General features: G+C 39.5%; 1 long non-coding RNA gene across 1 annotated transcript; it reads right to left on the reverse strand.

Annotated features, from left to right (window-relative positions):
- Positions 1–20,915: 20,915 nt before the first annotated feature.
- On the reverse strand, positions 20,916–48,940 carry LOC124596141. Its single transcript, XR_006978285.1, has 3 exons — positions 48,879–48,940; positions 44,442–44,597; positions 20,916–20,977 (listed from the first exon to the last, which is right to left on the reverse strand). It is a non-coding gene; the product is annotated as an uncharacterized LOC124596141 (long non-coding RNA).
- Positions 48,941–72,089: the final 23,149 nt, after the last annotated feature.

Here is a 72,089-nt window from a genome sequence, read left to right on the forward strand (position 1 = left end):
TATGGCACTGTGAATAATTTCAATAACAAAAAGTGTGATGAATGTTGCAGCGTACATTTAATTTCCACTTAGGCTTTGCATTCAAGATCAGTCTTACCTGAGAGTGCAACATTACATCTTTGGTTAATTTAATTATATGTTCATTAGATTTTGGTTATAAGGCACGTTTTGGTGCCTAATGTTTCATCTCCAAATGCTGGAAACAATCCATGGAGGAAGAGGAGTATGTAAGACATTGGTGGACCAGGTTGGAAGAATCTGTGAATTTCAATACTCTGTAGAAGAGCTCAATCATTTGAAAATAACTTTCAGACCTTGTGGCTATTCTAACAGATATACATAAGGCTCTACATTCTAAAATATTTGCATCTTTCACTGAAAAACAAGCAACTAGAGGAAAAGTTCTCTTGCCATTTGTAAAAACAGCCGCAGATCGCGACCTCCGAGTGCTATGAAGAGAAGGTATTGACGCAGTGCTTAAACCAAACTGAAGACCACAACAGCAGCCATACTCAAGTAAATTGCTATGCAGTAGTTTCAGTGAATTTGACAATGATGTGGCTGCTTTCATGGTGGCCCAGTCATGTTGTGGGGATAGGGAATGCCAGTGACAGGGCTGGAATTGTAGGTGACAAATTGATTTTTGGCAAAGCCTTGTATCAATACCTCCTTAATTATTGAGCTGAAAAACTGTAAAAAACATTCATACAGTAAAATCACACAAAAAAATTTCCTATTTCTGCAGGTATTGTGCCTTCTGTTTCCTTTTCATTACAAAAACATATTGATTCAAATTTATAAAGTCACAACTATGTCGCTGTGATTTGTGTAACACACATTCTGGAACATGTTCCAGGAATGTCATGAAACAGACAGCTTTAAATACTTACTCTAGCTCATCTTTCAAGACTTGCATGCCAACAACAACACCATCTATCCAATCTGTTTTTATTTCTCTTTCATGTAAAGATTTCTCCACAAAGGATATCATCTGCCATGTAGGCAGTGCAAGAGGAAATTCCACACTCGCATTTGGGTAATCAAGTAGAGTCTGTGTCTTGTCAGAACCAAGTACAATCAACCCAATTTCATCTTTACCACTGGTAAATATCTGGAAACATATTAAATGGTAAAAATAAGTTTTGTTTATAACAAGTTGTATACCAATAGAAACATGACACACAGAGACTCTTTATAAAATTATTTAATTGGATAGATAAAAAATCTACTCGCCAAGCAGTGGCAGAACACACACATAAAAGACTGTTGTGATAGGCAAGCGTTTGGAGCCAGTGACTCCTTCTTCAGGCTAAAGGGTTGCAGGGGAAGCAAGAAGGGTGAAGGAAAAGGACTGGAGAGGTCTAAGAAAAGGGGTAGATTTTGGGAAAGTTACCCAGAACCGTGGGTCATGGGTGACTTACCGTACAGGATGAGAAGGAAAGACTAATTGTTGGGGACTGCATCGGGCAAGATTCGGAAACCTGAGAGCTTAAAGGTGGAAGACAGGGTAATATGCAAGACAGAGATTACTACTAAAACTGTACATGAGTTAATAAGAGTGAGAAGCTAAGCGTATTGTATACAACAGCTGCGGGAGGGGGTAGTGAAAATAGACGGGAAAGACAATGAAAGATGTAGAAAGCTAAAACGGAGTGAAGCAAAGAGTAATTACAGTGAAGAAAGGCTGAGACAGCAGAAATTAACGTAAATTAAAGTGAGGTGGGTGGTGAGAACCAAGGACACGTTGTAGTGCTAGTTCCCACCTGCGGAGTTCTGAGAAACTGGTGTATGGCGGAAGAATCCAGGTGGCATGTGTGGTGAAACAAGTGTCGAGGTCACGTATGCCATGTTGTAGAGCATGCCCTGCAACAGGATATTGTGAGTTTCCAGTATATACACTATGCCTATGCCCATTTATCGTAACTAATAATTTGGTGGTAGTCATGCAGATGTAGAAAGCTGAACAATGTTTACATAATAGCTGGTATATGACATGTGTCATTTCTATTTTTCGCCTGATCCGCAGTTCTGGGTGACTTTCCCAAAATCTACACCTTTTCCTGGAACTCTCCAGGCCTTTTCCTTTACCCTTCTTTCTTCCCCTTCAATGCTTCTGTCTGGAGGAGCCACTGGCTCCGAAAGCTTGCCAATCATAACAGTCTTTTATGTGTATGTTCTGCTGCCACTTGGTGAGTAGATTTTTTATCTATTCAATTAAATAATTTTATCAATAATATATTGTTTTTGTTGTTATAGTCACTCTTTATAACCTACTTAAAATACATCACGTACCTTCCTCTCCACAATTCTTCGAACACATAGTTTTGCCTTTTGTAAAAAATCACTGCGTTTCTGTATAACATACTTGGAATCAACGTGTCCAACATCTATTACAATCATAAACAGAAGAAAGAAAGTCATTGTATTTATTGGCAGTATTACGCAATCAAATATTTTGAAAGAGTTCCAGTGGTATAAATTTACAAAATCTTACAAATAAATATATACGTTTATTCTTTAAATCAATTCTTAGCAATAACATAATAGTATAAATTGCAGAATCAATATAGCCAATTTTAATGTAATGACTGCAATACAAATACAAAATAACAGCGGTAAGTTATAACAAATGAGAGAGAGAGAGAGAGAGAGAGAGAGAGAGGCATTTAGACAATGTTTCATTACAGTGTGAAACTTATTAGAATTAAAATGAAGCCATAGTGAATTATTACATTCCAAAAATAATAGTTATTGTGCTCTTTCACCCCAAAATACTACCTTCATTAGGTAGTATATACTTTTAATTTCAGAAATTTTTACAACAGCTCTGGACTTCACTGCCTCGATGAATTTATTACATGTGTCAATGAATGAGGGTTGATAACACTGCTTTAGTCATTCCATTGTTCATCATGTGATATTCACAATGTTCTTAATAACTTCTTATGTAAAGTTCTATCATGAAAAAGATAATCTACGTAAGTTTTAAAAGTCGCGAATCTTTAAACAACAACTTGATAATGGGTATATCAGTATTTTGTATACATTCTAGCATTGCTAGATTTACTTTTAAATTTTAAAGTAAATGAGCAGATTGGCAACTTTCCATCCAGAAAATTTGCTGTTGACAAGACCTCACTACAAAGAAAAATGGTCTTTCCGGAGTCAAATGCTAAAGAATTCATAAATACCAGCAGTGTAAGTGATACAAACAGGTATTAAGCAACGGTCATAAATATCGTTCTGCTAGACGAGAAAAAAAGTAGGTAGATGAAAGAGTAAATTGGGTGCAAGGATTGAACATAAACTCACCCAAATTACAAAGGATCTTTCTTTTTTTTTTAAAAAAAAAAAAAAAAAAAAAGTGTCACTGCTCAAGAATTGAGAACTGCCCCCACCCCCCTTTCTTTTACAGGCTTGCTTTCACTTCTCAGATGAGACCATGTCCCCCATATAAGAAGAAAATAGCCAATATGTAAAGAGAATTACAGTTAAAGAGTTTTCTAGAATGAGACTTTCACTCTGCAGCATAGCGTGCACTGATATGAAACTTCCTGGCAGATTAAAACTGTGTGCTGGACCAAGGCTCAAACTTGGTGATCGTAACCCCAGACCTGTGTTGCCGTTTTCGGAGGTAAATCTCGTATCTGGAAAGAGGAGATGACGGTTAGGGTACTATGGGCGAGCAGCTGCCATCAATTTTTGATGGTGCAGAACCCACAATAGTGGAACTGCTGCCTAGTCCAAAGGCACCTGTTACCAGTCTTACCCCACAATAGTGTATCGAATCCAGGCGTAATGTCGTAGCTGATAAAAAGTCATATGAGAGATTCCTGTAATCTAGGTGTGACTGCACCAATGCTGCATACAGCCATATCAAAGTAGAGTGGACCACACCGCTGAGGCATAGAAGAGCATTCAGGTGCGACCTACATGTCTGCTTTAGTTGACAAAGACGGGGAAGCCATGTCAACTAGGCATAAAAGACCGGTCCTAAAAAACACAATGGCAGAAATGCATAACGTAGGTCATGGCAGCCAAAAAATGGATGCTATGAGTGAAAGCGCAGGATTGTGCTTAGTGTATTGCCCCCTGCATTCTGCCTCCAGCAATAGCCGTCGCGGATGAACAAAAAAGATGGGGACACCATATGTCATGCAGCTGCCGCCAGATCATTGATAGCCACATAAAAGAGAGCGGCACTCAAAACAGAACCTTGTGCAAGCCCCGTCTCCTGCAGGGGGGGATGCTACAGGAGGCACCAACCTGTACCCAAAAAGTGTGACATGGAAGAAAGTTCTGGATAAAAATCATGAGTGGACCATGGAGGCCCCACTCCTTTAAGGTGGCAAGGGCGTTATGGCACCATGTGGTATCATAAGATATATATGCAGATCAATGAAAACTGCAACAAGGAACTGATGCTGAGCAAAAGCTGTTCAGATAACACACTTCAAGTGGACTAAATTATCTTCAGTAGAGCGCCCTTGGCGAAAAGCACACTGGATCGAAGCCAAAAGACCCGGGGATTCAAGGACACAATACAGCCTTCGACTAACCATATGTTCAAGTAACTTGCAGGACACTGAGTAAACAATCTGGACGACAGCTGTCCGTTTGAAGAGGCAATTTATCTGATTTCAAAATTGGAATAACAGCATTTTCTCGCTACTGGGAAGAAAATTCTGCATTGCACCAGGGATGGTTAAAGAAAGGCCAGGTACACTGACGGAAAAATTTGCAACACCAAAAAATAATTAATGTAGAGTAATGAAATACCAGGAATATATTTGTTGAGACAACATATGTAAAGTGATTAATGTTGCAGGATCAGGGATCAATGTAAGTGTGAGATAAGCCACAGCAAATGTAAATGTAAATTCTGGTACGCTGTAGTACACGTGTCATGTGTCAGTTTGTGGAATGGAGTTCCATGCCTGTTGCACTTTGTTGGCCAATATAAGGACAGTTAATGATGTTTGTGGATGCGTTGAAGCTGTCATCAGATGATGTCCAATATGTGCTCGATTGGAGGTAGAGCTGGTTATCGAGCAAGCCAAGGCAATATGTTGACACACTATAGCATGTTGGCTTACAACAGCAGTATGTGAGCAAGTGTTATCCTGTAGGAAAACACCTCCAGGAATGCTGTTTGCGAATGGCAGCACAACAGGTCAAATAACCAGACGGACATACAAATTTGCAGTCAGCGTTCGTGGGATTCTACAAATGTATTGTTTAGCTTGCCAAGGCAAGTGTAATTGTGTACTTTGACCAGTGGGAAGCCAGTCGGTGTAGTGTTCTGCGTAGCGGCTGGGGTAGTGTTGTGTAGTTGAGGTGCTGCAGAATTGTTTGTATGGTCCCTCATATTACCGATGCTCGGAACTGGTGTTGGTAAAAGCACGCTGCATTTGCCGTGTGAGTCAGTAGGCTCAGTTGTTCGTGTATGTTGCTGCTGATTGCATTTTGGACCCACCAGCTTCCAAGGTCCATCTTTGTTCCACGGAGCTCACACTTCCAGCTCGAGGACTACTGCGGTGATATTGAGGGCCTCTCTAGTATATTCACTGGTGGTGTGACTGGTGTTGGTGTTGCTGTTGCTGTTGTGTTGCTTCCACCCGTCAGTTGGACAATGAGCTCATGCTGTCTCCGAGCCATTGCTTCTTGATTTGTGGCAGCAAAGTCCAGATTTAGCTGGTTCATCACTTACTGATAGGTGGCAAAGCAAGACAGAAACGTCGAAGGGAACAGATGGCACTCCTGCCTCTTGTGCTGCAGTCTTGCTACGGGGGGAGTGACGATTTGTTATTGTTTCCACCCTCCCTCGCCCAGCTTCCCTCAAAAATGCAACTCGCTAGCAACCTCGCTGTTAGCATACGACAGACATCTACAATTTTAATAACAATAATAAACACACAAAAATATATTAAATTATTCAATATAATAGTAACAATACAAATAGGTGGATCAAAGAAGGAAGAAAACATAGAACAAACAAAAGAACTTCAGAAAGTGTACAAACTGACATGGACACACTATAATAAAAGAAACATTTCAGTACAAGGCAAACACATGCACTACAATACAGTTATAGTATCAGAAGCACTCTTCGCATCAGAAATGACCACAATCTGAGGACCAGGCACCACAAAGCAGAAAGAATACAATGCAAAATCCTCAGAAAATTTTTAGGAGCAGTGCACAGAGATGGTATATGAATGAAGAGATCAACCAGAGAATTATATGAACACAGAGGCAGACTCAGTCACAATCAGAAAACACCGACTAACATTCTGTGGACACATACACACAATGAATAGCGACAGATTCACAAAGGGATTTAGGATGTAGTAAATGCCTTAATCAAAAAAACCAGTTGGTTTCAAGAAATAGAAGAAGGCTACAAACAAGCAGGAATCAGAATGGAAATGATGAATGAAAGAGACAAATTCAGAAACAAAATTATGAACATAAAACTTGAAGTAAAGGAAAGGAAGAAAACAGAGAAAATATGTACATATCAAAGGAAACAAGAACACAGTCAATGAATGAAAAGATTTTGGGAAGAGAAAAGGGAGGAGGAAAGAAGGAAAAAGCTGAACAATCACGTAACAACCAAGTTGAACTCTGTCAAAGTGTGTGCTCACCATCATTATTTCAATAAACATTATGACTGAACAGAGGTCTGCAAACACATGTGAATGAGGGGAATACTGTTTCTATCAGTGATTTCCAACTGTGTTCGGGAAGTCATTCTTTCTGTTGTTGTTGTATCGGATCTGTTGTTGACAGCTGGTATGTTCAACCCAGTGGTGTGCAGCTTTACCCAGCTGGAATGTTGTCAATCAGACCAGAAGCATGTCCTTGTGGGCAGACCCTAGCACAAGCAACTGAAAAGTGTCCTTTATTACATGTAGCTTGTCATTGCTGGGAGAACTTGGCATTTTTGACACACTTCTGTTTCCACGCTACCTCCTTCTCCAAAAGTTATGTGTGCATTTGGAAATTGGTGAAGTAAAAAATATAAAGACATCGTGTCATTCTGCCACATCTGTCTGTAGTGTGCATTTTGCAGTGCGTGTACGATACAAGGCATTTAGGTATGGTGAGGTTACTTAGCCATTAGTGTTCACAATGGCTGGCATAAAGGAAACATGACAAGTATTACATTAGAAAGCAACAGCGATAGCTTTCCGACCGCATAAATTCTACTAGGCAGAGTCAGAAGCAGACACAGTGGCCTGTGCCAGATACGAGGGTTGGAAGTGGCTGAAATGTGAGTTGTGGGACAGAGAGAAAGAGAGAGAGAGAGAGAGAGAGAGAGAGAGAGAGAACACACAGACAGCACCATAAAACATTCCCCATCTCTTTCTGCACAGAATGCACCACACTGCTGCCTTCTTAAGGGCACCCCAGTATAGTATGTTGTTTGGGAAGTGTTTGGTAGTTATCATCATTGCTATGACCTCCACTTGTATCCACTCCTGCAAGATTGTGAAATCTACAGCCACTGAGGAGATTTATGTGAGATGTTCCTATCAACTTTATGTAATATTCATATTGCACACTTCTGCAGACAAAACAGATTTTCGACCTTAGCTTAGGAAAGAAAAGAATCATCACAGATCATTAAGGTTCAAAGAACTTGTCTTGAACACTGTAAGGGATCCGTGATCCCACAAACATAGATGCTAGTATCTGATGCCCAGGTCGATAGCGGACAGGAGTCGATTGTCGAGCGCTGCAGTAGACAGTGAGACTAGTGCTGAGTGCGCAGTAATATGGTAGAGTGTCGAGTGAGAAGTAGAGTGGGAAAGACGGGCAAGAATGGTGGTCGAGTGAGTTGTAAATGGTAAAATTCACTGGAGTATGACGAGTGAGCACGTCCCCCTGATCGTCGTGGGGTTGACTCTCACTAATGCCGATTCGCGAGTGATAAGAAACAGAAAGTGACAAGTGCCGAATTACGTGTTTCACGTCAACCGCGTCGGCCAGCAACAACCATGGATTGCAGTGAGGATTGTTGTGAATGTTAACCATCAGCATTGCGTGTGACAAAGTACTGAAAATCAGCAATCAGTAAAAAGAGATAACCGCAATTAGACGTGTAAGGCAAAGGTAACAACTGCCTCAGAATTTGTGTGTTAGTAGGAAATATATATCAGTTGTACATCGCAACCTTTGTGATACTTAATAATAGACAAACTTTCAATCATTAGCTATTCTGTCTCAGAACAGCCGCATTCGCAGAACAACCAATAGCCTTTCATCCATTAAGCACACGGTCATATATCATAATAATTAACTGTTTGGTGGCTTCGGTAAATTACCCAAAATCCAGTAAAGGAATTAATCGGGGGTGTTTCAACACAAATGCTTAAAAATTCTTTTGTAGTTAACCTATTTTCAGATTATGAAGAGTTCTTTGTTACAGCTTGTATTTTTGTTCCAGGTGGCACTGAACTTGATGGCTGTAGTGATGTCATGAAGGCACAGAGTTGGAAGTTGTTAAACCTTCAGAAACAAGATTTTCAAAAGTACTTCTTCTCAGACACCAACATTTCGCCCCTGTTTGTGTTGGATACACAGATGTCTCAGTTGTTGTCACATAATTTGAGTGTAGTGACTGAATCTAGAAAACAGTTTCTTTTGCTTCCCTGTACCCCAAGCATTATGTGCAATGCAGGACTCCTAACAAGACAAACACACAGAGCACAGCCCTCTGTCTTCTCTTGCCGTTTCTGCAGTTTGGGAGCACAGTCTGGAAGTCTGACTCATGTTGACCGGACCGGCAGGGCGAAAATGGTCGACATGGGTTCGAAGCTGGTGACAGAACGGACTGCTACAGCATGAGCAAAGGTTTTTGTGGGACCCGAACTGATGAAACTCGTACGAGAAAATGGCCTGAAGAAAGGTGACGTACTTAGCGTTGCTCGCCTGGCGGGAATTGTGGGGTCCAAGCAGACGTCCAGTTTTATCCCTCTGTGTCATAATATATCTTTCTCCTCTGTGGCTGTGGACATTGAACTGGACTCTGCTCTCAACTGTGTGATTATAACTGGCACAGCAAAGTGTAGAGGGCAGACAGGCGTGGAGATGGAAGCTCTCACTGCTGTATCGGTGTCTGCCTTAACAGTGTACGATATGTGCAAAGCTGTGAGTCATGACATTGTGATATCTGAAATAATGCTTCTGACCAAAAGTGGGGGAACTAGAGGAGACTTCCACCGGACATGAGCATCTGTGTGGGTCAGTGAAATAAGTTAAGTATACCTGGTGTGACGTAGGCAAATTTCAAAGTCTGTTCGTAGTTATCATAAATTATACACACATCGAATTGGCCTGAATATAAGTTGCACCTTTAATTTCGAAAAAGAGAGAAACTTAATTAAAAATAATTTGTCAAGTTGCCCATTTACAAAAGCTTTTCAAAATGTGATTTACCCTTAACCACTTTTTTTTGTAGTACACTGTAGATAAATTACACACCAAAACAAAGCTTTCAGTTGCAGTTTTCATGTAAGACACTCTTAACTTCACTAACATTCATTGTTTTGTCACTGTCAGTATTTTTGTCACTCTCCTCCCAAAGTACAGTGCCGTCGCTACAATCCCGGGCATTGTATGTGCAGCATTTCTTGAACCGTACCTTTAAAAAGCACATCTGTTAGATGAATAACTGTGAGTTTGAAATTTGCAACGTAACTGTACGGAATTCCAAAATTTTCTCTCAATGTTGTGCTTCATTGGTGAAGAATAAATTATATTCTTTAGTTAGAGAAAAACTGTGCCTGTCCCATTGTCTAAAATAGTGAAACTGTGAGAATGGTAATACAGAGGGGTCCAGAAAAATGTAGACTCTCTTTGATAGTCAATATTGATGGAACAAAATGGCATAGTGTCAAAATTCTTGCATGGGAGGAAGATCATTTTGTGTGTTCAAAGTGACACCTGTTAGCAGCCAAGCAACATCAATGTTGCTGAATTGTTGACTGAAGTACAGCTGTCAGTGTTGCCAGTGTGGTAGCTGCACAGAATGTCTTGATGGTTTCTCATATCTCATTCAGTGTAGCTGGGTTCTGTTGGTAAACTTTGTTTGTCGAGGTCCCCCATTGGTAGAAGTCGAGAATTGTAAGGTCCCGTGACCTTGGTGGGCACTTGACAGCTCCTCTTCGACTTATCCGTCACCCACGTAGATTTTCATCTAAGTAGAATCTGATATCTCTGTGGTGGTGAGGCGGAGTACAGTCTTGTAGGTAAAAATCTTTTGTTTCCAAACACCTCTTGGATGGCTAATAAAATCAATGTTTGCAGCATATGATACACCTCACCAGTTATGTACCTTCAAAGAAGAATGGGTCAGAGAAACAATACTATGACGGACTGCACCACACATTAACACCATGTGAAGTAACATGTTTGTCCATGTGAACATGAGGATTTTCAGCAGCCCAATACATGCAGCTATGACAGTTTACATTACCATTCAGGTTGAATTGTGCCTCATTAGGCCAGATAACCTTCCCTGCAAACCATCATCTTCGTGAAGCATGCCTTCAGACCACTCGTAGTGCTCCATCCTTCGATTCGGGTTGTCCTCATTCATAGTGTGAAATAATCTTGGAATGTACACTTTCCACTTTGCAGTCTTCAGAATTTATCATGCACTTGATCAGCTTACCCCACTTCCCCATAGATCCTGCTTCATAGATTTTTGAGATGATCTAGAAAAATGTTGCAATACAGCAGTGCTGGAACCTGGAGGTTGATGTTCTTGTTCGGAGGACCTTTCCTTGTGCACATTTTAAACAGTATTGTCTGCTTAAAATTTATACCAAATACAATAAATTGTTGTTTCAGTACATCCTTGCATTGCTCAAACAATAGTTGTATTTCATTCAGTGCTGCATTGTCATCTGCTGGAAACCCACACGACAAGATCTGTTGGGAAAACAGTGGTTTATGCTACCACTCAAAATTGCAGCCATATAACACTTTGTTCCAAAGGTAATAACAATCAGAAAATGTCTACACTTCTCTGGATCCCTCTGTAGTCACTACCTAAATGGGATAGCAACAAAGAGAATGTTTGCATTGCTACCTCATACACAACAATTGATTTACAAACTGTAGTGATATTTTTGTTTCATTTCAAACTTAAGAAAAAGCACTACAGTTGAGGTTTCTATGATTCATAAAAGTCCCAGTTTTTATGGGAGATTTTTTGTAGAAATGGTGTATCTTATATTCAGGCCAGTATGGTACGCGTTTCCATCCTGTTTTAAGTCTTAATTCAAAATATTTATCTTTCTTTTTCCAATACCTGATCAGTTTGAGAGAGATATTTAAAACAAAAAATAAGCACTAGCAAGTACGTTAATTTGCTATTGTTAAAAACTTTTTCTCGTGCATGTTCTCTACAATTTTGATATGACACCACCTGCACTCTTATCTTGTTGCCAGTAAAAAGTGAGTAAGTAGGTCATTAAACTCTCTCTCTCTCTCTGTGCCCTCCCCCAGCTGTGTGGTAGTGTCCTCTGTGTTGCTCTATTGTTTCAATTTTTGATGGTCCCGTGGTGTGAAAAGTTGAGGTGAAGTGTTCATTCTTAAATAAATAGTGTGTATCAGCTCTTTTCTCCTAGGATCAGGTTGTCATTGCTGTGTTCATTGATGTAAAATGACACTTTTTTAACAGTTCCTAAAAGGTGCACCACTTCATTGACATTTTTGCTCAGGTGTAGAGCATATTGGCCAGACCAATTTACATGTTTCAGCTTTACACTGTATGGTATCCTCTTTTTTAAAGGCCTATTATCTTTCTTGTGTGTGACTTGTCCAGAGATTGAAAATGTTTTATTTTGTAAGTTACCAATCCAGAACAGGTTTCTGTCAATTTAATTCTTCAGGTTTTTCCAGAAGTTTGCTGAAATTCCTGAGTTGTCCTTTGCACAGTCGGACATCATTGTCTTCCTCGCATATTTCGGTGACATTAGTTGTTGCTTTTACAAAGTGCTACTTGAGACTGACCGTCAGATGGAGCAGGTCTGTAATTTGTTCCCTCTGCCTTCGTGCTTCATCTGCAATCTGCTCTGACAGACACCATCCTCGGGTATCCATGTTGCGTGATATTCCGAGTGTCATCTACACTCACGGGCACGATTCTTGTGTGTTATGTTTTCAGTCCAAGCTGGTTGGTAGAATTCTGTTTGCGGGCTGTCCCCGTTTGGGGACAAGGATCGGCAGGGCATGAAACCCTAATCTTTCATCTTTCAGTTAACTCAAATGTCGAGTGTCACTTTTTTCATGTACTGTGATTACAAATATAAGAAAATACAAAATGAAAATTTCTCAACATAGTCATGTTTCTTTTCAGTATGTTTCTCAGATCAGTACACTGCAATGTAAATATTCCATTAAAAGAATATATTTTTGATTGTTTCTTCAGTCAAAGATGCATTGCCTTTCTGACTTAACAATCAATGTCAAATCATTGTCCCTCAAACAATCCTGCAGGGGTTTGACAACGTGAGACCATGTCTTTATGGAGCATCACCTAGAATTAGCTGCCGTCTTTTCTGACATGATTTTAAATCGATGCTATCATCACTGTTTCTTTTGCTTAGGGTTTTGAGTCTAGGAATGATGCAAACAATCAGCAGTTTATTTCTTTCTTACGTGATCTTGTTTTCTCCTCCCTAGCCCCCTTTCTTCTTTCATTTGGTAGCCTCGAGCAAATTGAATATTCCTGCTTTTCTTTGTATTTATTAATCTGTCTGTGCCCCTAATTCTTAAAAGACTTCATTATGACACTAATACTCTGAAGCAGCAAATTTGGGGAAAAAGAGCTGCATTCATTTATGCTGTTGTAAAATGGAGGAATTGGTTGTAGTTGGAAAAAAAATCTGCCTTTTACAGCTGCTGATTTTTGTCCTACATACGAGTCCTCCAAGCTACTGATGATCTGACCAATGTACGACATGCCAAAATGCTACAGCTGCATGGGGAGATACAATTAAATCCCATCCCCCCCCCCCTCTCTCTCTCTCTCTCTCTCTCTCTCTCTCAAAGATCGGCAGGTTCAGGAATCTAACACAGAAAGAATTTAATCACGGTTACTTTTTCATCTCTATCATACAATGTAGTCCTATATAAAAACAAAGATGAGGTGACTTACCGAACAAAAACGCTGGCAGGTCGATAGACACACAAACAAACACAAACATACACACAAAATTCAAGCTTTCGCAACAAATTGTTGCCTCATCAGGAAAGAGGGAAGGAGAGGGGAAGACGAAAGGAAGTGGGTTTTAAAGGAGAGGGTAAGGAGTCATTCCAATCCCGGGAGCGGAAAGACTTACCTTAGGGTGAAAAAAGGACAGGTATACACTCGCACACACGCACATATCCATCCACACATACAGACACAAGCAGACATATTTAAAGACAAAGAGTTTGGGCAGACATGTCAGTCGAGGCAGAAGTGTAGAGGCAAAGAAGTTGTTGAAAGACAGGTGAGGTATGAGTGGCGGCAACTTGAAATTAGCGGAGATTGAGGCCTGGCGGATGACGAGAAGAGAGGATATACTGAAGGGCAAGTTCCCATCTCCGGAGTTCGGATAGGTTGGTGTTGGTGGGAAGTATCCAGATAACCCGGATGGTGTAACACTGTGCCAAGATGTGCTGGCCGTGCACCAAGGCATGTTTAGCCACAGGGTGATCCTCATTACCAACAAACACTGTCTGCCTGTGTCCATTCATGCGAATGGACAGTTTGTTGCTGGTCATTCCCACATAGAATGCGTCACAGTGTAGGCAGGTCAGTTGGTAAATCACGTGGGTGCTTTCACACGTGGCTCTGCCTTTGATCGTGTACACCTTCCAGGTTACAGGACTGGAGTAGGTGGTGGTGGGAGGGTGCATGGGACAGGTTTTGCATCGGGGGCGGTTACAAGGATAGGAGCCAGAGGGTAGGGAAGGTGGTTTGGTTATTTCATAGGGATGAACTAACAGGTTACGAAGGTTAGGTGGACGGCGGAAAGACACTCTTGGCGGAGTGGGGAGGATTTCATGAACGTCAACGTCTTTCCTTGACGTTGACCTCCACCTGTCCAATGGCCAACTTCACACGTCCGTCCACATCAAACCCACCAACAAGCAACAGTACCTCCATTATGACAGCTGCCACCCATTCCACATCAAACGGTCCCTTCCCTACAGCCTAGGTCTTCGTGGCAAACGAATCTGCTCCAGTCCGGAATCCCTGAATCATTACACCAACAACCTGAAAACAGCTTTCGCATCCCGCAACTACCCTCCCGACCTGGTACATAAGCAAATAACCAGAGCCACTTCCTCCTCCCCTCAAACCCAGAATCCCCCACAGAAGAACCACAAAAGTGCCCCACTTGTGACAGGATACTTTCCGGGACTGGACCAGACTCTGAATGTGGCTCTCCAGCAGGGATACGACTTCCTCAAATCCTGCCCTGAAATGAGATCCATCCTTCATGAAATCCTCCCCACTCCGCCAAGAGTGTCTTTCCGCCGTCCACCTAACCTTCGTAACCTGTTAGTTCATCCCTATGAAATAACCAAACCACCTTCTTTACCCTCTGGCTCCTATCCTTGTAACCGCCCCCGATGCAAAACCTGTCCCATGCACCCTCCCACCACCACCTACTCCAGTCCTGTAACCCGGAAGGTGTACACGATCAAAGGCAGAGCCACGTGTGAAAGCACCCACGTGATTTACCAACTGACCTGCCTACACTGTGACGCATTCTATGTGGGAATGACCAGCAACAAACTGTCCATTCGCATGAATGGACACAGGCAGACAGTGTTTGTTGGTAATGAGGATCACCCTGTGGCTAAACATGCCTTGGTGCACGGCCAGCACATCTTGGCACAGTGTTACACCATCCGGGTTATCTGGATACTTCCCACCAACACCAACCTATCCGAACTCCGGAGATGGGAACTTGCCCTTCAGTATATCCTCTCTTCTCGTCATCCGCCAGGCCTCAATCTCCGCTAATTTCAAGTTGCCGCCACTCATACCTCACCTGTCTTTCAACAACTTCTTTGCCTCTACACTTCTGCCTCGACTGACATCTCTGCCCAAACTCTTTGTCTTTAAATATGTCTGCTTGTGTCTGTATGTGTGGATGGATATGTGCGTGTGTGCGAGTGTATACCTGTCCTTTTTTCACCCTAAGGTAAGTCTTTCCGCTCCCGGGATTGGAATGACTCCTTACCCTCTCCTTTAAAACCCACTTCCTTTCGTCTTCCCCTCTCCTTCCCTCTTTCCTGATGAGGCAACAATTTGTTGCGAAAGCTTGAATTTTGTGTGTATGTTTGTGTTTGTTTGTGTGTCTATCGACCTGCCAGCGTTTTTGTTCAGTAAGTCACCTCATCTTTGTTTTTATATATAATTTTTCCCACGTGGAATGTTTCCTTCCATTATATTGATACAATGTAGTCCAATTTTTTGCTAATACAGAAATAACATTTTGTGATTTATGTTGTGTACTCTTCAAAAGATCTAATGATGTCCTCATTCCTTTCTTATAAACAAAACAAGAAAAAACTGACAATAATTGTCGTTAAAATAAAACACAGAACAGTGTCTCCATAGCATCAATGAGCACATCCTTTCAGCACCTTTGACCCAGGCAGTGAACACAGCAGCGGTCAGTCTATGACTTGCAGCAGGTGAATCCCAGTCAGCTGCATTGTTCATACACCCCACATAAATAATAATAAACAAAATCTAACAATACACATAACCAAGGCTTGATTTGTGACAGTATACCGCTGATGACGAAAAAAATTGGACCCAAAGATTTTGAGATGTGGTACAATAGAACTTTTGCTCTAGTTGAAGCGGTAAGATGCAAATGTTGTATTCACACTTTTAAAAAGCTCAGAAAAGTGTTATAACTTTTTCAGAAGTCTAAATCAAACTACGGAAACTCTCGGTAGGAACTTAGAAATATAGGAAATGATAGAGTGCTACTTACCATAAATACATGTTAAGAAGTCTATTTTTTTTCTTTTAACAAATCTAGCACTGCATATTACTGCCAAATTAGTCATTACCTGTGATTGCCCCAGTGGCAGACGTATGTATAATAATGTCAAAACGTTTGTGACACTACACACTAGGAGAAGCTCAAGTTTCAGATACACATTGATTGCGTTCTTGATGATGCTATCCACATGTTCATCCACACTCTGCAAACCACTATGAAGAGTATGACAGAGGGTACATCTCACTGTACCAGATATTAAAGCTTGTTCATGTTTCAAGACCATTTAAATCTTTCTCTGCATGCTGTAATTAATCTAATATTGTCCTCATGGTTCCTATGGGAGCAATAGTTACAAGGTTGTAGCTTATTCCTAGAGTCGTCTTTTGGTAAGCATACTTTCTTAGGATAGTGTACATCTTATCCTGAAGCGTCTGCCAATTCAGTTATTTCAGCATCTCTGTGACACTCTCCCTTGGGTCAAACAAACCTGTGACCATTTGATCTGCCCTTCTCTGCATGCGTTCAATTCCCCATTAATCCATTTTGATACAGGTCCCACACATTTGAGCAATATTCTAGGATGGATCATACAAACGATTTGTAGAATGACTGCATTTCTATGGTATTCTACAAAAAAAAAATCTCACTCTTTCGCCTGCCTTACCCCTGAGTAGGCCCATATGACTGTTCATTTCATATCCCTACAAAGTGCTTCACCCAGGTAATTGTACGAATAGACTTAATCCAAGCAAGACACCCTGATACTGTAGTCATACCACACTGCGTTTTCTTCACTTTGCAAAATGCACGATTTTACATGTCTGAACATTTAAAAGAAAGTTTGAAATTATCAAGATCTGACGAATGTTTGTACAATTTCTTTCAGACTGCACTTTATTCTAGATAAATGCACTATTTGTGAAAAGAGTGCTTTACTATTAATATTGTCTGCAAAGTCATTAATGTACATGAACATGAACAGCAATGGTCACAACATACCTCTCTACGACACATCTGAGGTTACTTCTACATCAGATGATGACTCCCCAGCCAAGATAACATGTAAGTCATTCCTACCAAAATATCCTCAATTACAGTGACAAATTTCACTCGATACCCCTCACGGTAGCAATTTTGATAATAAGCATCAATCTGGCACTAAGTCAAAAGCTGTTCAGAAATCGAGAAATACTGCCTGCACCTGTCGAGTCAGGAAGACGAAAGTTTGAAGGTCAGGTTGACAAAACAGATTTTTAATACTCTTGGAAAGAACCCTAAAGTTTCTGACATAGTTCAGGGGAATGACAAAGGGATCTTTGACAGGCTGGATTAAATCTAGGCGGCGTCTCAGACCGACCAGAGTTACAACTTTAAAGGCTTCTACGCTGAGCAAATACAACGGGCTGTTGGAGGAAGAATGCAAAGCCAGCTTCTAGTAATGTGCAATTGCTATTCTGCGTGGTCTTTAATGGCCATTATCAAATTTTAAAAAATTAAGAATAACAATAACAGTACACAACAGGAAGGGTACAGCGGACTTTTCCTGATTGTTCCTTACATTACCTTTCCTTGATTTTTTTTTTTTTTTTTTAATGATAATGTTTCTAAGTCTTTCCTGGTTTCCATTGAAAGCTTTGGATTGTTTCAAAGATTAATTTACACATTTTTTAATATTTTAATGTATTCTAGGACAGGAACTCAAAGAGCACAAGTATAAAAAAACTGCATGTAGGACATTCATGTAAAGCTTCCCATTTTTAACTGCAAGGTAATGGCAGTCTATTTTGTTACAAGAAAATGAATCGGGACTTAGTTCTCCAGAGCTGATACTATTATAAGGAGTTGTGATGGAAGAACATGAGTTCCAAACAATGGATGCCTTGGATCTGTTTGCTGCTGCTTCTTTTTAATCTCTGCTGCTAATCCCATGAGTGAAAGATCTCTACCAATGAAAAAGTAGATTTGAATGACATCAAGTTTCTTCTCTTGTCAATAGTTGTTTCTACTGAAGAGAAATGAGTCTGGTCATCTTTGTCCATTTGCAGTAATTCAAAGGTGTCGTGGCACCTGACATGTATGCTTGAAAATAACAAACGATCAATATTGTAATTAAGAAAAGTATTGACAGCAGTAAGCTGTATTTATCACATCCAAAAAGTTTGTAAAAGCTGTGGCCCTTGTTTTATCATGTCAATCCATTTGTGCCAATGGCTAACAGAGTACCATTCACCATCATGTCAAGTGGCAATAACAGTTTGCTTGCATCATAAATATTGAGTGTCAAAAGTTAATTCCAACAATATGAAATAGGACAGATTGCTACTAACCAGTTAGAGCAGGCAATGGGCAGCAGACAAGCATACTGAAAAAAAAAAACTGTCAGATACTATATACTAAAAAAAAACACTTAGGTACTGAAGGAATTATCCAAATACCAAATAGGGCTGAAATCAGTAAATGTGACATACATGTGAAGACAGAAAAATAATTACAGTTTCAGAAAAAACTGGATGATTTATTCAAGAGAAAGAGCATCACAAATTGGATGAGATGGTCCACCTCTGGCCCTTATACAAGCTTGGCTCTGGCTGATAGAGTTGTTGGATGTCCAACAGAGGGACATCATGCCAAATTCTATTCAAATGTCACGGTAGATAGTCAAAATCCCGAGGTGGTCTAATGGCCCTGCCCATAATGCTCCTTACATTCTCAATTGGGGAGAGATCCAGCAACTTTGCTGGCCAAGCTAGGGTTTGGCAAGCATGAGGACAAGCTGTGTGCGGACAGGCATTATCTTGCTGAAATGTAAGCAATGTATGGCTTGCCAAGAAGGGAAACAAAATAGGATGTACAGTATTGTCAACAGACGACTATGCTGTAGGGGGGGGCATCCATGTCACCCCTACAGCATAGTCGTCTGTTGACCAAAAGGGATCTGTTAGGAAAAGAAATCGCACCCCAGATCATCAGTCCTGGTAGTTGGACCATATGGGATGTGACATTCACGGTGGCATCCCACCGTCTGGGGCGTCTTCAGACACATCTGTGCTGATCATTGGGGCTCAGTTCATAGTGGGATTCATCACTGAAGCCAATTATATTCCAGTCAATGCAATTCCAGACCAGGGATGTGCCTGGGGGCACACCAGATAGCAGTGCGATACCAACCTGGCTGCTGGCTGCCATACAGCCAAACGAGGACTGATGGTCTACTGTGCCATTTCTTTTCATAACAGGACCCCTTTGGTTGTCATCTGTGTCACCATTACAACACAGACATCTGTTGACGATATTATAAACCCCATTTTGTTTCTCTTCATGACAAGCCATCATTTGCTTACATTTCAGCAAGATAATGCCTGCCCACACACAATTCGTCTTCATACTTGCCACACCTTATCTTTGCCAGCAAGGTCACGGGATCTCTCCCCAACTGAGTATGTCTGGGGCATTATGGGCAGGGCCACCCAACCAGCTCATGATTTAGACAATACAATGCGCCACTTGGATAGAATTTGGCTTGATGTCCCTCAGTAGGACATCCAACAAATCTATCAATGCCAAGCTTGCTCAAGAGTCAGAGGTGAACCAACTTGCTCAATTTGTGAAGCTCTTTATCTTGAATTAATCAATCAATTTTTCTGACATTGTAATTTTTATTTTATTTTATTTTTTTTTTTTTTTTTTTTGTCTGTGCACGTACATCACATCTACATATTTCCATCCCACACAGATAATTCTTTCATGCTGCATAATGTTTATTTTTATCTTACAAGTGTAATCTAATGGACAGAGCCCACCTCAGCATAGGGAGTCTCTGCTGGTTGGGAGTGTGGAGGTGGACAGACAGAGAGAAGTGTACTAGGGGGACAGTAACAGTGTGTGAGATTGGAATGGGAGCAGGGGAGGGCATTGAGGTGTGGGGCCACAGGAACGAAACCTAGAAACTTTAGCTGCGGCATATTCTTCACTCCTGTTAACCCCGTTATGTAAACCTTTGCTAGTCTCTCTGTCTCACCTGTCCTTTACCTGCTCCCACCCCAGCCTCACACCACCACACCTGCTTGATGAGGGCTGTCCCATACTTTCTAATATCTAAAAATCTTCCTTCAATGTGCCAGTCTGCCACTCAGTGTCTTCTCTAGGTGGGGAGCAGAAAGCTATCCTATTTCATATTATTGTTATTCCATTCCAGATTTCCCAATGTTTAAAAATTAATTTTACGCTTGCCCAAAAGTATTACACAAACACTAAGTGGTGAGTGAAAATCTCATTCTGGAAACTAAGTGGTTATTTTTTCTGATATTCAAATTATATTTTACTCTCATTTTTGTCCCTTTACCTAATCAACTTTGCAGTGTGACATTTCTGACGAAAGTACGAGTTATTCAGAAAGTAGGTAAAAAGTAGTGAATTCTTCCTTTGAATCACTCTCACTTTGTCTCAGGCGCGAGCAAATGTGTGTACCCGTATATGCATTTAGCTGTATCAAATTATCTTCCCCAACACACAAAATGGGGGTCATTATTCAATTTATCTTGAAAGTATGTGTGAAACGCACTTTCCACAAAAAGGCTCAGATGTATAACTCTCAAAATATGTGTTTGCACAATAGGTCTGGAATTTTTAAAGACAAGGCGAAGAAACCATTGGATTGTATAATTTTTTTATTAATCACAAAGAACCAACATGATTCAAAGACATCAACAACAGCAATGGACGTTCAAGTAAAAATGGAAATGTCGTGTGGCTAGGGCCTCCCGTCGGGTAGACCGTTCGCCTGGTGCAGGTCTTTCGATTTGACGCCACTTCGGTGACCTGCGCGTCGAGACGTTCAAGTGAATTGTCTGCCTCCAATTCTGATCACAGAGAAACACTCCAATAGGAGAGAGGGCACAACATCCTGCTCCATTTTCAAAAGCTGCAATGTCAAATATTACAACCTGTAACAAAAAAAGGTCATGTGATAATTATTGTTTACATACCGATTACAGTAACAGAGGCATATATGATCTAATAGGAAGGGGGAACAGAAGGGCAGGACATGGGGAACAATGAACAGATGAGATGTGAAACCATGGTAAGTTAATAGTGGCGATAATGCCAGTTAATTACATGTGTGGGAAAAGCAACCACTCTTGCAACTCAGAGCTACTCTTGTTTCTGCAACTGATCTTCCATTCTTTCACTGTTCCTATTTTTCTCATATTAATAATTCTAGTTATAGAAGGTTTTCTAACTAAAAGCTTATTAGCATTTTGTAATGAAACCAATAAACAATACAGTCTCATTCTCTAATGGAAGAACACAGGACATCGCGTTCGTAAATAACTTGATCCAACAAAACTTTTTATATGAGTATCTGCACATTCATTACATGACATTTAATTTTAAGTATCAATACAAACACTTACATAAAACATTATTTACACTCAAAACCCATTATTCAAAACTGATGTCCATATGTGTAACTGTTTACAGCAGCAATTATTAATATAGTTACTATTGCTAGCTTTAATATGGATTGTTAAAAAGTTTAGAAATGTTAACTAAAAAATGAACTGTAAGCAAAATCTTTTCTGTTAAAAAGTTAATGTTGAAACCACTGGAGAAACATTATAATGTATTATTGTAGTCATCATGTACACTGCAAAAAAAAAAATTTGCAACACCAAAAAGTAATTAACGTAGAGTAATGAAATTTCAGGAACATATATGTCTAAGTAACTTATTTAAGTGATTAATGTTGCAAGATCACAGGATAATATAAGTGCGAGATACACCATTGCAAATGTGATACACTAATACATTGAAATCCAGTGTAACTGCCCAAATGTAAGCATGCAAACATGCATGCATTGTGCTGGATATGAGTTTGTGGGATGAAGTTCCATGCCTGTTTCACATTGTCATCGAAACAGGGATGGTTAACGCTGTTTTTGGGAGACACTGGAGTTGTTCGATGATGTCCCGTGTGCACTGAATTGGAGCCAGACCTGGTGATCAAACAGGTCAAGGCAACATGTTGACATACTGTAGAGTATACACCCATGCCTCCATCTTTGCTACCCTCCCTGTTTACCTCTACCCTGTTGCTTCATAACCTGGGTTGTGAGTAACTGAATCCACTTTCTCTTCTTCCCCTTCTTTCCCCTCTCTCCTCCCTGATGAAGGAACAAAGTTCCAAAAGCTACGATACGTAAATTTTCTGTTATGTTTTGTGTATCTATTGGCTGTACTGGCCAGCCCCTCTATCTCTTTGTTAGTATTTGTTTCACGTCTTTATATGAGACTTTCCATCATCACAATAATGTTAGTTTATAATTTATGGACAGCCTAATCCATTATTTCCTGTCAAGGTTTGAAACTTTAGTAAATCATAATTTTTGTCTTGGTAAAATAAAGGTGATTAGATGTTTCCCTCATGCACATGTAAGAGACTGTCAGTTCACATCTACGTTTGTAATCTGCAATCCACCAGGAGGTGCATGGTACAGGGTAAGTCCCATTGTACCAGTTATCAGGGTTTCTTGCTGTTTCATTCATGTATGGAGCGTGGAAGAATGATTGTCTGAATTTGTCTGAATGCCTCTGTGTGAGCAGTAATCATCCTAATCTTATCTTCACGACCCCTGTGAGAGCAATATGTGGGGGGGGGGGGGGGGGGGGGGGGGGGGGGGGGAGGGGGGGGGGTTGTGGTATATCCCTAGAGTAATCATTTAAAGACAGTTCTTGAAACTTTGCTAATACACTTTCTTGGGATAGTTTACACCTGTCTTCAACAGTCTGCCATTTCAGTTCCTTCAGTATCTCTGTGACACTCTCCCATGGATTAAGCAAACCTGTGACCATGCTGCCTTTCTTTGTATACATTCAATGTCTCCTGCTAGTCTTATCTGGTACAAGTCCCACACACTGTAGCAATAGTCTAGGGCAAGGTCTACAACCTGCTTTACCCACAACTGAACCTATGTGATCATGCCATTTCATATTCCTACAAAGTGTTACACACAGGTATTTGTACGAGTTGGCAGATTCCGACAGTGACTCACCAATATTATGGTCACAGGATACTAAGTTTATACATTTCTAAACATTCAGAGCAAGTTGCCAATCACTGCACTATGTTGAAATCTCATCAAGATCTGACTGAATATTTATGCAGCTTCTCTGAAATAGCACTTCATTACAGATAACTGCATCATCTGCAAAAATCCTGATTTACAGCAAGGTCATTAATGGACAAGAACTGCAAGGGCCCCAACACACTTCCCTGGGGCACACCTGAAGTTACTTCTACATCTGATGATGACTCTCCATCCAAGGTAACATGCTGTGTCCTTCCTATCAAAAAGTCCTCAATCCAGTTATGAATTTCACTTGATACCCCATATGATCGTACTTTTCACAGTCAGTGTAGGTGTGGAACAGAGTCAAATACTGTTAGGAAATCAAAAAACACTATCTACCTGTTGCCTTGATCCAATGCTTTCAGCAAGTTATGTGAGAAAAGTGAGAGTTGGATTTCATATCATCTATGTTTTTGAAAACCATGCTGGTTGATATTGAGAAGGTAGTTCCGTTCGAGATACCTCATTATGTTTGAGCTCAAAATATTTTCTAAGAATCTACAACAAATCGATGTCAAGGCTACTGGATGGTAGTTTTGTCACTCCTACAACCCTTCTTGTAGACGGGTGTGACCTGTAACTTTTTCCAAAAACTGGGTAAGGTTTTTTGGATAGATTACAGTGAGAAGAGAGGATAGCTCAGCCACAAATTCAATATAGAATCTGACTGCGATTCCATCGGGGTCTGGAGCTTTGTTTAATGATTTCAACTGTTTCTCAACACAACTGACACTAATACCTATTTCGTTCATTTTTTCAGTGTACGAGGATTGAATTGGAGCAGTTCTCCTGGGTTTTTATTTGCAAAGGAACATTTGAAAATCGAGTTCAGAATTTCAGCTTTTACTTTGCTACCCTCAATTTCAGTTCCTGTCTCACTTGCTAGGGACTGGACACTAACTTTTGTGCCACTAACAGCCCTTACATACGACCAGAATTTATTTGGATTTTGTGAAATGTCATTTGACAATATTCTGCTACAGTAGCCATTGAAGGCTTCATGCATTGCTCTCTTGACAGCCAAACATGTTTCATCCAGCGTCTCTCAATCTATAATCCTACACTTTGTTTTACACCTATTATGCAGTAATCTCTGTTCCTTTAGACGTTTTCTTTACAGTGACTGTATACCACGGAGGTTCCATCCCATTATGAACTGTTCTACTAGGAACCTATCTACTCAGTGTGTGGTCAACTGTTCTTTTCAAGTAGAGGAAGAGCACCTCTACATGCTCCTGACCTGTCCTGAAAGTTTCAAGTTCCTCACTGAGATAAGATATTACTAATTTCTACTTAGTTAACTGAACGCATAATAAGAGGATCCTCACGACACAGTAAATAACTGTGCGTCAGTCGGATGTGGCCAATGTGGAGCCGACAAACGACGACTGAGTCCCTGCGGGTGGCTCGCAGGGATGACCGCCAAACAGTCGTCATCTCCTTGATACGACGGAGTTTGTTTGGCACGGGCAGGTTGCGCCATTCAGTGTCCCAGAATTCGAAAACTTTGCGGCGTAATAGTGCCCGCGAATCAGTCGCCGGGAGGCCAATCTCCATAGGTGGTTTACTGATGGCCTCTTTTACCAGGCGGTCAACATTCTCATTGCCGGGGATCCCAACATGGCCTGGGGTCCACACAAAGACCACAGAGCGGCCGTTACGTGCAAGAGTATGCAGGGACTCATGGACAGCCATCACCAGACGAGAACGAGGGAAATACTGGTCGAGAGCTCGTAAACTGCTCAGGGAATTGCTACAGATAACAAAGGACTCACCTGAGCAGAAGCGGATATACTCTAGGGCACAAAAGATGGCGACCAGCTCAGCTGTGTAAACGCTGCAGCCATCCAGCAAGGAACGTTGTTCAGAATGGTCCCCTAGAGTAAGCGCATATCCGACACGACCAGCAACCATTGAACCGTCAGTGTATACAATGCCAGAGCCCTGATACGTGGTCAAGATGGAATAAAAACGGCAGCGGAAGGCCTCTGGAGGGACGGAGTCCTTCGGGCCCTGTGCCATGTCGAGCCGAAGGCAAGGGTGAGGAACACACAATGGGGGTGTCCGCAAAGTGGCCCGGAAAGGAGGTGGAACTGTAAAAACCGTAAGCCCAGAGAGAAGCTCTTTGACGCGGACCGCGATCGTACAACCTGACCGGGGCCGACGTTCAGGAAGATGGACGACCGATTGTGGGAACAGGAGACGATAGTTTGGATGACCAGGCAAGCTAAAAACATGGGCAGCATAAGCGGCCAGTAAATGTTGGAGCCTCAATCGCAGTGGAGGTACACCTGCCTCCACAAGTATGCTGTCCACAGGGCTGGTGCGGAATGCTCCTGTCACCTGTCGAACCCCACAGTGGTGAACGGGGTGCAGCAGTTGCAATGCTGAGGGCGACGCTGAGCCATACGCCACACTCCCATAATCAAGCCGGGACAGCACAAGGGCTTTGTAGAGCTGCAGCAGCGTATTACGATTGGCACCCCAAGTTGTGTTGCTGAGGCAGCGAAGGGCATTCAGATGCTGCCAGCACTGACGCTTGAGCTGATGAATATGTCGAAGCCAAGTAAGCCGGGCATCGAACAGCAATCCCAGAAAACGGTAAGTGTCAACAACCTTGAGAATGGCATCCTGAAGATAGAGCTCAGGGTGGGGATGGACAGTTCGGCACCGACAAAAGTGCATAAAAAAAGTCTTTGCAGGATAAAATTGAAACCCATGAGATAGGGCCCATGCCTGCGCCTTGCGTATGGCTCCCTGCAACCCACGTTCTGCAACACTAATGGTGGAGGAGCTGAACAAGATGCAGAAATCGTCAGCATATAACGTGGGTGAGACAGACGACCCAACTGCTGCTGCAAGGCCATTTATGGCCACAAGGAAAAGGGGCACACTCAATACTGAGCCCTGTGGAACGCCATTCTCCTGGATATGAAGTGAACTATGGGATGTGCCAATTAAAACGCGGAATGTCCGAACAGATAAAAAATTCTGAATAAAAATGGGGAGAGAGCCCCGGAGACCCCATCCGTGCAACGTGGCGAGTATATGGTGCCGCCACGTCGTGTCATATGCTCTGGAGAGGTCGAAAAAGAGGGAGACAAGGTGTTGGCGCCTGGAAAAAGCAGTGCGGATTGCAGACTCAAGAAAGACCAAAGTATAGGCGGTGGAACGGCCCTGACGGAAGCCGCTCTGGCACTGAGCCAGAAGACCCCGAGACTCGAGCAGCCAACACAGCCGTCGACTCACCATACGTTCCAGTAGCTTGCACAGAGTATTTATCAAGCTGATGGGTCGATAGCTATCCACAGTAAGCGGGTCCTTACCAGGCTTCAGCACCGGAATGATGGTACTTTCTCGCCACTGCGACGGAAAGACACCATCACCCCATATGCGGTTGAAGACGGCAAGAACACATCGCTGACAGACCGGGGACAGGTGTTTGAGCATCTGATTGTTGATGCCATCTGGCCCAGAGGCCGTATCGGGGCACTGTGCCAGGGCGCTTTGGAGTTCCCACAAACTAAATGGGGCGTTATACGTCTCAGGGTGGCGAGAAGCAAAAGAAAGCCGTTTGCCTTCCTCCTGGCGTTTAAGCGCGCAAATCGCAGGCGGGTAATTCCCCGACGCAGAGGCCCGAACATACTGCTGTGCGAAATGCTTGGCGATTGCATCAGCATCGGTGGATACCGCCCCGTTGATGGTAAGCCCTGGGACACCTGTAGAGTGCTGCACTCCAAAGATGCGCCGAATCTTCATCCACACCTGGGAGGGTGAAGTACGGGAACCAATGGTGGAAACGTACCTCTCCCAGCGCTCCTGTTTCCGACTCTTGATGAGCCGCCGTGCCTGAGCACGGAGACATTTGAAGAAAATGAGGTTCTCCAAAGACGGGTGCCACTTATGTCGCTGAAGAGCCCGCCGACGTTCTTTAATGGATTCAGCGACCTCCGGAGACCACAAAGGCACTGCCTTTCGCCGGGGGCACCCTAACGAACGAGGAATGGTACGTTCTGCAGCGGAAACAATCGCTGCAGTCAGTGTCTCAACCACCACATCGATGGTACTGTGGGGGAGAGATGCAACAGTGGCAGCAGAGGAGAATGTTTCCCAGTTTGCCTTGCTAAATGCCCACCTAGGCAGGCGTTCATGGGATCGACGCTGGGGTAGTGAAAGGAAGATGGGAAAATGGTCACTACCACACAAGTCATCATGGACTCTCCAGTGGACCGATGGTAAAAGCCCTGGGCTGCACAACAACAGATCTATGGCCGAGAACGTGCCATGTGCCACACTGAAATGCGTGGCAGCGCCAGTGTTTAAGAGGCAGAGATCAAGTTGGGAGATGAGATTCTCGCCATCTCTGCCTTGGCCAGTAATCTTCGATCCACCCCACAGGGGATTGTGGGCGTTAAAATCCCCAAGGAGAAGAAAAGGCGTGGCAAGTTGGGCGACAAGTGCAGCCAATTCGGTCAGGGAGACTGTACCACCTGGAGGGAGATAGACACTGCAGACGTTTATGTCCTGGGTAGTCCTTACGCGGACAGCCACAGCTTCCAAAGATGTTTGAAGGGGCACAGGAGCACTATATACAGAGGTAAGGACATACACGCAGGCTCCACCTGACACACTATTGTAAGTGCTTCGGTTGCAGTAATAACCCCTGTATCCACGGAGGACAGGGGTCCGCATTGCCGGGAACCAGGTTTCCTGGAGAGCAATGCATAAAGCAGGTGTCAAGCTTACAAGCTGACGCAGCTCAGGTAGATGGCTAAAATAACCGCCACAATTCCACTGGAGGATTGTACAAAGCGTGTCCTGTAGAGGCATTCAGGCACTGAAAAGGCAAATTACTGGGCAGGGTCACATGCTGCCACCAACTGAGTGACGGACATCGCTACGGCCATCGTTTCTGAGGAGACGGCGAGATCCAGGTCATCAGGGGACGCAAAGAGCTCGACCTCATCCTCAGAGGCTGAGCTGACAGGAAGCGTTGGTGCGGAAACCACTGGGTCCTTATCCTTCTTGGAGAGCTTCCTCTTCTCTCTCTTGTCTTTCGGAGGAGGGTTGGCATGCTGGGAGGGCTTTCCTGACGCATTATCAGGAACAGAGGAAGAGCGTGAAGCCCTTCGACCAGCAGCTGGTGGCTTCTTCAGCCACTGGCTAGTGTCTTGTGAGACACTGGGGAAGTCCTTGGAAGGGACTCCCCCAAGGGATCCCTTCCGAACAAGTGAGGCCAGAGGAGGCTGTTGCGTCTCCGGCTGAGCAGCCGGAGAGAGCTGTCGCTTCCCCGGCTGAGGAGCCAGAGAGGGCTGTCGCCGCTCCGGCTGAGAGGTGGGGACCGACGTCCTCGGTTGCTTGGGGCGCACTGCTCCCGAACTGTGTGTTTTGGGAGCAGTGGAAGAGAGAGTGGCCCCCACCGGTGGTGGGGCAGGCGAAACATGACTGTTCGGTGGGCCAACTGTCAAAGGAGTCTTTGCAGGAACTGGTGGCTGCAGTGTTACAGCAGCATAACTCCTCAACATAGGTGTGGGGTTGAGCCATTCTAATTTCTTCCTCGCCTCTTGGTAAGTTAAACGGTCCAGGGTCTTAATTACTTGTATCTTCCGCTCTCGTTGGTAGACTGCACAATCTGGCGAGCAGGGAGAATGATGCTCCCCACAGTTAACGCAGGTGGGAGGTGGAGCACACGGAGCATTTGGATGCGAAGGTCGTCCACAATCGCGACATGTGGGGCTGGCAGTGCATATGGAGGACACGTGCCCGAATTTCCAGCACTGGAAGCATCGCATAGGGGGTGGGACATAGGGCTTGAAATCGCACCGGTAGATCATGACCTTGACCTTCTCAGGCAAGCAGTTGCCCTCAAAGGCCAGGATGAAAGCACCGGAAGCGATCCTATTATCCTTGGGTCCCCTAAAGACACGACGAACGAAGTGTGCACCTCGTCGTGCCAGGTTCTCCCGTAGCTCGTCATCAGACGGTAGCAGAAGATCTTTATGAAAGATAATCCCCTGGACCAAATTTAGTGACTTATGGGGAGTGACGTTAACAGGTATGTCACCAAGCTTCTCACAGGCGAGCAACGCCCTTGACTGTGCAGAGGAAGGTGCTTGTATCAAAATGGCCCCGCTCCGCATTTTGGAAAGAGGGGCCACTTCCCCGAACTTATATTCAAGATGGGTCACAAAGAACAGAGGCTTAGTCCCCAAAAATGAATCCCCATCAGTTCTGCTGCACACAAGATATCGCGGTGAATATGGCTCCTGTCTGTCCGCAGCCCTGCGTCCCTCCCAGGGCGTGGCTAGGGAAGGGGACGATTTGGGGTTATATGCCACAGCGTTAAAGTCTACTTTATTGCGCTTAGAGACGTTGGTGGTCGTGCGACCGCCGGATTGAGATTGTACCCATTTCATTGCGGGGTATCCGCCCCGATGCCACCCACTCCGACCAGGGGCTCTCCCCACGGGTGGCACCCAGCCACAGCAAAGGCCACCTAGCAGGATGGCCGTTGCCGGGAGTCCTGATGCCCCGGAGAGACGGGCATCTACTCCTAGGCTTACGTGGGGAGGCGGCAGTTCAGGCATCGGCAGTACGATCCCTGTGTTGTCAGGGGGCTACAACCTAGAGGGTACATGACGACCCCACCACAACGGGCTGGCTACCGTGCTGGATTTTGGGTGCCATGGGTAGTCCATAGTGATCGTGGGTGCAGATGATGATGCACTAAGGGCGTAACTTACACAATCCATCAGGTGTGTATGCCCAAAATGAGGGATGGAGGGTGCAGTTACGACACCCACACGATAAAGAGTGCCAAGGTCTTAGGGCACAGAGGACTGATGGTGCACCACGTAAGGGGTCCTTCCCCAAAAGGCTCTTACTTCCGTTGAATTTGGAAAATTGGAGGTCAAACCCTAATGGGGACCATCACATTAAAGGCCGAAACAGTTGAGACTCCTATTAGTCGCCTCTTACGACAGGCAGGAATACCGCGGGCCTATTCTAACCCCCGAACCCGCAGGGGGGAAATGGACACAGGCAGACAGTGTTTGTTGGTAATGAGGATCACCCTGTGGCTAAACTTGCCTTGGTGCACGGCCAGCACATCTTGGCACAGTGTTCCACCGTCCGGGTTATCTGGATACTTCCCACTAACACCAACCTGTCAGAACTCCGGAGATGGGAACTTGCCCTTCAGTATATCCTCTCTTCTCGTTATCCGCCAGGCCTCAACCTCCGCTAATTTCAAGTTGCCGCCACTCGTACCTCACCTGTCTTTCAACATCATTTTTGCCTCTGTACTTCTGCCTTGACTGACATCTCTGCCGAATCTCTTTGCCTTTACAAATGTCTGCTTGTGTCTGTGTATGTGTGGTTGGATATGGGTGTGTGTGCGCAAGTGTATACCTGTTCTTTTTTCCCCCTAAGGTAAGTCTTTCCGCTCCGGGGATTGGAATGACTCCTTACCCTCTCCCTTAAAACGCACATCCTTTCGTGTGTGTGTGTGTGTGTGTCTGTATATATATATATATATATAAAAAAATCATTTATTTATTGTTGATGTGCCCTATTCTTGTATACACATAATATACAGAGAAGAATTGCATTTTATGTTCTTTATATCTGCTTTTTTCATATTCTATTCGAATTTTACGATTCCAACAGGACAAAAACATGCCACGTGAACTTACATTTCAAGAAATTCTAGCAGAACTAGAGAACCATCAAGAGAGTGACGATGAAGATGATATACAGAATTGGCAATTATTCCACCCAATGCAGATGTAATAACAGATGAAGAAGACACTGACGAAAATGTACTGTTGTACAAGATGACGCCGGTACTTTAGAGCTCACAACCAGCTGAGATGAAGTTAATGCTACAGTTGTACATCCAGAAGCCAAAAGAAGGAAAGTGTTGGGAGGTGGAGGAGAAAGTGGTATGTTATCTACAAAAAAATATATATGTAAGTGGTATAAATGTCAACCAACGTACACAAACAATAGTGAACCAGGGAAGAGCAACAAACATTATGATGCGGAATGTCTAGCAAATAACACAGTGCCCCAGGTGTTTGAGGATTTTTTTTTCTAAGAAACTAATGGATACTATTATTGAACAAAGCGAAATTTATGCTTGCCAACATAACAGAATAAATTTTCTGCTAACCAAAGAAGAACTAAAATTATTTATTGGCGTACTACTTCTGAGTGGTTATCATAAGCTTCCCCACAAGAATAAGTACTGGGAACAGGCTCCTGACGTCGGTGTTCCTTTAGTCTTCAACTCCGTGTCAAGAAATAGGTTTTGGGAAATAAAGAGATTCATTCATCTCAATGACAACTCCAAAATAGACAGAAACGACAAGATGTACAAACTGAGGTTATAATTTGAAATGCTGAAATAGGAATTTGGTAAATTTGGCGTATTTCATTCAGAACTCTCAACTGATGAAATAATGGTACATTATTATGGCAAACATTCAGCTAAAATGTTTCTGAGGGAAAAGCCTATCAAATTTGGATATAAAATTTGGTGTCTTACAAGTTCCAATGGCTTTCTTTATAATTTTTCACCATACTGTAGCAAGACTGACAACAAACAGGAGCCTTTAGGTGCAAGGGTAATAAATGAACTAAAAACCATTATTCCAGAATCAGAGTATCCGAATTATAAGCTTTTCTTTGACAACTTTTTCACCAGTGTTGACACACTGATCACACTCGGAAAGAGTAAAATGAAAGCTGCAGGAACAATAACAGAGATCCGAACTAATGCATGTCCTTTGATTGACTCGAAAAGAATGGCAAAAGGAAGGAACGAGGATTCTATGACTACATATTTGACAAAGAGAATGAAGTTCTGGTTGTGAAATGGAGTGACAACAAACCAGTATGTGTAGTGACAAATAACAGTACTATTATTCCTTGAGTTCTACTAAAATATATTCACGGGCAAAAAAAAGGAAATATCTGTTACACTGCCACATATCATTGAAGAATACAATGCCCACATGGGTGCCATATATCTACTGGACAAGCAGATATCACTTTATAGGACGAGGATAAGGTCAAAGAAATGGTGGTGGCCATTATTCACACAGATGATATATATCTGCATAGTAAACACATGGCGTGCATACCAAATTGCTAACTCTAATGAGAAGCTCTTACTTTTGGATGTCCGACAGAGAATAGTGATGTTTTTTCTATCAAAGGAAAAAGGATCAGTACCAAAACAAAGAGGAGCACAAGGAAGCAAATTGATGGGAGGATGGGTGAGCACAGATGTACGACTAGATCCAGGAAATCATTTCTTTGTGCCAAGTAAAACACAGAAGAAATGTGCTTACTGCAAGAAAAAAACAACAAAAATTTGTGATAGGTGCAATGTTGGTGGACATGACAAGTGTTTTGCTTCATTTCATACTGAATATTGTAATGTAATTAACTGTCAGAGATAAAGTTTATCTCATGCGAAAAGTACGATGCCCACAGTAGAGAGTTAAGGTAACTTCATTATGTTGCCATACAATGTGTTTAATTTATTTATTTATGAATATTTTCTTTTATGATAAATAATGGATTTGTTTGAGATGATAAATGTGGTATATCTATAGGTATTTATTTATATGTGTCTTTGGAGTGTATTAAGGTCAGAAGACCAAAGAATCTGGAATGCAGGAATGTCTGCAACTTCCGGGCACATGTTGGCTTGCACGCCACTTCTTTGTCGGTATTGGAGGGAGATGGACGTGTTTAAGTGACCAGTACAGTATAATGCATTTTTAGGGTATCAATGTTCGAAGAGAATATATTGTAGTTACTAAACAAAGAGTACGAATAAATATTATTTTTAGCCGAAAGTAATTCGAACCCGGTAGTGTTTATTTCAAACAAGAAGAAAACCCAGGCCAGGCTAGTTAGAGTAATGTTTTGCAGACAAAACCCCTAGACAAACGAGATCTGCAGTGTGTAATCTATCGGCAGCTACTAATAAATAAGCCTTGCTGAAATTGTGCTGGAACTACTCGTATTATTATCACTTACAAACACGTTGTGCGAAAGTGGTCCTACCACAATATACCGCGTAAGATTCCACATCATTCAGTTATCAAGAAACGAGATAGGTAACAACCAGTACAATATGGTGGCGTCGTCCGGGATTATTGAAAATGTTACCGAAATGAACTACCACCGAGATTGCGAAGAAAACGACAGAATTCGTACATCCTGGCTGAAAATGTTAAAGGAAGTCAAATGCTGATACCTTCAAGACAAAGGAAGTCGAATGCTGATACCTTCAAGACAACGGGATGCAGTTACTGGAGCAAGAATAACGGCGCAATAAGTCACGAAAGAAGAAAAAAGTGTAAAGTGTTGTGCAACCAAAAAAGCAATATTCATATAAGTGTAGTGTTTCAGTGTTGTGAATTCCATCACGCACCAATCAACAAAGAAGACCTTATAAGAAAATAAGTAAACTGTGAGTAAAATAGTTTAGTTTCCTTTAGAAAAGATAAATTTGTTGTGTTTTGTTTATTCCTGTGTAAAAAGATGACTATTGTAAAAGAGGAAGGTATTGACGACGGTGTCGCCAACGCTAGTACAGATGTGAATTTATCATACGAAAGTGAATGCAACAGTAATAGTCCGAATCCTGTAGACAAAGTTGAAACTCATACGGAAAGACAGAATGAAGTTAAAGACATGCTATCAAAAATATTGAATTATATGGAGGGAAAATTTAAGGCAATTGATGACACTAACAGACAAAACGGACAGTGGTTAGGAAATATTAAAGACAGACTCGATGCTAATGAGATTCGTTTGGATCAAATGGAGCAAAACAATGCTGCTCAGTTAGACCAGACTCTCAAGCTCATGAGTGATAAATTTGAAAAACAATTCAAAGAATATGAAAAGAAAAATGACAATCACTTTCAAAAAGTAGAAGCAAAAATTTCCAGTTTGAGTCGTAATATGGTTAAGATCACGGGTAAGGTCAATTATGTCGGGAGAAAAGTTAAAAATGTAGATGCAAAAGTAAAAAATCTGAAAACTGAAGCAAGTACAGGTAGAGAGAAAATCCATAATGCGTTTAAAGTTGTGCATTCAGATATCAAACATGTAGAAGAAACAGTATCTGAGCGTATTTCTCTTGTAGACGATAAAATTGTTAAAGTAGAAAGCAAATTTGAACAAAAGATAGGAATTATTACTGAAAAAATAGATGTAAATAATCAGATAAACAAAAATGAAGTCAAGAGTTTAGAAAGTAGTATTAATGACATCACTAAGAAACTTGCAAGTGTTAGTAGCAATATGGTCAGCAATAGTTTGCCGAACAATATTGGCACTTTGTGGTACAATATTCCAGTACAAAACTTTTCAGATGAGAGCAGTATGCATCCGGTAGATTTCCCGCAGCATTGCAAGGATATCTTTTTCCCAAATATGAATGATAATTTGAAAATTAAATTTGTGAAAAGATTTCTAGAAGGTGAAGCATTGTCATGGACTAATCATTATTGTACTGAGGGAATGTCTTTTGCAGAGTTCGAGGAGAGGTTCTTAAGTAAATTCTGGTCAGAGACAGAACAGGCAAGAATAAAAAGCGAATTCTTGAATGGACCTGTTTATAAACATGAATTTCGTAGCATGAAGCAATTTTGCAGAAATCAGTTAAGGAAACTCACTCGCCTAAGCAAACCTTTTGATGAACTCACTCAAATTGATGCACTCAAAAGGAGGCTACCATGTGAACTACAGTGGGAGTTAGCTTATGGTCCAGATGACACAATAGATCAGTTTTTGAAATATGTTGACAAACTAGACAGAATTATTGAGAAAACGGGTAAACCACCACACCATAGTCAAAACCATTTTCAAAGGACAGGGCATACAAATTGGGGAAACACACAACATGATAAAAAGGAAACACACAATTTTGGAAGTAGTGATTCTCATCAGAGAAATCACCAGTACAACTTCAAGGGATCACAAGGACACAATTTCCATTACAAAGGTCAGTATGGAAATAATCATAACCAATCTGGTAACAGACACTTTGGAAATAAACCAAAGGAGTGGAATAGTCATAATGGTATGGGGAGAACTGAACAGGAGTTAAAAAACTGAATGAGGCTCCATTGGCGGTCCGCAAGGTAGGAGCTACTTATACACAAATGGAAAGGGCCAACCCAAACTGTCTAACTAAACAGAAAGATACCTGTGACATAATGAGTAATTATTTCAAAGAGGAGTGTTATCCCATTAATGTAGTATCTGTTACAAATAATATATGACATACAAATAAACCAGAAACAAAAGGTAAGTTATTTAAAGACACTGATTGCTTAGAAAACTGTGAAGACTTAAACTTAGATTCATTCTATGAGTGGGCTGAGAGGAGCACCTTGCTGGAAAATAGTTGTTCAAATGATCAAAGTGTATTAGGAATTAGAGAACTTATGGAAGAGTCTGGTGGGCTAGGAATGAAAAGAGCACCTAGTAAGGATGATTTAAATGTGTATCTGCATACTGAAGGTAAGAGTGCAGAGGATAAAGATGATAATTTTTGTGATGTTGATTGGGAAGAAAAGGAAATTGAGGATAGTAGTGAAGATAGATGTTTTATTGGTGTAAGTGAGGAGTTGGAAGCTTTAGGGATTACTAATATAAAAGAGGATAGTAATGAAATTAGCGAGGTACACATGAACACAGTTGACAATTTCAATGATAAGGATGCCAGAATTTCAGCCAATGAGTTATTTGATCTTAATACATGGAAGAAAAATGAGAAGGAATTGACAGCAGGTAATCTTAACAGCATTAGGGGAGTAGATGATGAAATGTCAGATAGTGAGCAATTTTTGTTTAACTTATGGGTTAACAGTAGTGCCATTAAGGATGATGAAAATTTCAGAAAGGTAACACTTGATATATGTGAAACTTTGTATCCAGACTGGTGGCATAGAATTAAGTATCACATTGCACAAATGTTAAGACAGAAATATAAAGGAGAGACACACAATAGCACAAATGAATGTAGTTGGCTTAATGAAATATTCAGAAATAGTAATCAGGCCAAAGAAAATGCAATTAGGGTAATAACAGCATATAACTCTGGTAGTAATGATACAGGTAAGGATACTGGAAAGGGATATGGATTCAGTGAAATTGAAGATGACTTATTACATGAGAATATTAACAAAAAATTTGACTTTGATGTAAGCAGTCCGTTTATTGATGTGCAGATAGGATCATGGAAAGGAAAGTGTTTAGTAGACACAGGAAGTCAAGTATCTGGGATATCAGAATCATTAAGTAAAAAACTGAAAACTAATAAGGATTATGTCGAGTTACCTGTGGTAGGAATTAAAATAAGAGGTGCTACCGGGAAGCACAGTAAATCAATAAGGAGTCAGGCTTTTATTACTTTTGAAATTGAAGGAGTATCATGGTCACATGGGTGTCTCGTCATTCCTGATCTCACAGAGGATTTTATCCTAGGCATGTCTTGGATAACAAAAGTAAGTGCAGCATTTGATTGGGCAGGGCAGAAATTAATGATGACTCTACCAAGTGGTGAAGTCATCACTACGAAACTTCTTCAATCAAATGTGTTTTGTATGAATAAGACTGTGAACAGTATTGAATTTACAAAAGAAGGTGAGTACATTGAAAGCCATGTCACAGATTTCGATACAGATGAGATAGAGTTTGAAAAGTTAGTAAATGAAAAAGTAGTCGAGGCTAGAGAACTAACTGAGAACCAAAAACAAGATTTGAAATTATTTCTGTGGGAATATAGTGATGTATTTAGCAATATACCAGGTAAAGTAATTGGATACCAATGTACTTTACAGTTGAAGCCACATGAACCTTTCTTTACAAAACCATACAGTATTCCAATCTCGAAAAGGGTAGCAGTGGAGAAAGAATTGCAAAAGATGGAAGTGTGTGAAATCATTGAGAGGAGTATAAGCCCTTATAATAATCCCTTAGTCACTGTAAATAAACCTAATGGACAAGTCAGATTAGTACTGGATTCCAGACAGTTAAACAAATGTTTATACAGAGAAACTGACCACCCAGAGAACATCGATGAGTTGTTATATAAATTTAAAAATATCCAAATTATGTCAAGCCTTGACCTAACTTCAGGTTTTCATCAAGTACCTCTTGCAATTAGTTCTAGAAAGTACACTGCTTTCTTATACAATGGGAGATGTTACCAGTATTGTGTAGTGCCTTTCGGATTAAACTCATCAGTCGCCGAATTTATAAGGGCACTAGACTATGTACTTGGCCAAGAAGTTGTGTCAGAATTAACAATTTATGTAGACGATATATTAGTTTCAAATCAAAGTTGGGAGGATCATTTGAAGTTATTGAAGAAGGTGTGTGAGAAACTCAGAAGAGGTGGTATGACATTAAAACTGGAAAAATGTAAATTTGGTGTGTCAGAACTAAAATTTTTAGGTCATGTCATTACTAAGGAAGGGATAAGTGCAGATCCGGAGAAAATAAAATCTATCGTAAACTTTCCATCTCCTAGAAACCGGAAACAATTAAAGTCTTTCTACGGACTCTGTGGATTCTATCGAAAATATGTAAATGGACAATGCCTTAATGTAACATGTTTAAGCAACTTACTTAGAAAAAATACTCCATGGAATTGGTCTGAAGAGTGCCAGAAAGCATTTGATAAAATTAAGAATGAACTTTGTAAGAACAGTCTTTTACACAGACCAGATTTTAGTTTGCCATTTTGTCTTCACACTGACAGTAGTGATTGTGGACTAGGAGCAGAACTATTTCAGGAGAAAATTGTGAATGAAAAAAATCTTCATTGTACAATTGCATTTGCCAGCAGAATGTTACTTAAACATGAGAGAACGTACACTGTCACAGAAAAAGAATTACTCGCAGTACACTGGGCGTTTACAAAATTTAAAACATACCTGTTAGGACACAAGATAAAAGTCTATTCAGACCACAAAGCTTTAAGTTACTTGCAGGAGTGTAGATTATATCACAGTAGATTAACCAGGTGGGCAATGTTCATGCAACAGTTTGATTACGAAATTGTGTATATTAAGGGATCAGAAAACGTAGTAGCTGATGCTTTATCCAGGTTACCAGTAGGAGGAGATCAGGAAATGTTTGATCAAGAGGAAGAAAAGGAATTTAAAATAAGATACATGAAGGGAATCCAGGATGAAAAGCTCATAAAGACACTTTGCAATAACATCAGGAGGGGACAGAATAACGATCCTAATTGGAAATTGGTTAAGGACTGTTTAGGCAAAAGAGGGTATGATAAACTTGACAAGTACTATAAGGTCTTTAAGGGAACACTCTTTAGAAGAACAGATGTGGACTCTGACAATTGGAAGCTACGTTGGCCAGAGTGTGAGGCAGACAAATTAATGAAGTACACCCATGAGAGTTATGGTCACTGTGGAATACAGAAATGTGTAAAAAAAGTTACAAGAAAATATCTACTTTTATAACATGGTAAAGAAGGTGAGGAACGAAATATCAACATGTGACAAATGTCAAAGAGTAAAAGTAAGCAACAGAACATGTCAGGGAGAAATGCAGAACATCATTCCAGATAAACCATTAGATTTAGTAGCTGTAGACTTTTATGGACCTTTACCTAAAAGCAAAGGTGGCCATTGTTTTATATTCGTCATGGTTGATGTATTTTCCAAACTAATTAAACTTTATTCTGTGCAAAAAGCTACAAGTAAAGAGATCATTGCAAAAATTGAGAGAGATTACTTCAAGAGTGTAGGGAAACCTAAAGCTATACTATCTGATAATGGTTCACAATTTGTTTCAAAAAACTGGAAAGCATTCATGGAAAAAAACTAACACAAAACATATCTTGATATCCGTGTACAACCCATCTTCAAACCCAGCAGAAAGGTACATGAGAGAAATAGGGAGACTTTGTAGGACATATTGTAGTCACAAACATCCTAGTTGGTCCGACCATGTAAACAACTTCGAGGATATCATGAACAGCTTGCAGCATAGCTCTACTGGGTTTTCACCATATGAAATTATGTTTCACCTCAGACCAGCAAATCTTATTTCTGAATTAATAGACTTTCCACAATGTAGCTTAATATCAATGAAAGAACGTGAAGAGATTGTAAAGAAAACCATGAAGAAACTAGGTGAAGCTAGGAAAAACAGACGTAATACGAAAATAAAGGCTACCACATTCAGAGTAGGTGACCATGTCTTAGTGAAATCCCACAAACGATCAAAGTTACTAACAGCAGAACTCAAGAAGTTCTTTGACATTTACATTGGGCCATTTGAGATTATTGAGAACCCCATCCAAATGCGTACCGATTAGTATATCCCAAGTCGAGAAAGCTGTTTGGTCTTAGGAATGTTTCTTTGAAGCCGTATATTGAGAAAAGAGCAAACTGAGCCTAAAAACATGCCTTTATCTGGAAAGAATTTTACTGGAAGTAAAGAAAGAAAGAAAAAAAATGCAGTCACCATACTATGCCATGTAACACATCTCATGCAAAACGATGTTGTATCTAGACTGATTGTCACGTAATTATATTATAAGATTAGATTTCATGATTCCTATGTGTTTTTTAAAGTAATTTTACAGTATTTAATGAATTGCAAAATATGTAAACTTGATAAATAAGGGATTTTATTTTATTGATGATGCTAGGAGACAAGACATGTCACCCACCCTCACAGTTTGAGAATAGCAAATCTCATAAATTTTGAAATTTGTTCATTCACTTAAATAGACCATAATGCTAAAAAAAAAAAAATAATAAATAAATAAATAAATAAATAAAAAAATAATAATTGTATAGTTAATAGAATATATTTTCTTGTATATGCAAGTGTGCCTTTGTTTTACATCATGCTCACCATAACTGGTTTTATTCAGCTCTGTTTATAACCCCATAAAGATACTTTGTTGGCTTATTTTGCCTCTTAATTTTGATATAACATAATTCACAAGGCTCATGAGAGAATAGTGTTGTTGAATTGAAATACTTTTGCAAACTCACTGATGATATAGGAGTTAGTACTATGTTTGTTCTAATATGAGAAAATGTTTTAACTTTAGTATTATTTTATAGTAAATTTCTGGGCAACAAATCGACATATGTATTTATGTTGTGAGACAAAGGAGGAAGTCAATGGTTGATGAAAGAATAAACAGTTTACTACAGTTGTGATAAAAAGTTGTATACAAGCTAAGACAATGATGCAATTTCTGTATCGGACTGACAAGTGGACCAAGGTACACTTGCAAGTCCTGGTGGGCTATTGTAATGTAATTAACTGTCAGAGATAAAGTTTATCTCATGCGAAAAGTACGATGCCCACAGTAGAGAGTTAAGGTAACTTCATTATGTTGCCATACAATGTGTTTAATTTATTTATTTATGAATATTTTCTTTTATGATAAATAATGGATTTGTTTGAGATGATAAATGTGGTATATTTATATGTATTTATTTATATGTGTCTTTGGAGTGTATTAAGGTCAGAAGACCAAAGAATCTGGAATGCAGGAATGTCTGCAACTTCCGGGCACATGTTGGCTTGCACGCAAATTCTTTGTCGGTATTGGAGGGAGATGGACGTGTTTAAGTGACCAGTACAGTATAATGCATTTTTAGGGTATCAATGTTCGAAGTGAAAATATTGTAGTTACTAAACAAAGAGTACGAATAAATATTATTTTTAGCCGAAAGTAATTCAAACCCGGTAGTGTTTATTTCAAACAAGAAGAAAACCCAGGCCAGGCTCGTTAGAGTAATGTTTTGCAGACAAAACCCCTAGACAAACGAGATCTGCAGTGTGTAATCTTTCAGCAGCTACTAATAAATAAGCCTTGCTGAAATTGTGCTGGAACTACTCATATTATTATCAATTACAAACACGTGGTGCGAATGTGGTCCTACCACAATATACCGCGTAAGATTCCACATCATTCAGTTATCAAGAAACGAGATAGGTAACAACCAGTACAATATACATTCCATAACATTACAATATTCTTTATTTAATGTTTGTGTTGCTTCTTACAATATTATGCATGGAGAATAAGATTGTGAATTTGGATAGCGCATTTGGCCAATGTCCCAAAAATGAGGACTTCTGTAGTTTTTGTTCTAATAAACTGAAACTTTTCAAAACAACTTTTTATTCAATTTATCACTCAATGTAACATATTTATGTATAAAAGTTTGCAAAAAAAAAAGATCCAATAGAGTTTTGGCCAGTAAAGGGTTAAGGGAAAACCAGATGTAACACAAAATGTCTGGCAGAAAATCTGCTACAGGAACTACATCACAAACCCCGACTGCTCACAGATTATGCAAAGGACAATGGTAACTTCCGAAAATTCTCAAAAATACACATTTATTTGCATTGATATACAATGAAATTCAGGGGTGATGTATACTTTGGCTGAGCTGTGAACCACAAAGCATTGATTTGCTACGTAAATCACGTATACAAAACACTGGTAGCACTAACTTACAAAGTATAGTTTTGCAGGCATCTCAAAATTCTGAAACTAAACTATTTCTCACATAATTGGACAACAAAATAAGAGACAGAATATTTTGAATGAGGATGATAGGCATACTGTTCTAAAAATTTTTGAAAGAACACAGTTTAGTTTAAGCCTACAATTGACGGTAATAGTACTGGTTTATCACGGGATTCCCAAATGTTTGAAATTTCACAACATATCAGAATTCAAACAAGTATCGATACAATCAATGAAAAATTACGCAGAAGTGACATGAACAGCAAAATATACAAATATAGAACTTCAAACAGACACATTATCTAGTACAAACAGTCCCCACATAAGGGAAAATTCCTAAGTCAGCTTTATTTAAATGGGCAAATAAAATAAATAACAAAACTGGAAATTGTCCCTCCTCTTGCAATGAATTGCTACTGGACAACTGCTTTTGTACATTAAATGGAGAGTACAGTACACATCTAATTAACACCAATGGATATCTGTTCACAGAATAACAATCTTTGGATACTGTACTGCATAGTGTGGGAATTCTGAGACATTCTGGGTTGCTGCAGAGTGATTCATTTTTTAAAATAGACAATGTGTAGTGGTGTACACTGTTAACACACTAGGCATATTACACGGGCCACTTGTTCACTCCTTTTGTACACACATCAGTTAGACTGAGGTAGCAATGGAGTTTAAAAGCAAACATTCATACATGGCACTGAATTTAAGATAGAAGTGAATTTAAAGCAGTATTTGGAATCTCTTCATGCAATAAACCAACAGTCTGCTGCTGATTTAATGATTTCTGAGACACACTCTTGAAGACTGAAGTCAATAATGACAGCCACTACTGAAAGAAACTAGCTTCACCTCTGGATAATGATGACTGAAGAGGACAGCTCCCCACTGTCTCTACCAACAAAATGAATGCAGTCTTTGAATCAGATCAGAACTAGTTTGTTGAGTTCCTGCATGGCAATCTTCAGATCAGAAAAATAGTTGTGAAGATCAGAAAAATAGTTGTTAGATACAACACCTTTTAACACTTGAGTAAAAAAACTTGCTGCTAAATCCTGATATTAAACAGTTGAAAAATTTGATTCTCAGTGGTCAAAAGCAGCATACAATAACTAATGACAGAAAACAACTGTACCAATCTTAGAAACAAACATGTGATAGACCTTCTCAGAACACACCCATATGGCAAAAGTGAAAAAGAGGACACAAAAATTATTAATGTCATTGGATGAAAATGATATTTTTCAGCTTAAGATAATAGAGTTACTAAAAATATTTTTAATTAAGCAACTAGTTTCAGCTCGAAAAGCCATTTTTCGGTTTACACACATAGCGAGGTCCCACAGAAATAAAAAGGCAGCAAACTCACACTATGTGCTACTGTTCATCATGGCTTACAAATTACAGTAGAAATGCTACTGTTTGTTGTACTTTAAAAACATTTAAAATGACTTTTTGGGCCAGAACTAACTGTACAGGGTGATTCAAAAAGAATACCACAACTTTAAAAATGTGTATTTAATGAAAGAAACATAATATAACCTTCTGTTATACATCATTACAAAGAGTATTAAAAAAGGTTTTTTTCACTCAAAAACAAGTTCAGAGATGTTCAATATGGCCCCCTCCAGACACTCGAGCAATATCAACCCGATACTCCAACTCGTTCCACACTCTCTGTAGCATATCAGGCGTAACAGTTTGGATAGCTGCTGTTATTTCTCATTTCAAATCATCAATGGTGGCTGGGAGAGGTGGCCGAAACACCATATCCTTAACATACCCCCATAAGAAAAAATCGCAGGGGGTAAGATCAGGGCTTCTTGGAGGCCAGTGACGAAGTGCTCTGTCACGGGCTGCCTGGCGGCCGATCCATCGCCTGGGGTAGTTGACGTTCAGGTAGTTACAGACAGATAAGTGCCAATGTGGTGGCGCTCCATCCTGCTGAAATACGAATTATTGTGCTTCTTGTTCGAGCTGAGGGAACAGCCAATTCTCTAAGATCTCCAGATACTGTAGTCCAGTTACAGTAGCACCTTCGAAGAAAAAGGGACCAAAATCTTTATTGGCTGAAATGGCACAGAAAACGTTCACCTTAGGCGAGTCATGTTCATACTGAGTTGTTTCCCGCGGATTCTCAGTGCCCCATACACAGACATTGTGACGGTTGACTTTCCCGTTAGTGTGGAAAGTTGCTTCATCACTAAACACAATCTTTGAAATGAAAGATTCATCTGTTTCCATTTGAGCAAGGATAAAATCACAGAAATCGATTCTTTTAATCTTAAGCTGTTGATATTTTTTTTTATGATGCAACCAGTTTTGGTCAAAGACCATTTTTGAGGACCTGTTGTACCCACAGCATGGAAACAGGAAAAATTCAGGCAAAATGGATACTTCAAAATTGTAGTAACAATACATACAATGCTTGTGGATATTTAATTTATATTTCTGACATTGTATTCTTTTGATATATATAGTTTTTGCTGGTGATCAAATTCTGTAAGTGTTGCTTGTATTGTTACTATAATTTTCAAACATTCTTTTCATCCCAAATTTTCCCGTATCCACGATGTATATACAACAGGTGCCTGAAAATGGTCTTCAACTGAAACCAGTCACACAGTAAAAAATTAAGTTGAATAACAGCTCAAGATGACACATACTGTCATTTCTACAACTCACTGCTTTTGGTATCACCTGTGAGTAGCTGTACGCTTTGATGACGTTGGCACTGGGGTCGTGCGGTATTCTACCACCACCAGTGCACTCGGTATCAACGCCGAGGCCTTTCACCCTGTCCATCGTCTCATCGTAGACGTCCGAATGGAAGCCAACTCACTTGTATCCTCGCACCTAGTAGCAGGAACCATAGTCAAACTTTCAACAAAATGTATCAAGAGTACTAAGCAAGAAGAAAACACAAAAGTAGCAACGTGAGTGGAAATTGTGGCATCAAAAATAATCTGAAAACATAACTTAAAGGAGCTGTTGTTATATCCACTATCTATAGGAAACACAAACAGGGGCTTCTGTTTTTTTTTTTTTTTTTTTTTTTTTTTTTATTTTTATTCCATACCTACTGCAAATGCAAACGAAAGCTTTTGTATATTCGGACATGTGTTCTCTCGGAAAACACTAAACATAACGTAAATCATCTAGCTGACAAGGTAGTTGGCAACATCAGCACATGGCTTTTGGAGAACGGATTAATACTTCACTGCCAACAACTGAACTCTTGTAAAATAGAAATAGTCTTGTCCTGAGCTGGTCGAACAGACATTTTAAATTCTTAAGACTGAAGATAGATGAAAAGCTCTCTCAGAAGTATCATGTTCAACACCTTAAGCAGAAAATGAACACTTCTGTCTTCACTATACACTATGTCTTGGACACAAACACAAAAGCTTGTTTACTTTTGCTCTGTTATCTCATATGGTGTTATAGTTTGGGGCAATTCTGTGCACTTGGCAAGAATATTCTCATCCCTGAAAAATGCAGTCAGCAAGGTCTGCAGTGCCAGCTTGTGAACATTCAGGGTTGCCGCAAGTTTCCCCAAGTGACGTTCCCTGATTTCCAGCAAGTTTTAGCATTTTTCCCTGACAAATTTCGAGGTCTCAAGGGCAAGTAAAGACATAAGTTCACAAAAAAAATGTAAGGACTTCTGTCTTTCTTCCCCTCATGAGCAAAAATCTTAAGTACTAATGTCAGCATCTTTTGTAATGAACAGTTTTTAGATGGAGAAAGAAAGACAATGGTATATAATATTCCATGAAGAGCACTGATGTTATTTTATTTCAATAAAACTAAACATATTTGGTGACACAAATACGCATTTCCTTGGAGTCGCAAGACAGATTTAAAATACCTACACTGATTTCAGAAATAACCTCAGAAAAAAGTATGCCTATTGAAAGTAGTATATAAGGCAGGCCAAAATATACAGGTACATAGCATACAAACCGCCTGTGACTGCCACAAGTTGTTCTTCCTATCGCTCATACTTTCTAATATACAGGGTGTACATTACATCTGGGAACACTTTCAATTATTTATTGCACAAGAACCAAACATAGCACAGATATCACACATATGTCTTTTTGAAGGAAACCCTGAAAGTTCTTTTTCATGTATACCACCGCAGCATACTTTGGTGATTTGCCGATAACACCAGTCATAAACATTGCAAGTTCAGGTGCGGAGCGAGCTTTCTGCGTGTTGGAGTTCGACAAACAAAGTGTTTGCTACAGCTGTTCAATGGATGTTTAGAACAAAGTACGGTAAGAAACCACCAATAAGGAAGGCACAACAAATTTATTATGACGGGTTGCTTGTGCCCAGCACAGAGAAGCAGACATCCCAGTGTGAGTGAAGTGAATTTGGATTGCATATGAGAGACATTCATAAGGAGTCCAAAGAAATTGGTGCATCGTGCATCCCATGAACTCGAAATGGCTCCACTGACTGTGGCAAGTCATGCGACAGAAGTTGTCTATGAAACCATTCAGATTGGAGCTAGGGTAGAAGGTCAATAACAACGACAAAGACAAGTGTTTTGAGTTCTGTTCACAGTTGCAACAATTGAATAAGGACGGGGATGGAATTTTTGATCGCTTAAGTTTTAGCAATGAAGCCACTTTTCACACTAATGGGAAAGTGTACAGGCATAATTGTCGAATCTGGGGTGCAAAGCATCCACACGAATGCATTGAATTTGGGTGTGATTCGCTAAATGTAAATGTTTTTTGTGCTTTGTTGTGTCGAAAACTGTACGGGCCATTCTTCTTCGCCAAGAGAACTGTCACTGGATATTCCTACTCGGATTTGTTGCAGCAATGGCTGATGCTTCAGATGCAATTGGGCTCTCCGTTCATCTTTCAGCAGGATGGGGCTCCCCCCCATTTTCATCGTGAAGTTTGCGGGTACCTGAATACGGAGCTGCCGCATCGATGAACTGGCCGTGCTACAGAAGGGAACAGCTGTTTCATGAAATGGTCTCCCTGATCACCAGACCTCACTCTGTGTGACTTTTTTTCTGTGGGGACACATTTAAGATCCGGTGTACGTATGGTCTCTACCACGTGATGTAGCGGAGCTCCGGGAGAGAATACGAGAAACAAATATCACAATCGACGATGCCATGCTGGGACAGGTATGGCACGAATTCGATTATTGTATTGATGTCTGCCGGGTCACTCATGATTCGCGTACTGAACGTTTGTAAAAAAAAAAAAGATATGTACATCCTGTATAAATTATTTTCTAAGCCCCAAAATGTACTAGAATAAATAAAATGTTTATAAAAAAATGTACCGCACACTGTACTTGCAGTGAGAAAGTCACAATTCCTGAACTCCATCGCCCGTGGCCTCTGGCCTGCCGAGGAGCACCACAGTCCTGAGTCCTCATATAAATCACGAAAACCCACTGCATTATACCACACACAAACAGAGCCGGCCTGGGAGCAGATCGGCGAGACTAGATCCGATGGGCAGGGCTTGCACATTATTGGGAAACGATGGGCTTCAAATCGGCAGACCCAATCCGTTAGAGAGACCCACAGAAATGGCCTGTGGTTTTGGCCCATCATGGAAATCCATTCATGTGGCCAGCTTTACACAAGTCACTGACATTATGTTGACAAAATGAGATGGTGGTGATAAATCCATCAATTTGTGCAAATACTCTGAGAATTAATGCTAATGAAGATAGGTAGCAACTCAACGTAAAGATGATAGCTGAACCATGGACAGACACGTAGAAAAGACAATCACACTCTCACAACTAAATTTTTGGCCATAACCTTTCTTGGAAAATAACACACACACACACACACACACACATATTCACACAATCACTCAGACACAACTCGTGCACATATGACCGTTGTCTCCAGCCACTGGGTCAACAATCTCCAAGAATCATATCAAAACAAACCACCCCTCACGCCACCCATCGGCAGCTACTAGGCTAGTGGCAAGAAGTGGTGGCAGCACTGACTGCAAGCTGAGGGGAGTGGTAGGAAGTGGAGAAGCAGTAAGAATGAGGGAGTAGGGAAGCGGTGCATGTATTAAGCTGCACCCAGCCAGCGACGATGCAGGAAATCCCAGTAAACAAACTGTTTCATCTACTGAGACAAAAAACAAGATTTCTCCAGGGTTTGTTTTCCAAATTTCCCAGCAGGGCAGAAAAAAAGAGTGATACACCTAAGTATTCAAATCCACACACAAAGGTTACCTTGTGGTATGCTAGAATTCCACACAGGAGACCCTCACAATACATGAAAACTTCTCTATGCAACATGTAATTTATCCTAATTTTTCTTAATTTCATATTTTATTAATTCTGTAATTTTTTGTTTATAAATTATATATTCAGCTTTCTGTAAACTAGGTACCACCTCATCCCATGAGCTTTGGATCAAAGTCTCAAGATACGCGATAAAAAAATAAATGTCAATCCCAAAACCTCACACGCCAATATAATGATCTGCATGCAATCATTCTGTTGATAATGGCACATTAAATTTGGAACAAAAAATGCATTCAGCCCCCTCACATCATTACATCATCAGTGCAAACCAGACGATATTTCTCGTGTAAATCTACACAGCTATCTGGCAGTTCACACTTAAGGATACACGGCATTTTTCCAGCTCAATATTATGTAAAAATCAACACCTATTTCTTTCAGGCACTGTTTATAATGTATATGTTTCAAGATTTTTTGTTGATATCAGGTAATAGATCACACTTTCTAAACAAATTAGAAGTATTTTGAATATTTTTGAACCTGCTTAGAGTTATTTAAAAAAAGTAACAAGGAAATTCTTCCTCAAACTGAGGTACCATTTGATCCAATGTTATACATTTGAAGGAGACCAAATTTTTACCAGACATGCATGACATGGCTGAGGTACTAGACCTATTTAATTCCACCTATTACGTATATTACAAGGATAAAAAAGTATCACATCTTACATTTAATATTTATAATTTTTTCCTAATAAAAATGTTATTTTTTCTATGATTTAGCTGATTCTGCAATAAAGCTTAGGTCTACTACATAAGTATGGACTACCGAAAGTTACAGAAAAAATGAGAGCAATGCTTTATAAACTTTAGGAAATATTTGTACCTGAATTCTGAAGAAAACAACTAGCGGGAAATTGCGAATGAACATATGAGTCCAATTAAACTGTGCCTCAGAACATTCCTGAAGCATAGTCTACATCCTGCAGCCTTTCTTCATCTTCAAGCTTCCTCTTGGCATTCCTTTTAGCACTTCTTGCTTCTTTGGTAACTTGAAGAGCGAATCTCTCAGCTTCATGCACCCGTTGTCTGTCACACAGAAGAAATTGATCTTTCATATTAGAGCCACATTTTATGCCTAAATTTCTCAGGACTTCCTACCTTCCTATCACTCCATCATTGAAACATAGCACACCATCTAGTACACCAACTATTAATGTATTTATTCCTACAAAAACATTCTTGAGTAATCTTTCCCGTATGGAATGGTTGAAACTTTCATTTGTATTCTGAGTGCCCCCATGAAGACATTTACCGTATTTACTCGAATCTGAGCCGCACTTCTTTTCCAGTTTTTGTAATCCAAAAAACCGCCTGCGGCTTAGAATTGAGTGCAAAGTAAGCGGAAGTTCTGGAAAATGTTGGTAGGTGCCGCCACAACTAACTTCTGCTGTCGAATATATGTAGCGCTACACAGGCATGCTTTGCAGGCACAAAGATAAATACTGGCGCCAAACCCTCTGCATGAGTGTATTAAAAAAAAAAAAAAGAAAAAGAAAAAGGGGTGGCAGACAAGTTTTTCCTCCGCCTTGAGTTTCGACCACTGCATTTTCATACATTATCCAACGAAGTAAATACAAATTCCGTATTGTGCACCTTTGAATGTAGCAGCATTTCAATGCACTACGAAAATCCGACTGGCAAGACTGTTTGGGATGTTTGTCAATATGGCCAACTCTACGTTCTGAATTTTTTCCTAACTGTGAGAAGAGATGGTTCCTTATAGGAACTTTTATGAATTGTGAATAGCATGCAGTATTCTCTTCACATAAGAATAATTAGAATATAAACATTTTGCCATGTATTCTTTCGTGTTTGCTGCTAACTCATTTAAATCCTGTCTGCCTAATAAACTACGAAACTAGAGTGAGACAACAGCAAACACGGAAAAATATAGATATCATCCCATATTTATATTTGTATTATTCTTATGCCTAATAGTGATACAGTCAGAAATGAAGCACGGCAATTGACTAGATTTTTAAATCGAAGATGACTAATTTCAGTGCAGAATGTAATGTACTAACGAGGTGCCTGCAAAGATTTTCAAACGGAGAAAAATTTTCGCTAAACTCCCGTTCAGAATATCTTCTATCGTATGCTGTCTATTATTTGGTTCTTGTTGATCATTCTCCAAGAAAGCAGGAGTGTAGGTAACAGTAAATAGCAGTCTCTTGCCATTGTTTCGCTAACGAAGTACGCGAAAGAGGAAGGGTACCCGTATAATATGGACGGAGCGCCTGACGCATAGTAATGGCTACCTGGTAAAGCTTAACTACTGAGCTTACGACTCGAACCAAACTACTGTAGCTGTATCGTCATTCATTTGACCTAAATTGTGTCTCATATTACAATGGACCAACTTTGTTTCGATTTGGAGGTGCGGCCTAAAACTTTTCTCTCCCCTTGAATTTCAAGTCTCAAATTTCAGGTGCGGCTTAGATTCGGGAAAATTTTTTTTCCTGGATTTCGGGTCTCATTTTTCAGGTGCGTCTTAGATTCTAGTAAATGTGGTACTAAGCAAAACAGGGTCCACTCAGGTCTCTAAAAATTGGTTTTATTTCATTCATAACAGGCTCAAGAAGAAAATGCTTATGATATTTTGATAGTATATTTGACCACTTTCTTTTGCTTTTTGGTAAGCACACCTAAGAATCTACTCCTTTAGGGCAAAGTCCATGAACAGTGTGGTCATCTGTGGACAACTTATGAAAGTAGGTGGCCCATACAGCTTTCCTCATTGCTGTATCATCATTCAGAGGTGCAGTTTGTCTAATGGCCAGTCCTTAATACCTCTGAAGGAGGTCTATTTCAGTTTTTGTCAATCTGTCTCAGCCAGACAGAGATTTTCCATCAGATAGCAATTTTCCTTTCATTTCTCTTCTTAGCTTCCTCAATCTAGCACCCATCCTCTTTTGCACATGTCCACAACACTCCAGTTTTGTTACGAAGCTATCACCATAAACATTGAACTCATTAATTTTATTGAAAGCTTTAGATTCCCCATCACCTAGGTACTTTGTATATCTAAGGTTATGAACGGGCACTGACCTCTGAAATAATTTTAGAGCTCCATCACTCTCCATACCTCTACTGTAACCATCATAATTATTATAACACTGATGTTCAATATGTCCTTCAGTGTTACTATGGCAGGTGTGGCAATAATTAGATAAGCACTCAACATCAAAAACTTTTCCATTCTCCACAGAAGTAGCACTTAAAACACCATTCAAGGAACGATGTCCTCGATGTTGCCATGTACCATCAAGTGCAACAGCAATGTCCCTTGTTTCACTAATATTAACAGTTTTTTCTACTGCACATTTCATAGATGCTTTAGACACAACCGTCAAGGCACCTAAAAGTATTCTTATGTACTTGCTGAACCTACTGGGAGGAGGAAGATCAATCAAATGACAGAACGTTTGTGCAGCCTTTTTTTCCTTTTCCTATTGCACGCATTGCGTACACTAACTTCAAATTCACATCATATGAATTATGCACAATGTTCGAAGTCATTTTCGAGGTAGATTTATTACAGGATCTACACAGACCAACTAATTTTGGCGCTAAACCCTTCCTGCTACTTTGTTGTTCAGTTAGTTCCAGACAGCCTACACCATCACATTGTTTACATTTTTCCACTTCCTTTATCAAAGAAGATAAGATACCCACACCAACAACAACAAATCCACTACAAACAGCGTCATTTTTAACACAAAAATTTGAATCACCAGGAGGCGTGCCACATGTGAATTTCTTCACTGAAGAACTGACACGTAGGTTACTTTCAACAGTGTGGCTTGTTTTGTTTGTCAACTGGTTACCACAGAATTTCCTTTTATTGAATTTCTTGATGTGTGGCACACTAAAAAATATGTATTTCCACAAATATATGTAGCACTTGGGAAACAAACGTTTATTAACATGTGAACAAACTGCTTCAGAACACAAAAGTAAATACTTGCAAAGATAATCATTTACAGACGCTAGAAACCTGCACTGTTACCAACATATACAATGTATCATACATATAATCGCTGGAAACAGAAAGAAAGTGCACAGTTCTTTTCAAAATAATACTGGTTTCTGTAACAGAAATAAAGGGGGCATGGCAGTATACAAGGTGCGAATGTAAAGTAATGACACTGATGTGAAAAAAAATGTTGCTTACAGTTTTAGTCAATTTTCGTGTTGTCTCCTTCAAAGTTCCCTTCTGATTGCACACACTTTCTTTAGCACTTCTGCCATTGATGGTAACATTTCTGGAACTAATCTTCTGTAATATCCTCCAAGACCTTCGTCACAGCTCTTGGGACATCTTGTGTTATTTGAAAATGGTGTCCTTGACCGCCATTTTGACTCTTTCACAGAGAAAAAAGTTGCACGGAGCAATATTTGGTGAATAAGGTGGCTCTGGTAGTACCGAAATTTGTTTTGAGGTTAGAAATTACTGTACTGACAGAGCAGTATGGGATAGTGCATTATCGTGATGCAGAATCCAATTATCAGCAATGTTATTATTAGACGAACCGTTCCTCGATTGATGTGCAGTTCTCCTGCAATCATTTTCATGGATAAACTTCTATCAGATTTTACGAGTTCATGCACCCATCCGTGAGGTTGACAGTCGTCCACTGCAGTCTTCATCTTCAACATTTGTTCTGCCTTCACTAAACATTTTATGCCAATCAGAAACTTGAGCTTTTGACATAACCTCCTCTCCAAAAGCCTTCTTAAGCTTACCGTAAGTTGTCGTCGCGTTTTCACTCAATTTAACGCAAAAAGAAATGGCATACTGTTGCGCAATATTATGCAGTTCCATTTCTGTGATGAGAGACACTAACACGTGTTAACTTATTACAGCACAACTCGTGACTGAGCAGTTGCTTCAACATGCCGCTTGGACTAGAAGCGGCTTATAGACCAAGGTCACAGATATTGTGCCTACGCAAGCCTGCAGGGGTGCCACACCTTGCAAAGAAAATCAGTCTCATTACTTTATTGTCGCACCTCGTACATGACCGTAACTTTAAAATTTGGTATGTATAGGTCTTTTTTCATTTCAAACCCTACAGTGTATATATCAATGTAATCAGGAAAGACTATAGAATTTAATAAAGTCATTTAAAAAATTTTGATTTTTCCACCATTTATAAGTATCCTGTATCCTTAAGTGTTCGGCAGAGGATTCATCGAAAAGCCTTCAGACTATTTCTGTAACATTCCACTCTTTAACAGCACTGGGGAAAAATATCATTTAAATCTTTCTGTGGGAGCTCTGATTTCTCTTACTTTATCATGATAATAATTTCTCCCTATGTAGGTGGGTGCCAACAAAATATTTTGCCATTCAGAGGAAATTTCCTGAAAACATCTCATCATAACAAAAAACACCTTTGTTTTAATGACTGTCACCCCAACTTGTATATCATGTCAGGGTATACGCGGACAAGGAAAAAAAATTCCCAGTTTTCTCAGTCAAAAATACACTTTCTCCCAAGTGAAAACATACTTTTTCCCTGTTAACTGACGGTATATTTTCTCTTGGAACTGTATAACTTATAAGTCCTTTGATTATGGTTTTATACACGGGCGTAGAATGTCCTGGCGCTTTAGGGAAAAAAATAAAAAAAACACGCATTTTGGAAAGATCTTTGATGTGCAGCAACATGTATGCTGCATATTTTTGTATCAGGAAAGTATGAACTCGAATTCCACCAAACACCGCATGTTACTTTCCAAAGCATTGAAATTGAGATTGGGATGCGCTTTTGTAGGTTAGTCATAGCTCATTTCATGCGATTTCGCCAGCCGATCACAGCAGGTATTCAGAGCTTAGGACACGTGATGTAGTCAACCAACAGCAACATCACTGTTAAGTAGCGCGAACACACAAACAGAAAAAGTTAATGGTTCAAATTAATGTAAATAGTGTTGCTAAACGAAACGCAAAGCCTTCACATATAATATTGGTCTATCAGATTAATACGCTGCAAGAGAAGCTAAGCTTTCACATAAAATGTTGGTCTTTTATGCGCGTATTACAATTTAAGATGTATCACACAAAGGTGCCAGTAAAATTTTTAATAACGACATTAATGTCTGATCTTCCAGGCTCAAAATTCATCTAAATGGCTCATCATCAAAGAGTTGATTTTTAAATGAGAGTCAAACACTTTGTGATTTAAGAAATTCATCGTATATTATCTCACATAGTTCTGGTGTAACTGCTAGAATGGTACTTTGATGGTAACGATTTTCAACCCACCATTCGAAATATTTTCCCACGACCTGTTAGAAATAGGTTCGTTTCTGCAGTTGCCAGAGAGCGCCAGATGACAGGCATCACTGCGCAAGCGCAGCTACGATGTCGTAGGGAGCCCGCATGTTCGTACGTGTGAAACAATAAAAGATATTACATTATGTAAGAAACAAGACATCAGAGGATACTCCAAGAGAATCAGAATTTCATGACCCATACTAAAATGTTCACATTTAAAGTGCAAATTTGTATGTCCAGAATCCCACGACCTGTTATTAAGCTTTTCTATGTGGTTTTTGGGATGTAAATTTTCTTGGAGTACCAGTACTGTCCTGTCTCATATTTGGTTCTTTATTATGGCGTAACGCCAAATAAGCTAGAAGTTGAAAATGTGCACTTGAAATGCAGCAAACACAGTGTGTGGAATTAAACACTTTGTCTAAATTATATTGTCTGCCTTAGTGGAAAAGATCAATGAAAGAAAATAACTTTGGCAAATCAACAAAAATAACTTCATTGTTCTAAAAGGCAATTAACGCTTGACTGTCAGAAAGATGGAAATAAAATAAAATCTGCTACTAATAACACAGTTTAGCCTTCCATAATTATGTGAATGTATTTTAATTCACTTGATAGCTCCCGGCCACAGAAATCTGTTTTGTCTTCATTTGACGTGGGAGCAGTAAATGAAGAGGAAACAGCAAAAACACTAAATGTAAAAATGGGTCACGTGGAGACTACACACTTCCCAACTGTAATTCAGACTGTTCTGCGCATCGGTCCCGGATCTCTAATATTTCCGAACCGGGGCAATACCCCGCCATCCCCTCGAGCGTTTGAGATAGGACGTTAAAAAAAATTATATATATATATATATATTATATATATATATATCCCGGGAGCGGAAAGACTTACCTCAGGGGGAAAAAAGGACGGGTATACACTCGCGCACACACACATATCCATCCACACATATACAGACACAAGCAGACATATTTAAAGACCACATATACAGACACAAGCAGACATATTTAAAGACCATTTTTTTGTGGGGGTGTTGTGAGGGTGACATGGTATTAGAAGGTGGAAAGTGTAACATGAGGTTGAAATGAAAATGAAAGATAAAAAAATATGGGGAGAGATAAAGGTGAACTAGAAACTTAAAGTAGCTGCTAGCTGTGGACTGTACAACTCGCCCTTACTAGTATAGCGATCTGCCCAAAAATTTTTTGTCAAAATTTCATTTTCTTGTATACACCGAGAACGTAATACGTAATCATTCTTACCTGTTATTCGTTTATTTCCACTCCTGTAATCTGAATCTATGGATTCCGCTAGTAATTACAACAACGCTCATCATTCGCAAACACAATCAACCACACAATCAGACAGCGGTTGGCATTCATCCGTTCAGCCTTACTTCGCTCAGCTCTGTCAGATTCCACTGACAGAGGAAACATGTACACTACGCACGCATTCACAAATCAACTTACGATTCATTCAAAATCAACTTAGAATGTGTTAAAAATGTTCAAAAACCGACAGGGATGAGTTTCAACGTAATATGAATAATCGATAAACTAACAAACTAACGTGCGCTGGATGCGAGTCGCTTTGTGAAACAAGGTTTCCTCCCCCCCCCCTCAAGAATATGAATTTGCCCCCCCTCCCTAGATTTGGACCTCCTGCGCATGTATAAATCTGGCAGCTTGGGCGCTCCAGTAAAATTTTTCCCAGTAGCATCTAGCTGCTTGCTGCGACTGCTTACACAGCCAACAATTTCTGTAGCCAGAAGCGGGAGAAGGTACTACTCAACTGTGCATGTGCATGATCGAGCTCGTAACTGTTAAAATGAATTTAATGTAAACAGTTGTGACGTCACGCTCAGCAGAGGCAATTTGCTGTTACAAAGCATTGCACAGTCTTCCTAAGGCCTTTGACGCATTTTACTGTTGGCGGACACTTGTATGAGCACCGTTTTGTTGCTGTATATGGTGCATTTCCCTTGAAATTTAAGTTTTATTTTCGTTTTTTCTCTTGTTCATGTTTTATTGCTGCAGTATTGAGACACAGAAATATCCTTTGTTAGAGTATTGGTTCTTACCAATCAAAATTACACAAATTTAACTGAAAACAAAAACAATGAAAAATTTCCCGGGTTTTTCCCCGGCTCTTCCGGGTCGTACACACCCTGCATGTCCATGGCGCACTCCCCCTTCTTAGCAATAAAACAACATAAGTTGCTCTTCTTTGAATGCTTTTTCATGTCCTCTGTCAACACTATCTGACAAAGATACCATAGCACACAGGGCCATAACTGTAGTTCAACAGTGTTTCAGTGAAAATTTTTTGTGTGTTTTCAGTTGTATCACCATCCACCATCTCCCTTCCAATTTAACAGTAAACACTGAAACACTATGTTATGCAGATAACAACCAACCTTAGGCTACAATTCCCCATTGGAAGTCACCGACATCAAAAGAAAAAATTCAACTGAGAAAATTGAAAAATGATGCTAACGACTGTCTCTCAAATAATAATGTATCACAAAGTTGACCAAATATTAGTTTACCAGTTACTGACCAATAATTTGCTCGGTTCTTTGCCATCAGGACCCTCTGGACCAAAGACACCTATTAGAACATACTTAAATGTTCCTTCTGGGTCGATATCCACATCAGGAACAGCGGCAAGCTTCTCCGCTGCTGTCATTAGTGTCCTGTTAAACAGGTGATAAAATTATTCCAGAAATATTTATATACAACAGGTGAGAGAAGAGTAGTGCTGCAGTCACAATGTAAACAATACAATTCTGCCTCTAGGATTTATACTGGAAAAAATGTTTCCTTCAGAGAAATAATGATCTAATATTTGGATTTTGAAACGTGTGCCTATTAAGTAAATACAAGCATTCTGTGGAAGATCGTACACCATCCAAACCATAAAACTATCAATTAATTGTATCCAAAGGGAAACATACTTGAGAAAGCAATAAAATTACAAAGAGAGACAACTGCATTCGCGTAGAAAGAATTCGCTGGGTGAATTCCTTCATGTTTGGTGGACTCAAAAATATTTTTTAAAAACATTTATTGGTTATCGTTTAGAAAGAGCAGCCATTTTTGTTTCAGGCTGCAAGCATTCTTACACTTTTATAAGCGTCTGTGGTTTTTTAAATTATTCGGTAATGGATTGCGCCAGACCTTTCATATAAGAGGTATTTATTTCAGCAGACACTGGACCATAAATTAAAACCATGATCACCCTGCTGAATGTATTAGGGAATACACTTTTAATGTCTCAAAGTTGTTGGTTGTAAATTTAAAAAAACCATTTTTAATACTATCTTTCCAAAGAGTAGTTTCTTAGCCTTAATACATTTTGTGGTATTACACTACTCAGTATAGATACCTTTTTTTTTTCTTTTTTTTTTTAGAGAAACAATTATGACAAGCTTATACTTAAAAACACTTTAAAAACAAATGTTTTGAATTTTTTCATTCTTTGGTCTGCAAATCTTTGTTAATGGACCAGATATAAATCTGAAAATTACACATTTAATAGACCTTTATGATATCAAACTTCTGTATAAATTTCAACCTTGAGATTCCATGGACAAAAAAATTTCAAATACGAGTCAAAAATATGTTTCTTACTGTTTGCAATATCTGGGCTGATGGAAACAGTGTATAAATTACATAATTTAAAAATATCTAGGATAACTCTTTAAAAAATGAGACAATTCATTACATTATCCCGTTCTCAACTTATTTGTTTTTACTATGTTGTTTATTGAACAACAGAGATATTTCTTCACTCATGTTGGGCACAGGGTTAAATGTTCGCCTAGTCACAGTCATAAATTCCAGGGGAGAAGACAACTCCTTTAATGATTTTTAACGGGCCTCTCGAATTCATCCTTTTCAAATTTTTTAAACGGGGTTCTTGGTGCTGGTAAAATGTAACACCCACATCTTGGTTTTGACGAGCAATGTTACCAACTTTGGCAATCCACCACTGTTCGTCATAGACACAAGCCACTATGTCCTTACTTTGAAGTGTCAGTGGTACAAGTTTTCCACAGTGATACAGTTGAGCAAGTTGTATGACTAAGGTATAAAACAATGAAAAGATCAGGTGCCTTTAACCTTCTGACAAGTTTTGAATCTTTCCTCCAAGACATTGGCATAGAGTTCTCGTATTTCCTCACATTTAATGAAACATACGTAATCCCTTTTACCTATTCTTTATACAGAATGTGAACATTTCTTGACGTATCCAGATTTGGTTCTCATAGGTCCGTTGCAGACTAGCTTTTGTGACAGCTCACTTTGTTGTACCCTTTATGCCATCACACTCACTCTTCCCAGGGCATGACGCAAAAAAGTGCTATTCTGCACCAAGCCAACGGTCTTTTTTTCTCGGAGAAAGGAGATATTAATATTTGTTTGCTTTTATATTGGCTTGCAGCACCATCAGAGAAGTTCATCAGTTTGTTTATGGAACTGTCGTGCTGTTTTACGTAGTTTGTTAACTGCAGGTGAAAAGCATGCACTGCTGTAGCTTTGTGCTCAAAGTAATCATTTGCAACACAAAAACTATGACTCCAGTTTATCTGGATCTTTATAACAGAACATAAATGGACAAACTGTGGCCTGTTTGTTTACCCAGTGATGCCCTTGTATTTCACTTGAACAACAAAGGAATAGTTTTCAGAAAAGTCAGCAAGAACTATACATTCATCAACTGCCAAGGTTTGCTTTTTTCCTTCAGAAATTTATCCTGACTTTGGCAATTAAATGACACACTATTGAGTTTTCAAGGTTAGTAACCAACACTTAGAAAAACTATTCTCATTATTTTGAGACTCGATTGTTCAACTGCACACTTCAAGGGCTCATTATTAACTAAGTGTGAGTGAACAGATCTTGGTGGAAGGGGGATGACAACACACAGATTTGTACAGGCTTGTCTACATCTACATGGATACTCTGCAAATCACATTTAAGTGCCTAGCAGAGGGTTCATCGAACCACCTTCGCAGTTCTCTATTATTCCAATCTCGTATAGAGCGCAGAAAGAAGGAACACCTATATCTTTCCGTTCGAGCTCTGATTTCCCTTATTCTATCGTGGTGATCGTTTCTTCCTATGTAGGTCAGTGTCAACAAAATATTTTCACATTCAGAGGAGAAAGTTGGTGATTGGAATTTTATGAGAAGATTCTGTTGCAACAAAAAATGCCTTTCTTTTAATTATGTCCAGCCCAAATCCATTATCATTTCTGTGACACTCTCTCTCATATTTCACAATAATACAAAATGTGCTGCCCTTCTTTGAACTTTTTCAATGTACTCTGTCAGTCCTATGTGGCAAGGATCCCACACCGCGCAGCAGAATTCTAAAAGAGGACTGACAAGCGTAGTGTAGGCAATCTCCTTCGTACTGCCAATAAATTGCAGTCTTTGATTACACTTCCCCACAATATTTTCTGTTTGTTACTTCCAATTTAAGTTTGATATCATGAAGATCCATTAAGTGTGTAATTTTCAGACTTTTATCTGCTCTCCTTACAAAGATATTGTAGGTCAAAGAATGAAAAAATTCAAAAAATCAATTTTTTAAAATGGTGTACATTTTGTGTAAGCTTCTCACTATAAGAAGTAGTTATACTGTATAGTGAAATAGCACAATAAATATTAAGGCTGAGAAATTACTCTTACTTTGGAAAAATACAATTAGGGTAGATAAAAAATCTACTCACCAAGTGGCAGCAGAACTCGCACATAAAAGACGGAAGAGGGGTGAAGGAAGAGAACTGGAGACGTCTAGGAAAATTGGTAGATATCGGGAAAGTCACCCAGAACAGCGGGTCAGAGGAGACTTACCGTAAGTAATGTCTTTCCTTCTCATCCCGTACGGTAAGTCTCCTCTGACCCGCGGTTCTGGGTGACTTAACCAATATCTACCCCTTTTCCTAGACCTCTCCAGTCTTTCTCCTTCACTCGATTACTTCCCCTTCCACCCTTCTGCCTGAAGAAGGAGCCACTGGCTCCAAAAGATTGCTAATTACAGCTGTCTTTTATGTATGTGTTCTGCCGCTGCTTGACGAGTAGAATTTTTATCTATTCAATTAAATAGTTTAAAGAATGAGCTTTTTTAGCTTGCAATCAACAAGTTTGAGCCATTAAAAGTAGGGCCTATATTAAGGAATACATTCAGCATGGTTATCATGGTTTTTAATTTATAGTCCAGTTAATGATTCTTATTTGAAATTTCTGGGGCAACTCAGTACTGAATAATTTATATAAAAACAGATGCCTGTAAAAGCAAAAAATAGCCACTGTTTCTAAATGTTGAGAATAAATGTTTTTTAAAAATGTCTTTAAACCCATTAAACATTCGGGAATTCATCCAGCAAATATCAATTTTTTTCTGAAATGACCGAGCGACTGGTTACTTTTTTCCCTGGCCCACTAGTCCTAGCTTACATAACAGAAATTTTGATTTTTATCAATACCAACTGTCTGCTTTCACCTATCACATCATCAAAATGCTGGACATAAATCACTCATCGAAATCAGCCACACACTGCAACGACAAGTAGCCCAAGTTACCTATGGTGTTGTAAGTTGCCACAAATCAGAAACTGCTGTGTTTCCAGTAGCAAAACATACTGTTGCAAAATTGGCAGCAAATGGGTAGCATCACGTTGTGGCACAGCAACCATAAAGCTTTGCTTTGTCTCAACGTCATAACCACCAAAGACCCATTGCTCTCGCACCTATGACTTCGATGGTGCTGACGAAGCAGCTCTCGTCTATTTCAACAGTATGGCCAGGGCCGCCCAAAACTATTGGCTCAATTAAGAAATATTCATGGCAGATATTTCTACAAAATTGGCACCAATCGAACACAGTGTGCTCACTGCCAATTTTGAGCTCCCTTATTAAAAACTTTTGCCTACTGAGTTCGAAAACCCACATGTAAGACAGTTGCACAATTTTAGAAATGTCTAAATGACTGCCAGCAAAAAATGACATTTTCCTGACTGAACATTTCTTTCTACAGTCCCTGCCAATGGAGCAGCTCCAAATTTCGCCATCTTTCCCTGTAGTTTTCTCCAGCTTCATCTCGTTGTATCCAACACAATACCTATTTTCACACACCATATCGTTCTTCATAAGACCTTGTTGCCTAGCCCATTGTATTGAGCTTCGGGTGTTCTCCATAACATGGTATAAATCTTCCATTACCAAATTGCTCAAATCTGGAAAATTTCTCGCCATTTTGGCACACGCAGTAATATACGATACTTCAAAACGGACAGCCTCAACAGAAAAATATAGGTTGTTGGGCGCACTGATCAAGATGCATAACTGTGAGCAACAGGGACAAATACCATATGCAACAATATGCAAAGCCAACAATAGCTATCATGGTAAGGATGTATGAAACTGTCAGCATTACCTACGGCTAAAGAACTCTGTGAAGAAATATATTAAAATGTCTGCAGCATATTGGCATAGCAACATGAATAAGCTGGTGAAAGCAGACAGTTAATTAATCTTCCCCCCCCCCCACCACCATATGAAAATAAGTACTTTTTTGGTATTCTGTGCATATATATGCTTATATCTTAAGAATATGTGTTTGCTTCAAAAATAGGTATTTTTCTCATGATCAGTGCATGTACCCCCCCAAACTGCGTAAGTGCCATTTTCGTTATTGCAGATGTTTGTTTTTTGGTATTGTGGGCTTGGTTTGAGCTATATAGGTCGAGTGAACTGTACGATTCCTGCTGGCTTTGTGGCTGTAGCATTATGTCGTAGGGTGAGACTTTTTTTAGGGGTGATGTGATGTGATGTTTTGTATTGTTAAAATTAGGTTGTCCTTGCGCTAGACCCCCTATTTCCCGCGGTTGTTATGTAGTTTCATTTTATCATTGAAGTAAGATTACTTTCACTGTTTCTATTTTCTCGATCCCTTTACAAACGCAACCACAAATCACATGGAGTCAGTCTGGCAAAAAGCTAAAGAAAAAAATCCTATAAGGCCTTTCAGAACTCACTGTGCTATGCTGAATAACTACCTGGCGGAATTTCTCTGGTGTCAACGTTTTGGGGAAAACCCATTCCACAATTTTGTTATTAATTCCACCTTTCTAGAAGAGAGAGAGAGAGAGAGAGAGAGAGAGAGAGAGGAGAAAAAAAAAATTAAATTCCGTGCATACATATGCAATATGTCAATTTTGATACAAAAAAATTTTTTGAGACAGTTAACAGATTTTTTTCTTTGCATCCAAATGAAAAATAAGTACTTTTTTGGTGAAGAGCGCGTCAGATATGACTGTAACACTCAAGTTTTGAAATAAAAAAATTTTTGGCATTCAGCGCATATATATGCTTATATCTTCAGAAATACGTGTTTCCTTCAAAAATAGGTACTTTTCTCATGATCAGCGCATGTACTCCCTAGACTGCCTAAGTGCCACGAAAAGCAGAATCAGATGTTTCCCTCGACCTCTACAGCTGAAAGGAAGCCCAGATAGCAAGGAACCAATACAGCTGAAAGGAAGCCCAGATACCAAGGAACCAATAGCTACAACCTGAAGAGTGGAATCAGACATTTCCCTTGACCTATGTAGCTCAAATGCAGCTCTCAATACCTACCAGCAATAATAATAATAATAATAATAATAATAATAATAATAATAATGAAAACAATGTAAACTTCACACACCAACATAACTCAAAAAACACCACAAAAACCAAAACCTTCAACAACTCGAAAACGCAAAAACCTGTATATACACCAGATCAATTAAAACCAACCAAAGTACGATAAATGTAAAACAGACAGAACATCAGAATTACTACAGATTAAAACCAAAATAAAAGTTTATTACCAACAAAAGCATGCAACAAAATCACCTAGGTTGACCGCCGCTACCAGTACACACACACACACACACACACACACACACACACACACACACACACAAAACTAATCAAACCTAACAAAATGCCACACACATAAAAAACCATCACTGAAAAATGAAGATTTCCAAACCCACACTGCAGCACTGGCTACCCAGACTCAAATAAACCCATGTTACCATAGTGATAATGAACCCAATATCACATGTTAAACTCAACAAACACAAACCAATTCAAAAACACACACACAACACCATTATGTCATGGGTCAAAGGAGACAGGTGGAATAGAACACTTCCAATGGCCCCTTAACTTAGTTCCTACCTCACGCAGACAGACAGGATGTGAGGACAAGAATGAATAGTTCTGAAAAATAAGATTAGTGTTTCACTTTTAAAAGTGTTAATCAGCAGTAGGGAATCCTGGGATCTTGCTTACTTGACTATCAGTAGTGACCAGCCATACTGTTTCTTTATAAAACAATTCCTTAATAACTTCATTGTTTAATATTTGGATTCTTGCACTGATGTCACCTCACGTGTAAGATTGTTCCCCCTATTGTTATCTAGACAACAAACTTGAACTCTAAGACATGATATCACAGTACATAAAATGATTTTTACATGTTAGTCTGAGAACGTGGACAGTGACCAAGAAGGCATACCCTAAAATTGCACTTACTTTAAGTTTTCAAAATGTCACAACCCCTTTCTTCTGTCATTTATCACTCTTTAACCTCTGGCAACAATCTGTTAATATAAAAACTGCACTGTTTTTAGGGTTCATGTTAAACCACAGACCTCTCTATAACTGACTGGTTGGAGAAAGGCAAGACAAAGAACTGGTTATGAACTGTTGTGTCCAAATCAATCTTTGAAATGCCAAAAACAGGATTAGTTAAAAATGTGATACCAAGCTTATGAACGACAACACCCTTAACGTGGTGGAGATATAAGACACAGAACTGATCAACTGCTCACCTAACTAATAACACGTAAATGTTAGCGAAATAAAATGCTAGGGACTAACAGGATCTCTGTGAGAAAAGGTAGTTTTGGGCCCAGGATGTTCTTTCTATTAGTCCTTCAAATATATTAAAAACTTGAAAATACCAGACCCCAATTCGAAAATGGAGCCACACATAGGTACTTAAATGTATCTATGGAATGACCTACCAACCCAACCTATCCTAGATATATGTTTACACCAGTCTACAGATCAGCCTGTCAATGTAAATGAACACATATATACATCTTGTATGTCACAAGCATTCCCCCAGTCGAACACAATCTCCAGTAGGCCTAGACTTAAAGTACACCTAGCAAACAATACAGTCTAAGCTACCAGCCACAAAAAATAAACTTCATATTATGATCAAAACACACACTCAAAATATTTCACTGAAACAAACGAAATATCCTAGATGCCATATCACATCACATTTCATATAGGCTACCTATGGCTCATGTTGTTCACTGGACTCCAAACACGTTTATTTTTTCACACACAAGCATTTATTGCTTAGTCCAGTTTCCTGAATAAGTATCATGAGGCTATCGTGCTTAAGTTTGTCAAATTAACTCCCAAAAACATCTTTTTGATAGCAATATTCTTGAATACTGGTTGTTTCTCAGATTCCACACCCCCTTCGGAATACCAGCTTGGTGCTTTCTGGGGTTTAGATATTAGCTACACAGTCATAGTTATGCTACCAAGACCTTGTAATGGATCTGGGAGATGTTATTTTTTTACCGTATTTGTCGATACCGAATTGTAAATGTTAACTTATATTTTTGTCAGAATTTATTATAATTTGTCTTATTATATGTTAATTTACTTCTGTTTTTGAGAGTAAAAGCATATTGATTACTATTAGAAAATGTATCCACAGTCTAATATAACAGTCGCGACACTCACTGCTGTAAAAATTGTTGCCGTTTGACAGATGGAGCGACACTAGCGCTCCAAGTGGCAGGTAAGGTGAACGTCAGACGCGTCGTAAGCATAATGTTTGTTTGCATCCATTTCCTTCTTCATTTCCGAATTATTTGAGTTATTTTCTTGGCTCCAAGGGTTTGTGTGGTACCAGAAGGCATATATGTTACTAAAAATGATTCTAAAAAAAGCGCAAGTAAGGACAAAAATCATGAATAGAGTGGCAAGCTACAACACATTCGTGAAGAAACACTTTTGACATTGGACAGAATTGCAGCTTACCACATTGATATCAAAAGATTATAAACACACAGATTCACATGTAGGAAGCACATACATGTACCTCTACATGCAAAAACGACCGACAGCTCGTTTATCGTACTGTAGGCCTACTGCGTTTGTCATTTTCGCCCGTTGCCACAAGTACGACCTTCATCTTTATATTATTCTAAGTGACACAAGCAACTGCAAAATAGCGGGAGAAATATGCTAAAAACATTATAATGAGCTGATTACACTACATTTCAAGAAAAACCAAATATTTGAATAATTTTCAATCAATCAGTCAGTGCACAAGGTGCTGACAAAATAATGTCATCACACGAAAGAAGCAAGGAAAATTAGGTGACTAACAACAGAAGTGAACGAAATACATACCAAAGAAATCAGCAGCCCAAATGAGCCAACTACTTCAGTTTCTTATTTGCTTTCTTGTTGTTAGAAACTAAGTCTTGATTCCAATATTTGAGCCGGTAAACAAGTCTCACTTTAACAAATATCTTGATTAACAGCAGCTTAGTTTCTTCACAACATCCAGGGGGAAAACTTGGGACAGCCAGCAACAAGTTTACATATAATTCACCACAGTTTTTCTTGTGAGAATGTTCATCAAAAACTGATGCCATCTGATTTTCACAATCCCTCAAAAATAAACAAATATTTTCACTGCAAATAACCAAGCTTCAAAATTGTCTTCGTAACTTTTGAAATGGCAATAAAATTTGTCATTTGCATCTAAGTCCTGGCTGTTGTCTACAAGTAGATTCCTGCACTTGACACAATTATGTAAAGAAAAAAGTTTCTTCAACATGTAACCAAACACATATCTCATTCTGTTTTGTTCTTCAAGGTCTGCTGGAACTTCCACATTTGGTAGCTTTGTTGCAGAACGTGTATCACTACTGCACAACAACTGAGAGACCTTTAATGTTTGAGCAGATTTCATGTCCAGTATTGCCTGACCCCAGTCAATTCCTTCACAATTACTGCTTGCCACATTAGAGGAATTTATCAGTTTGCTTAGTGTACAGCTGTTAAATGCAGCACAAAACTGCCTTGGAAATGGGTTGCTGCAAAAACCACCTCTCTGCCTCATAGTTGAAAAAAAGTTTTCCAATGTGTCTTGGTTAATTTTACGTGAGAATAAGTACAATTTTGTTCCAGTCAGTACCTCGAAAGCAAGCATTTCCAAAGCACATATATTGCTTAGAAGCCCCTTTACACATTTTATCCTCAGGGAGTAATCTTTTCCATCAGAGCCTACAAATTTCCAAGAGTGAATCCATGGCTTCATCACATGTAGAACATCCAGATGCTCTGAATCACTCCTAATACAGTTTCTTAGATGCACAGGCCCTTTCACACTGTATGTATTAAAGAAATCAAAAATGTCATTAACTTTCTGACAAAAGTCTGAAGTGCCAGTTGCAGATAATGGCATACTACCACAAAATACAAGTGTGTCAATACCAGCTGCCACTGTGTGGCTTAACACACGAACTGCAGCACCCACTTTCATTTTTGAAAAAGCTGGCAGTTTGACAGCTTTTTTAGTCAGCTTCGGAGCTAACTTGTATTTCCTGTGCAAGTCATTTGAATAGAGCTGAGAAATGTCCTTCCAAGAAGCAGTACCAACCAAACCATCATTTGATGTATGAATTATGCCATACCTAAATAGGTTGTTTCTGATGCTCTTAAACAAACGTGGGGTATCATAGAAGAAATAGATCTTCTGCTCCTCATATACCAAACTTGGATTGTCTTGTGTAATTCCCAGTCTCTTTCTACAGCCCACAAAATTTGAACCCTGATCAGTCACACAGGTCTTTACAACCAAGCCAATTTCCTTAAGTGTCTTGAGTACTTCATAAAATATAGCAGTCAAATGCATAGCTCCCACTGTTCCTTTACAAAAACAGTACAGCAATGGTTGTTTGAAACATGAAAAAATGCCACTAATCATTATCACCAACACACTGTTCGCAATTTTAACTGTGCCTCATATGTCAAATTTGCCATTAGAGACATTTCATCCAATGACATATTCACAAGTTTATCAATATAAGAAAAATGTTGCACCTTTTGCTTTAAAAGATGGAATATATAGTCACTTATCCCACATTTTATTTGTATGCCTTCCACATACCTTTGTAATGTACGCACTGATGGAAGCATAAAACATTCTGACAAAAACCTGTATGCCTGAGTGCTGTAATATAATAAATTTAGAGGAAACAGATTATTTTCGTCTTTCCATCTTGCAGCACGTTTTTCTCTCAATGGCATGGTAATCTGGCTTACCAACAAGTCAAGGGCACTTTTTTTAAATATCGGGGTCCTACAGTCTTTAACATTCGTTTGTCCTTGTTCACTTGCTCCTTCTGATACAGTTTCTGTCGCTGTCTGTAGGCACTTTCCTTGTCCCGTAATAGTTTCGCTCAAAGTCTAGCGATTTGCACATTCTGACACTTCACACGCTTTTGTAAGACACGAACAGCTGCACTTAATCTAACCACTTCATCGTCAAAGCAAATTGTGTTGACGATTCACACGAATCTGGCACTGATACATGCAGAGTTGAACCGGCTGCTTCTGTGTCATAGGACTGTTTTACTGCTTTAGATTGACTGTCGAATCTTTGTGGCAGTTTCCTCTTCATCGTCAGCTGAGGTGGCTTACTTGGAATGTCAAACAGTGTGGGTACTGCATTCCACACGAGTCTGTTGTTGTCTGCGTTCATGAACTGGTTTTGTTCGAAATGTGGCGAACAAAACCTAATATTATTATACAGGTACACTGGTTCTTTCTTAATGAGGCCTTCTCGCCTGCTATTAACAAGCCATTTTCTGCTCCTAAAACGAAACATTCATCATTTATACACATATAGTTTGCAAGTGAATCCTGACGATACAGTTTAGTAACATGATGGTATATACCTCTCAGGATCCTTAGGAAACCTAAAAAAAGACAGCTGTGGTGTCTTCTTCCTGTTGTTAGTGCAATTTATTGCGCTACAAACGCTCCCGCCAGTAAAAGCCATTGTATAAATCGAAATAAACAACCACTATTCTCTTTCACGATCGCGGCGAATTCACAGTGTAACGCAGCAGCCTCTTGGGGCGCTGCTGGCGCTGTAGGCAACAAAATCGAGGAGAAGTGTCGCTACTGTTATGATGTATCGAAGAATAGCAAAGAGACTGATTACGAGTGGAAACTTGTGAATTGTGTAAAATATCTTTGACGTTGGAGTCTTCTTTGACTATTGTTTTGGTGTGTGTTGACGGAAGAACAATGTGAAGGTCGCCGTCATAAATAATTTTGAATTATATTACTATTATTTTTGTATTAACTAAAAAGAAGAAACTACATTTGAAGAAACTGTATTTGAAACACCAAAATGAGAGAAACACGTTGAACCACGTCTTTTCTGCAGCCGACAACGATGCATTGTGGAATCATACTTAGACAACTGAAGCCTAGACTAATATCGCCTTGCAAACGTCTAACGGAAAAGGTACTGTCACGAAATATGGCAAATTTAAGTAAATAAAAAATAGTGATCATATTTTCAACTTGTGTCTTAGCCGGGATGCCATATTTCAACTGGGGACTGTAGCCGGGATATTGTGTTCACGAGATTTTGAACAGTGCTACGAGGAAGAACAGTTTTGTGTGTTAATACCTGTTTCTTCAGAATGTGTGTTACAGTGTTTGTGTTCATCGGGAAGTAAAAGTTTTGGAGAAGAAATGTTTCGGCAAAAAATATAATTTTCGACAGAAGAAAATACTTCAAGAATTTTGGTCAACAATCACATGGATGGAAAACGTGGTTTTGCAACAGTAGAAGAGTGTTCCAGATAAGTCACGAAAACCTCGTATTTTGTTAATACAATATTTTTATCTTGTTTTATATTGTTGTGTATAAATTTTTGTTCTTCACAATGACTTACGAGTTTTTCGAGAGTATTGTGCCTAAAGTAGAAAGTAGTAATTTAATAGACTTCGAACATCAGGACAGGTCAAATCAAAGAGAAAGAACCGATCAATTTGATTTAAAAAGTTTTCTTGTAAATTTCACGAAAGAAATTAAACAATCAGTTGACGACAATAAGACTTACCGGGATGAAAAAATTGATAACATTTTGTTGCAAGTCCAAGCAGTCAATACCCAAGTGGGTGAGCTTTCGAACAGAGTTGGCAGTGTTGAGGAAAAAATTGAATCTGTGGAAGCAAAAGTAAATGAAATTGATGCTAAATTGAGCGGTGAAATTAATACTGTAAAAAATGACTTACTGGTAGATAGGGAACGAAATTTAATGTATTTTAATGAGATAAAAGGGGATATAAAAAATTTGGATGAGAATACAAAAAGTTTGACAATCGTTTGGTTACTCTAGAAGAAAAAGTAGAATGCAATGATTTAGAAAACAAAAAATCTGTCAAAGAACTTAGCGAAAAAATTGAAAGTTTTAACATTGAATTTCAAAGCAAAAATTACAATGTCAACACATGTAATCTTGTATCTAATATTCCACTGAAGCACTTTTCGGTAGATGGACCCTTACATCCTGTTGATTTTATGCTGTATTGTAAGGATTGTTTTTTACCTCACTCACCAGATGAAATAAAAATTAAATTTGTGAAAAAATTCTTAGAAGGGGAAGCTTTGACTTGGGCAAACCAGATTGTAACTCTGGAAAAATTTTGGGATGATCTTAAACAAACTAGAATCAAAAGTGAATTTTTGAATGGGCGAAACTATAGAGAATCAGATGGGAGCATGAAACAATTTTGCAAAAGTGAACTTCAAAAACTTATTCATTTAACAAAACCTTTGGATGACTTGATCAAAATTGATACCTTAAAGAGAAGATTGCCATCAGCAATGCAGTTGAGTTTAGTTCATTGTCCTGATGGGTTTACTCAGAAAGGTAAAGGTCAAAATTGGGGAAATGACAACTTTCAAAAAAGGGAACAAAACAATTATCATGGCGTCAGTCAAAATTCAGGGGGATATAACAATTTTGAAAAGAAGGACCATAAATTTTATCCAAAACAAGAACAACATTTTCACATTAATAATCAACAAAATAGAGAACACTTTAGGGATCAAAATCACAGAAATTTTGATAGAGGTCCGTACAATAGGAACTACCAACAATCAGGTAATGTTTGGCATAGGAATGGGATCAGAAATGTTGAACCGAGCGAGGTGGCGCAGTGGTTAGACACTGGACTCGCATTCGGGAGGACGACGGTTCAATCCCGCGTCCGGCCATCCTGATTTAGGTTTTCCGTGATTTCCCTAAATCACTCCAGGCAAATGCCGGAATGGTTCCTCTGAAAGGGCACGGCCGAATTCCTTCCCCATCCTTCCCTAATCCGATGAGACCGTTGACCTCGCTGGCTGGTCCCCTTCCCCGAAACCAACCAACCAGAAATGTTGATCAGAGACATTGGCAGAACCACAATCACCAGTTCATACAGGAACCGGAAATAAAAAACGAGTAGACGCCCCCTTGAAGGTCCGCAAGGTTGAGGCAGAAGGTGAGCATGATGAAAGGACCAATGGATGTGACTATCATAAACCCAAACATGACAGTTCCAAACCTAAGCTATCACATGAGGTTATTAGTTGTTACTTATTGAAAAAATTTCAAGAGGAAAATAATATTGATAAAGATAAAATTTTCAGTACACAAGAACATACAGTAGATAAAAGTAATTGTGATTCATTTAATTTAACAGAGTTTTACACTCGGGCAGAAAAGAACAACACTTTGTCAGATGATGTAATTTGTAGTAGTTCAGAGATGTGTGTGAATGAAAGAGAGAATGCATGCTGTGAGAATGAAAATGTTGGTGAAAGGGATCTGGTAACTTTAGAAAGGGGAAATAATATTTTGGGGAATAATTTGAATGTGTATGACCTGAATATGTGTAATGATAATGATGTTGTTGATAAAGTTGATAATGATGGTAATGGTATTGATGATGATGTTGAGGAAAGGTATTTCATTAGTTTAAATAGGGAATTGGGTATATACATGGTTGAAAATGGATTAAATAGTGAGAATATTATAGAAATTCCCAGGGATGTTACCAGGATGAATAAAGCTCACAAGCTGGATGTATGTGAAAGTGTGAATTTTGATGTTGTTGATAAAGAATCTGACTACACAAATGACAATGACACATGTATAACTTTAACCTAAGTGAAACTTTTACAGATACTAATGATACACACACATTTCTTATGAATATATGGCTCAACAGTGAAACTATTTCTTTTGACAAGAACTTTAGAAAGATGCTTATTAATGTATGTGAAACTGTATGTCCTGAGTGGTGGAAAAAGATGAGATATTTTATTTTTGAAAAGCTGAAGGATAAGTACTTCAATAGTATACAATGTGATTTGGATGAAAATTCTTGGCTATTTGAGATAATAGAGAGTACTCATGACAATTTTGTGTCTTGTGCAAATTTTATAACTGTGACAAATAATACATGTAATGATATGCCATATGATTCTGATAAGTATAGGTTTGGGGAAATTGAAAGTGATTTATTACATGAGGATACAGGTTCTGAGAAAAGTGATCAATTTTGCAGTC

The sequence above is a fragment of the Schistocerca americana genome, chromosome 2 (genome assembly GCF_021461395.2).
Source record: "Schistocerca americana isolate TAMUIC-IGC-003095 chromosome 2, iqSchAmer2.1, whole genome shotgun sequence".
Classification (NCBI taxonomy): Eukaryota; Metazoa; Arthropoda; class Insecta; order Orthoptera; family Acrididae; genus Schistocerca; species Schistocerca americana.